The 72089-nt window shown below is 47.3% G+C and overlaps 2 protein-coding genes across 2 annotated transcripts in view; both read right to left on the bottom strand.

Annotated features, from left to right (window-relative positions):
* Positions 1–3852, bottom strand: part of LOC140385146 (orofacial cleft 1 candidate gene 1 protein homolog) — an 11860-nt gene extending 8008 nt beyond the window's left edge. The window contains exon 1 of the mRNA XM_072466998.1: positions 3769–3852. Coding sequence (XP_072323099.1) covers positions 3769–3838 — 70 coding nt within the window. The 5' untranslated portion in view covers positions 3839–3852. The remainder of the gene's footprint in view (positions 1–3768) is intronic.
* Positions 3853–12890: 9038 nt separating this feature from the next.
* On the bottom strand, positions 12891–69211 carry LOC140386083 (orofacial cleft 1 candidate gene 1 protein homolog). The gene is made up of 6 exons (XM_072468661.1): positions 69109–69211; positions 54338–54423; positions 39112–39178; positions 38612–38788; positions 14136–14237; positions 12891–12967 (listed from the first exon to the last, which is right to left on the bottom strand). Exons 2-6 carry the CDS (start codon positions 54362–54364, stop codon positions 12891–12893), a joined length of 450 nt encoding a protein of 149 aa, XP_072324762.1. The 5' UTR covers positions 54365–54423; positions 69109–69211.
* Positions 69212–72089: the final 2878 nt, after the last annotated feature.

Raw genomic sequence — 72089 nt, 5'->3', positions numbered from 1 at the left:
TTTTTAGTTCAGGAAAATTGGCAGAGTTACAACAGACAGATGTAGAAATAAAACGGATGTATCAGAAAGCATACACGGAAGAGGAATCTGAGTGTATACCAGAGTGTTATTACCCTAAAAGTGATGTCTTGATGAGAAAATGGAGACCGTTACATATGCAGGCGGATGAAAAGTGGACAGAAGTTCATCAAGTAGTGTTGCCGGTAGGGTATAGAAAGGAGGTGTTGCGAGTTGCACATGAGTTATCAGTGGGAGGGCATTTGGAAATAAGGAAAATGCAAGCTAAAATACAAAAACATTTTTATTGGCCTGGACTACATAAAGATGTAGTTAAATTTTGTCAATCATGACACACATGTCAAGTGATAGGGAAGCCCCAAGCAGTGATAAAACCAGCGCCCTTAATACCCATTCCAGCATTTGAGGAACCTTTTACGAGGGTCCTAATTGATTGCGTTGGACCACTTCCTAAAACAAAAAGTGGGAATCAATTTCTTTTGACGATAATGGATGTGTCTACTAGGTTTCCAGAGGCCATTCCAGTACGTAATATTACAGCTAAAAAGGTTGTGGAGGAGTTACTTAAATTCTTTACTAGATACGGACTACCCACAGAAATACAATCGGATCAAGGATCGAATTTTACCTCAAGGTTATTCAAAGAAGTTATGGATAGCTTAGGAATAAAACAATTTAAATCAACTGCGTACCATCCAGAATCACAAGGAGCGTTAGAAAGGTGGCATCAGACATTAAAGACAATGTTGAGGGCGTATTGTCAAGATTATCCAGAGGATTGGGATAAAGGAATTCCATTCGTACTGTTTGCAATTAGGGATGCACCTAATGAGTCTACCAAATTTAGTCCTTTTGAACTAATTTTTGGTCATGGGATAAGAGGACCACTTAAATTGATGAAGGAAAAATTGGTGAGTGAGAAATCGGAAATTACATTATTGGATTACGTGTCAAATTTTAGGGAACGATTAAATTGAGCAGGTGAATTGGCGAGACAACATTTAAAGGTTGCACAAAATGTGATGAAATGGGTAGAGGCCAGGAAATCCACAGTTCGTAGTTTTGCCAGTGGAGATAAAGTTTTAGTATTGTTACCAGTGGTAGGTGAACCTTTAAAAGCTATGTTTTGTGGATCTTATCAGATTGAAAGGAAATTAAGTGAGGTGAATTATGTGGTAAAAACACCAGATAGAAGGCTAGACCGAGTGTGTCCTATGAATATGTTTAAAAGGTACTTTGAAAGGGAAGGAGAGAAAAAGGAGGCAGTTTTAATGATTCTAACTCAAAGTGATGAACCCAAATCCAGATGACTGTGAATTTGACATACCTCAAATTAAATTGGAAAACGAGGATGTTCTTAAAAATTGGGATAAATTGTTGAGTTACCTTCCAGAGGAAAAAAGGACTGACCTGAAAAAGTTATTGATACTACGTGGGCAAGTTTGTAGAGATAAATTGGGAAGTACTAAAATGGCTATACATGATGTAGATGTGGGAAATGCTGTCCCAATCAAACAACATCCAAACAGACTTAACCATTTAAAATTAGCACAAAGAGTTAACAAAGAGATTGAGATTGAGAGTATGCTTAAAAGTGGCATAATTGAAGTGGGTTGCAGCCAATGGAGCTCACCCATAGCGATGGTACCTAAACCAGACGGTACCCAACGGTTGTCTGTGGACTATAGAAAGATTAATGCAGTTACAAGAATGGTCTCTTATCCTATCCCACGTTTGGAGGATTGCATTGAGAAAGTGGGACAATCAGCTTTTATTTCCAAACTGGATTTACTTCAAGGTTACTGACAGGTACCTTTAGCTGAAAGGGTGAAGGAGATTTCAGCTTTTGTGACTCCAGATGGTATATACCAATTCAAAGTTATGCCATTTGGCATGAAAAACGCCCCAGCCACATTTCAACGGTTAACTAACAAAGTTGTTTCAGGATTACCCAATTGTGCGGTATACATCGATGATCTGGTAATTTTCAGTCAGACATGGACAGAATATTTAAAACATCTGATGGAGTTATTCGATCAACTTCAGGAGGCGGGTTTGTTGATAAACCTAGCCAAAAGTGAATTTGGAAAAGCCCAAGTCACTTTCCTTGGCCATACAATCAGACAGGGTTGAATGGTCACACGGGATGTGAAACCAACAATTTCTGAGGAGTTTCTGATACCCTCAAGACGAAGGGAAACAATGCGATTTCTTGGCATGAGTGGATTTGATCGAACATTTGTGCAAAAGCTTTGTAAGGTTGCTCCACTGATGGACTTGCTGAAGAAACGTCAAAAATTTCAGTGGACAGCGGACTTTCAACATGCATCTGACTGCCTAAAAGCTGTGATAACCAATGCTCCTGTGTTGGAGAATTACAAGGGACTCTGCGATCAGATTGAACTAAAGTATCTGACTTTAAAGAGAAATGCCGAGGCATAGAGAAATGGATGGATCGTGCAGAGACCTTCTTGTTCAAAGAGACTGTCAATCAAGAAGGAATTCAGTTGGAGGAAGAAAAATGAAAAAAAATGGACTATATTGTTCTACCTATTTGCGTGTGCTTTTTTTTTAAACAAAAAAGTATATTTACTGTATGCATTTCTTAAAGGATAGCGAAAAGGTGAGAAATGAAACCATCTTGAAGTTGATGGTTTATATATTTTTTCTTGGGGGGAGGTATCATTTGAGAGTACCTTTAAGAAATGGGTGTTTATAAATGGGTGTATATAAATATCTGTAATGAGAGTATCTTTAAGAAATGGGTGTTTACTACTGCAGTGATGTCGGAGAGTGGGTGGAGCTGAGCTGTCTGTCAGCTTTTTACTTTCGTTTTAGGCTGTTTGCTGCAGGGTGTGTTTTAGTTTCATTTTCAGAGCTGGATAGCTGCAGTCACAGCCAGAAGGTGTATGAATCTCTCTCTGTAATCTAAAGACTGTAAATCGATCCTGGTGATTTAAAACTAATAACAGTAATGACTTTAACCTGATGTGCTTCTGGTAAAAGGTGTTTTAAGTCTTATGGATGTTAAAAGGAAAGCTGAAAGGGTTACTTAGTGTTGGAGTCTTTGGGGGCTGTATTTGAATTAATGGTTTCTAAGGTGTTCACTGTATGTTTTAAAAAGGTTAACTTGAGTTCATAGAATAAACATTGTTTTGCTTTAAAAAAAAAAATTCCATTTCTCCTGCACCACACCTGTAGAGTGGGCCGTGTGCTCCCCATAGGGCCGTGTGCTCCCCATAGCACACTCTATTAAAAGTTGTGGGTCAGGTGAACTCCATGATACACTTTGGGGTTCTCTAAACCCTGGCCCATAACACTGTGATATCGGGTATGTTTTGCACCACCTGCACTTCCATGCATGTCGCACCGGGCCACACATGAGGACTAAATGCACACAAGAACATCCCCACAATCAACATTAAAAGCTGGCGAGGGCAGCATGGTGGCGCAGTGGTAGCACTGCAGTCTCACGGCGCCGAGATCCCAGGTTCGATCCCGGCTCTGGGTCACTGTCCGTGTGGAGTTTGCACATTCTCCCCGTGTTTGCGTGGGTCTCGCCCCCACAACCCAAAGATGTGCAGAGTAGGTGGATTGGCCACGCTAAATTGCCCCTTATTTGGAAAAAATGAATTGGGTACTCTAAATTTGTTTTTTTTAAACATTTGAAAAAATGTCTGCGCCGCGTACCTTTTGTAGCAGCTGGTAACATGAGGAGCTTGCAGGTGAGCTGTCAAGCAGATAGTTTACCTGGTGTACTGTCCTCCAGGTTTCCTTCCTCATCTTCGAGAAGCTTCAGCAGTTTTAGGTGGAAATCCATGTCATCAGTCTTGTCCGGTGCTGAAGAGCAAGAATAAATTAGCGAAAGATGGCCTTGCAACAATCTACTCACCCCGTGCATGCCCACCGCATTTGCTTTCACCTCTGTCAAACATGGTCTGATCTTATCTTCACTATTAGCAGTGGCACAATACTAATGGGAATTCTTTGCCCCCAAGTTCACATTTGTTATGATGTGCATACGGTTTAACGTTGCAACATTTTAACACCGGTGTTTTCGTAAAACACTTCCGCATACCAGCGACGCTCTCAAAACTCTTTAAGACTGGAGCACAGGTAAGCATTGCATGTTTCACTCTTCCCAGATGTTTGTGTGTGCAGATTGTTAAAAAGGTACCATTTTTAAAATAAAATTATTCTGATTGTCCTGTTATCAAAGTTACAATCTCCAGAGCATTCCTGGATAAAAGTGTGTGCGACCCCATTAATAGACCCCATTAATCCTTGTAATAGAATTGGTGTGACCAATGTAGAATTTAAGCAGGGTTAGATTTACCTGCAGTTTCCTTGCTCATGAGGAGAGCTGAAGAGGACAATTCAGCCCATTGTATCTGAAGTAAGGCACGGGGAGTTCAAAGTAAGCAAAAAGTAAATAACATTTATTTTACAACAATTATATACATGAGTACCAGGGGAACCTCACCAGGTACTCTCTCCTTTTGGTAGGTTCCTGACTGGCCAACCTTTTATACAAGTATGGGTAAGATTCTCTGCCCCTAGCGGGGGAGCTCGTACTTCGGGAGGAGCACTGGGAAAACAATCACCCCCATACCCTGTGTCCAGTCCGGGTTATTACAGCATCAGCCATGATCCCCTAAACATACACTTTCAGTGATAAGGTACGTTTGATACTTGTCTTTAAGACAAAGTATGGGCGTCACGGTAGCACAGTCGTTAGCACTGTCGCTTCACAGCAGCAGGGTACCAGGTTCGATTCCTGGCTTGGGTCACTGTTTGTGCAGAGTCTGCGGAGTCTGCACGTTCTCCCCGTGTCTGCGTGGGTTTCCTTCGGGTGCTCCGTTTTCATCCCACAAGTCCCGAAAGATACATAGAAGATAGGAGTAGGAGGAGGCCTTTTGGCCCTTCGAGCCTGCTCCGCCATTCATCACGATCATGGCTGATCATCCAACCCAATGGCCTAATCCTGCTTTCTTCCCATAACCTTTGATCCCATTCTCCCCAAGTGCTATATCCAGCCGCCTCTTGAATATATTCAATGTTTAATGAATTCCACAGGCTCACCACTCTTTGGGTAAAGAAATGCCTCCTTATCTCTGTCCGAAATGGTTTACCCTGAATCCTCAGCCTGTGACCCCTGGTTCAGGACACACCCATCATCGGGAACATCTTCCCTGCATCTACCCTGTCTAGTACTATTAGAATTTTATAAGTCTCTATGAGATCCCCCTCATTCTTCTGAACTCCAGCGAGAACAGTCCTAACATAGTCAATCTCTCCTCATATGGCTGTCCCCCCATCCCTGGAATCCCTGGTAAACCTTCGCTGCACTCCCTCGAGCGCAAGAACATCCTTCCTCAGAAAAGGAGACCAAAACTGCACACAATACCCCAGGCGTGGCCTCACCACGGCCCTGTACAACTGCAGCAACACATCCCTGCTCCTGTTCTTGAATCCTCTCACAAAGAAGGCCAACATACCATTAGCCTTCTTTACCGCCTGCTGCACCTGCATGCTTACCTTTAGTGACTGGTACACAAAGACACCCAGGTCCCGCTGCACACTCTCTCGCCCAATTTACAACCATTCAGGTAGTAATCCGCCTTCCTGCTTTTGCTTCCAAAGTGAATAACCTCACACTTATCCAAATTTTACTGCATCTGCCATTGATTTGCCCACTCGCCCAACCTGTCCAGATCATGCCGTAGGATCCCTGCATCCTCATCACAATTCACCCTCCCACCCAACTTGTTATCACCTGCATACTTTGAGATGTTACATTTTGTTCCCTCATCTAAATCATTAATATATATTGTGAATAGCTGGGGTCCCAGCACCGATCCCTGTGGCACCCCACTAGTTACTACCTGCCAATTTGAAAAGGACCTATTAATTCCTAATCTTTGTTTCCTCTCTGCCAACCAGTTTTCTATCCACCTCAACACACTTCCCCCAATCCCATGCGCTTTAATTTTGCACAATAATCTCTTATGCGGGACTTTGTCAAACGCCTTCTGAATATCCAAATACACTACATCGACTGGCTCCCCCTTGTCAACTGTACTGGTTACATCCTCAAAGAATTCCAACAGATTTGTCAAGCATGATTTCCCATTCATAAATCCATCTCTGACTAATCGTGTCTCTGCTTTCTAAATGTTCCGCTATAAAGTCCATGATAATGGATTCAAGAATTTTCCCCACTTCTGATGTTAAGCTTACTGGTCTCCAATTCCCTGCTTTCTCTCTACCTCCCTTTTTGAATATTGGAGTGACATGAGCTACCTCCAATCTGCAGGGACTGTTCCAGAGTCTATAGAATCGCTTCTTAGATGTGATTATCAGGTGAATTGGACATTCTGAATTTTCCCTCGGTGTACCCGAACAGGCGCCGGAGTGTGGCGATTAGGGGATTTTCATAGTGACTTCATTGCAGTTTTATATAAGCCTACTTGTGACAATATTAAAGATTATTATTATGATTATTATTATTAAAATTAATCTGTAACGTCTTTTATTTACTTAAGCATATTCAGGATCCAAACATACAGAGTTTAGCATTTATTGCAAACAAATTATAGAATTGAGCCCCATATAATTAGGCTGTCACCGTGCATAGGTCGAGGTTTGAGTTCTTTAATTAAAATGAGAAGCTACCATGTATCATCTTTTTCAATACAGGATGATGTAATTATACACTTGTATTTCAAACCCATTGTTGGCTCGCGTAACGCACAACCATTTTTACTTGTGGGTTCACAATATTTAATAGACATGACAGGCGAGGAAGTTAGCCTCGGGGCATTTTTGTACTTAATAATGGACAGAGGAAGTATACTAATGAAATCTAATACCTCTGGAAAATGTGCAATAAATTATGCTATCGCAACAGAGACGGAATAATGAAAGGCACGTCCTTTTGGCAGAACCCATTGGTAGCAGCGCAAAGGAAAACGGCACAGCAAACTGTGATCGTTAGGAAAACACTCCCAGGAACCCGCTGCAATGTTTATTACTGACGTACAGGCAACTGATGTTGGTAAAGAGGACCACAGAGAAGAAACTACATTCCTCTCAGTTTTCCCTGTAGTGTGATGCTGTAGCTTGACAAGGGAAGAGGGATAAGGCCCCCCCCCCTAATTAAGCCTCTTTAACCACAATTATTCAAATGCACGACATGTTTAAATAGTCTCCAGAACTAAGCCCAGTTGGTTTGCGATCACCAGTCGGATGGACGACACAATGGGCAACCTAGGCTGTTGAGTTGGCCGCATGAGTGACCTTCCTTCATCTCAATGGGCCGCAAGATCAAAATCGGGCTTCATAGAATCATAGAATCCCTACAGTGCAGAAGGAGGCCATTCAGCCCATCGGGTCGGCACCAACTCTCTGAAAGAGCCCCCTGCCTCGGCCCAATCGCCCCACTCTATGTCCGTAACCCCACCTAGGGACAATTTAGCGTGGCCATTCCTCCTAACCTGCACACCTTTGGACTGTGGGAGGAAACTGGAACACCCGGAGGAAATCCACACGACACAGGAAGAAAGTGGAAACTCCACACAGATAGTCACTTGAAGTCGGAATTGAACCCGGGTCCCTGGTGCTATGAGGCATCAGTGCTAACCACTGTGCCACCGTACAGCCTCTTGTTCATTAACTATGACCTTTGAATAAGATACATTTAATGCCGAATATTTCGTAACAAGTTATAGAAAATGCACAATCATTTCTATATTAATAGAACTTCCACCAACTTCAAATGGTAAAAACAAAAGAAATATTTGCACCTTGAGAGCAGAGGGAGCACACGGCTCTCACGGTCAATGTTATGAGCAATCAGCACGCACCTTACTTCACTCGCCCTTGCTCTGCGTGTGAATCGCCTCAGTCATACCGGTAGGAAAACAGCCACGCAGACGGAAATCAGCGGATCTTGGCAACGCGGCTCATGGGCAGAAGTCAACAAAATGTCTCACGGGCTACACTTTGAAACCTGATGGGCAGCAATGTGATGCCTGGGCCGGAGGCTGCCCACCACTGGACTGCAGATTTCATGGACCCTCCTAATTTCAATATCTCCCAGCTATACTCAGCATAGCTCCATAAACCGTCCGTATCTACTGGAACCAATTTCCGGTTCATCTAGAACCGCAATTTGATCCATCAATACATATTAACCGGAACAGGGTGAGTATATTCTCCTTTCGGTACAGTACTGTACTGGTCTCCGTACTTTAGGAGAGATGTAATTGCATTTGAAGCGGTTCATTGAAGGTTTACTAGGCTGGGAATGGGTGGGTTGTCTAATGAGGAAAGGTTGGAGAGGTTAGGTTTCTGTCCACTGGAGTTTAGAAGAGTAAGAGAGGACTTGATCAATACCCGAGGGGTATTGACAGGGTGGATGTGGAGATGAAGTTTCCTGTTGTCAGAAAATCTAGAACTAGAGAGTCACTTTAAACGTTTCTCTGAGAGGGTTATGAGTCTCTGGGGCCTTCCCCTTTAAATCAAACATCCCCAACATATTAGACAAGATTAACATGAACAATCAATCAACAACAACAGTCAATAAGTCAGACGATTTGGAGGTCGTCATTCTCTGTATGGTTGGCGGTGAACCTCAGGCAGCTGCTTCTTAGCAGTTGCTGTAACCTCTGGTGTCTTCGGCTCAATGTGAATGTCGTCAGTGGCTGTTTTAACCGGAGTCGACGTTGCGATTCGAGGTTGACTCGGTGCTTGATTTGCAATCGAGGTACTGTTTCCCGCAATCGGTTCCATCATTGTCAGGTTTTCGGGAAAGTCCAGGTCGTCTCTCGGAACAGTTGGAATCGGACATTCCGCAGATTCTGCTCCTGAAGGATTGTTTCTCCCCGCCAACAGCTGATCCGTGTGCGTCCTCTAGATGACACCGTCGCAGGTTTGGATGGTGTAGGAGACATGCCCAGTCTGTGCTATGATCATGGCAGGCACTCATTTTTCTCCTGCAAGACCTTCTCATCCCTGGTGGAAGACGCAGTGTTTTGCTTTGATTTCCCACCATACGATCCCATTCTCATCGCCAGTTTTTTTGTGTATTTGCTGTTTGCAGGATTGAGGTTAGGAGGCCACGAGGGTTCAACAAACTAAGGAGCTTTATTAAGGAGATGTGTGTAGTACAGGCTGAAGACCTACTCTGCGGAGTTACCCACGCAAACGGTCGATGACATCACCTCCGATGCTGTCATGCCCTATTCAACGCTGCTGGTAAGAAATCACTATAAATATATAACACAGTGTCTTTGAATATTTTTAAGGCTGAGGTAGATAGATTCTTGATTAACAAGGTGGGGTGAAAGGTTAACGGGGGCAGGCAGGAACGTGGGGTTGAAGTTGCTATCAGATCAGCCATGATCTTATTGAATGGAGGAGCAGGCTCAAGGGGCCGAGTGGCCTACCCCTGCTCCCAATTTATAGAATCATAGAATTTAGAGTGCAGAAGGAGGCCATTCGGCCCATCGAGTCTGCACCAGCTCTTGGAAAGAGCACCCTACGCAAAGTCAACACATCCACCCTATTCCCCATAACCCAGTAACCCCTCCCAACACTAAGGGCAATTTTGGACACAATGGGCAATTTATCATGGCCAATCCACCTAACCTGCACATCTTTGGACTGTGGGAGGAAACCGGAACACCCGGAGGAAACCCACGCAGACACGGGGAGGATGAGCAGACTCCGCACAGACAGTGAACCAAGCCGGGAATCGAACCTGGGACCCTGGAGCTGTGAAGCAATTGTGCTATCCACAATGCTACCGTGCTGCCCCAATTTATATGTTCGGATGTTTCTCCGGCATGGCTAGAATAGTATCAATCACCCATATTGGTGTAACATTGGGTGCTTTATTGAGATATGAGGATCGGACACATTTTTGAAGTGAAGGAGAAGGGGATTAATTTTATACCTTGTCTGTGCTCCAGCTAACCTGGGAGACTCGATTCGGACATCGGGTGCCAAAAACTGAAAATAATCCCGCCTGCAGGAAAATGTTTTAGCCAACATTGTGCAAAATTAAAATACTCATGACCTTTCTTGTTTAGCTTCATTACTTACAGTCAAAAACTAGTCTTGATTAACAGAGGAATCATTTCACTTTCATATAATCACGCAGTATACTTGTTCTGGGGTGGATATCTTGCTTCACTCAAATATTACTCATTGCTATTGATCCATACAAGCAAGCCTAAATTCAGGCCCTGGTCAAAAATGCTGACCTACTTAACCTCAACTAGACCAGGTATAGGGGTCTGCAAATATTCTCAGTTGTATGTAGGCTAGAAATGGAGGACTAACTAGTCACAATTTTAATTGTATCCATTGCCGCCATGTACATACAGATGGAGGGCACTGATTGGTTACTTGAACACATCTAAAGAGACGCTCACTGACACAGGAGTGGAGTAGAGATATATCCCTTCACTCTGTGAATAAATCTATTCCAAGCAAAGACTTGCTCTGGTTTCTTCCTTCACCGTCTGGCTGTCAGGCATTTAACACCAGTTGCAGTCACGGAGTCCTTCCGGACATATGATTTGGCAGCATTATGGAATGCACAGCACAGCAGAGAAATAGACCATTTTGTCCAACTGGTGCAGGTCAGCATTTATCCTCTTCACAAGCCATCTCCTACTCCTCATCATTTAACCCTATCAGCGTGATCTTCCACTCCTCTCTCCCTCAGGTGTTTATCCAGCCCTTCCTTAAAAGCATCCATTCTAATCTCATCCACTGCTCCCTGTGGTAACGTTTTCCATATTCTCAACACTCGCTGGGTAAAGGTGTTTCTCCTGAATTATCTATGGTTGAATCTTCCCCCAGGATCAAATGCCTATGTTCACACATAACCCATGTGTTTCTGATGAAATTATCAGAATTGGAGGGTACGGGTTGAATAGTGGAAGAAGTGAAGTATTAGATGTACTCTTAACAGAGACCAACAACAAAGAAACTCAACTCAAAGCCATAGGCTCAAATGATATGCATTTCAAAATCGAATATTCTGTTAGTCCAAACCCTCAGTTGAGTATATTCTGACACTTCATGGCTAAATTCTAAAACAATTACAATTCAGGAGAGTGGTTCTTCTTCCCGAGGGAGGAAATCTTTATCCTATTTGTACAGTAGAGCAACCTGGGCAGAATTCTCCCAAGTCCCCGCCAACGTGTTCAATGGCGGACGTGGGGGAGAATATGGCAGGAGGCCCAGCAATCGATTTCACGCCAGCGGGAATTTACAGTGGGATCCTCTGCTGGTGCCCACCATGGCCGCTGGAAAGCCCACAAGAGGCCAACATGAGCCTCATTTGTATCCCGTTAATGAGACTCATCTGAACAATGCCTGGGGCTGCCTCTGGGAGTGCAGGATGGTGGCCGCCTGCAATCCTGGACCTGGGAACAGCACAGCAGTGGGTCGGGAGGAGTATCTGCAGGTGGACCTTCCAGATTGGGTGTCCTGGAGGGGGATCCGTCTTCCAGCCTCAGAAGGTTCCGGGAGATCCATCTTCATTCTCAGGGAGGTCCACCTTCTTTCTCCTGTGATGTGGGTCTGTGATGTTGGTTACACTTTCAATATGGCACCTGGACACGACAGTGCACGACACACCGTGCAGGCCCGTCCCAGCCACTGAAAACGGCGTGAAACACCCAGCTGCATAATCAGGGACAAAGGATTTGACGTGTTTTCCCATTGGCTGCCAGAGTGGGAAAATTGCACATTCTCACCTCTGCCATGACACCTAGCCTCAAATTAGGAGAATTCCACCCACTAACTTCATTTTGGCAAAGCGAGATTTCTTCTTTGTTTAAACATCTGGTCCCATGGAATCCATTAGGATCAGGCTGTTTAAATAAGGTGGGTTAGAGTCCACATCATTGGCACCACATTTAGGTTGGGAGATAGGGACAAGCAGTTGGTGTGGTTGGAGGGGGGGTAAATATGAGATATCTGGCAGCTTCCGGAGCCCTCTGCCAAATGGTTTGGCCAAGGATGGAAGAAAGTAGTAGAAATGGCACGGTAGCACAGTAATTAGCACTGTTGCTTCACAGCTCCAGGGTCCCAAGTACGATTCCCGGCTTGGGTCACTGTCTGTGCGGAGTCTGCACGTCCTCCCCGTGCCTGCGTGGGTTTCCTCCGGGTGCTCCGGTTTCCTCCCACAGTCCAAAGATGTGCAGGTTAGGTGGATTGGGCATGCTAAATTGCCCTTAGTGTCCAAAAAAGGTTGGGTGGGGTTGCTGGGTTATGGGGATGGAGGCATGGGCTTGGGTAGGGTGCTCTTTCCAAGGGCCGGTGCAGACTCGATGGGCCGAATGGCCATTTCTGCGCTGTAAATTCTATGATTCTATGAAATGGGTCCCGTTTCAGAAAGGGCACTTTGTGACTGGTTGCTGTCGAAAAAACAATGTTTTCCATCATGGTAAATCCCCTCCTGCACATTAAAGTACAGTATCCTGCTTCGTGCAGATGTACAGTACGCTAGGGACACCAGAAATGGCACTGGCAGGATATTAACTTTCCAGACCTGGCTCTTTCTTTCAAGTTAACTGCAAAGGAAACAAATCCAAATGTTTGCATCTCTATTTGCAGAAGCACCTGGAGTGTGACTAATGGGGAACATATCCAGTTAACAGCAATCCCTGCCCATCCTGTTAATATGCTAGTAGGCCTTGACGCCGAAGGAAATTTCGAAGCAAAGTGTCATGGCTGGCGGCCATGCAGAACTCAGCAGAGTCGCCCTGCTTAACAGAAGGAGAACACGGGATAGCAAGCAGCCTAGGTGGAAATGAGACCAGATGTGAAAAATCAAAGATATCACATAACCTTTATTCAACTAACGCTTTCTTCAGGCATTTCTTGTGACGGCGAGTGAGCATTTCTGATGTACCCCATTTTGAATGTCCTGTAATAAAGGAAGCATGGCATGTGACACATTGTCGCATTCATGAGAGGGACAAGCGAGTTCGGATCGAAAGGTCCCCTCGGCTTCTCCCACCATTGGGGTTATACCTACCTCATATTGGAGTCTGCAATAGACTGAATAATAGAGATGAAATGCTACCATTGGTCAATATCCCCACTATGTGACCAGCGACTGGTAGAAGGCAAACCAGATGGATAACGGCACTGCTCCGTCTAACTGCTCTTCACTATTTGTGGATCATTTCTTGCTCTACGTGGTCCCTGTGAGACTGCCATGCGGCCACACTTGCTTGCCCCTTAAAGGGACCGCTGCTTATGCTCAGCTTGTGTGTCCCATGTGCAGCACATTCCCGATTCCAACACGGTCATGCATTCATGCAACTCAGAGGGAAAGGTTGCTCATCGTTCCTCCACCAATTCCTAAGCTCAATACTCTTTAGGAAAGCCCTACCATGACACCCCCCACCCCCCCCCCCCCCACCCCCCCCCCCCACCCCCTGCCTCTCCCGCCACCCTAGCCATTCCCACCACTCAGAAAGCATCTGTTTTCGAAAGAGCGCACTGCGTATTCCATGAGATTTAGAAGCAGGGTTATCAGGACCATTGAACAGCAAATCAGCTTTTCCTCTTGAACTTGTAGAAATCCTCCTCCTAGATCCTATAAATTAGTCAAAATCTTCTCAAATGTTCACAAATTTCTCTGAAGATTTACAAGTAATGTTCCCAACCTGGAAGAATGAAATGGTACGCTACCATTAACTGATGTTACAAGAATTAAAATGTGGGCCAATTTAATTCATTTTTAATACTATGATTTGCGACAAATGCTCTGTAAGAGCCTCAAGAAATTGGACAAAGAGTTTTATATGAAGACATCAAACACCTCAGTTTAATTTAAAACGAGAAATGAAACTAATAGTCAGTTTAGTCTAGCATTAAATATATTAATATCAGAGTGCCAACACATAGCGTGCTCTCAGATAGCTCACACATCCAACGTGACACATTAACAATGCACCTTTAATGCTAACTTTGGATAAGAAAACAAGTTATCATCTTAAAACCGTAAAAGTAGGCTAGACTACAGACGGTCATTCCCACCTCATTAAAGTGATTTGAAGAGAATATAATGACAAGAAATTACATACTTAATTCACACTCATCTTCTGCGCTGACCTCTATCCTATACTGCCTTGGGTCTATTCCCTCATACATCTGTAGGTCAAAGTAATTTCTGCTGTATCCATTTCCTGTGGAAAGCACATGAAGTAAGGGTCACTGATTATTAGAAGCACATGAACCAAAATGTTAATTCTGAAACTGACACCAGTACAGCATGTCAGTTTTGCTACCTTGTAAGTTTTAGCTTCTGTACTTAATGATTCTCACACTGCGCTCAAACTCAGTGCCCCACTTAGCAAAACAGGAAAGGTCGGAGAAGACAATCTTTTGCAAGCAGATCATAACTTGCGGGATGAAAAAAGAAAGCCTTAAAGACAAGCCGGTTCAAAGGTTTGGTATATTTTTGTAGATTTTTCCCATCCATGCAACATTGGTGATTTTCAGTGGAATCTATCCTATCCCATGCATGCCATCTGTGCTTCGATCATCATTATTGTCCTTAATTGGCTTGATTCAGAGAGCCATTCGACACTATTACCCGTGACGCATTCCTTGACAAGCAACTTTTTCCTCTATCCCCCAAACTATTTAACCCTGATCACATCGGATATCAGTATTACTTCAGTTGGAAGTAACATTTACCACAGATGGGCACTTTATATTTGAAGCCAATGAGCATTATGATCCATGCATTAGTTTTGTGACAGGCATTTCTCACAGTCAGAGACAAAACCTGTGTGCAGTTTGACAAATGAATGTACCTAGGGCTCAGAATGTTACCAATAATTGTTTTGCAGAGATGACTTTGGCCCAGAACAGATTTTAAATCTTTTAAACCATAAAAGACCGGTTCGTATCTATCGTACCAACCGTTAATTTTGTGCTTAAAAATACCTTGACCTTTATGGCTGAGCTGGAATACAATGTAGGTGAATGCTTGCAGCTTATGTAATAGAAGAACTATGATTGAAATGATCCACCCTGGGTCACCACTGATCAGGCTCTATATGTAGTCTGTGCCTGATTTCTATACAAATATAATTTTAAATATTTCACTGTCTGTCCATGGGGCACCTCTGCTACAGGCTGCCTGCTGGAGTGGTCTGAGCTTACGATTGCATTTCCCATACTGCAGGTCTCAAAATGCTTCTCAATCTGATCACGCAGGCAACAGAGCAGCGAGAGCAGCATGACGACATTGAGTCACCGTGCTAGTGTCCCCTGGTTGCCTAGAGACACGCAGGGGCAGATCAAAGTCAAACTAGGATGTCAGACCAGTCGCGCCGCATTGGTTGGTGATCGCGGGGGAAGAAATATATACGTCGGAACTTTTTTAAATTATGCAGCAAAGTTACTGTTTTCACAAAGGGCTCTAGGAGCGAATTGAGGGGTAGGGAAAATATGGCACCTGGGTCGACCGGGGGCATGTAAGTATAATTTCCGCGCAGTGACCTCAGAATTTTGTACAAAAGCAGGTAGATGTAAACAACCACCAATTTTCACATATCAATAGAAGATTTGAAAGCAGAGTGCATCAAATCTGTAACCCCGCACAGCTGCATTCCGGATACCAGGCACAAAATACATGAGAGCAGTAAATAAGGGTTGTAAAAGTCACATCGCTATCAGGGCTCAATAAAGAAAAACAAACTGAAAATCCGAATGTTTTTAAAACTTCATTTCTATATCTGTCAACGAGTAACAAGTGCTTCTGAGAGGCCAGGCGGCTAAATCCAGCTGGGAACTCCTTCAGTCTGTGTTCTAATCAAAGGCTTATGTACTGTAATAACACCACTAAGCTATTACATCTAGCACTGCTGTTCTTCCCAGTAGGAAACAAACCTTGCTGTCTCTGTAGCAAAACAAAACAGTCTGCTCTCCCAATGTCAGCGCTGCATACTTGCATTCAATTAAAACGCCACTTATGTCTATACCATATGCTGAGCGTTCATGTTTTTGACTTAACGCAGGAGTGGTTTTGCAGCCACACACACTCATTCGTATCTATTTTTTCAAGCACCATTTTGAATCATGCGTGGAAATAAATTACGTCAACTTTGACTCGGGGAAATTATATATTTCCTGTTCCCAGCTTTTGAAACTGCGCTGCATTGGAAGACTTTGCATTGAATCAGATTTTCAGCGCAAGAGCTGGCCATTCGGCCCAACAGTGGCTGGGCTGTGTTCAAGGCTATGGGCCAAGTGATGGCACGGCAGCACCGTGGTTAGCACTGTTGCTTCACGGCACCAGGGTTCCCAGGTTCGATTCCCGCTTGAGTCATTGTCCGTGCAGAGTCTGAACGTTCTCCTCGTGTCTGCGTGGGTTTATTTATTTGTTTATTGTCACGTGTATCGACGTACCGCGAAAAGTATTTTTTCTGCGAGCCGCTCAAAAAGGTGTTCCGGTTTCCTCCCACAAGTCCCGAAAGACATGCTTGTTAGGTGAATTGGACATTCTGAATTCTCCCTCAGTGTACCCGAACAGGCTGCGGAATGTGGCGACGAGGGGATTTTCACAGTAACTTCATTGCAGTGTTAATGTAAGCATACCTGTGACACTAATAAAGATTATTATTATTATTATGAATGGGATTAGCTAGGCGGTTCAGGTGTCTTTCAAACGTAGGTGCAGACCCGGTGGGCCGAAGGGCCTCGTCGGCACTGTATTATTCTGTGATTCTGTGAACACTGATTTATGCTATCCATGAATCTTCTCCCCAGCTGACCACCTGATGGGCCCTCTCTTTGTTACTTCAGCAGCAATGTGAGTCTGTTTAACGTGAGATGTGCTGATGTTTCTGCGAAACAGCAATTTCAGACATCGCATTCTCATGGCACTACCCCTGTGGCAAATTTCAAGGCCTTTTTTTTGGTGGAACGCCATTTGTTGCCCAAGTCCATAAGACCATAAGATATAGCAGCAGAATTAGGCCACTCGGCCCATCGACTCTGCTCCGGCATTCAATCATGGCTGATATTTTTCTCATCTCCATTCTCCTGCCTTCTCCCCATAACCCCTGATCCCCTTATTAATCAAGAATTGATCTATCACTGTCTTAAAGACACTCAGTGATTTGGCCTCCACAGCCTTCTGCGGCAAAGAGTTCAACAGATTCACCACCCTCTGGCTGAAGAAATTCCTCCTCACCCCTGTATTAAAGGATCAACCCTTTAGTGTGAGATTGTTTCCTCTGATTCTAGTTTTTCCTACAAGTGGAAACATCGTCTCCACGTCCACTCTATCCAGGCCTCGCAGTATCCTGTAAGTTTCAATAAGATCCACTCTCATCCTTCTAAACTCCAACGAGTACAGACCCAGAGTCCTCAACCGTTCCTCATACGACAAGCTCTTCATTCCAGGGATCATTCTTGTGAACCTCCTCTGGACCCTTCCCACGGCCAACACATCCTTCCTTAGATACGGGGCCCAAAACTGCTCACAATACTCCAAATGGGGTCTGACCAGAGCCTTATACAGCCTCAGATGTAAATCCCTGCTCTTGTATCCTAGCCCTCTCGACATGAATGCTAACATTGCATTTGCCTTCCGAACTGCCGACTGAGCCTGCACATTCACCTTGAGAGTCATCCAGCGTGCTCTCACAGACTAACAGGGAAACGTGGGAAGAGAAGACATCCAGCACAGGCATGGTTCAAACTGATACCCAACTGGTAATGCTTGAGATGTTTAATGAGCAGCAAAATACTGGGAAACCTCGATGATTTTTAAAATGTTGAACATTATAAAGCAAAACTTTGACTGAAGTCAAAGGACAATTTATATTGTCAAACGGTCTCTTGATTGTAGGCAAAAGTAATTTTCTTATTATTAGTTTTTGATCGAATATCCTGAAATAGTTACAGTGGGCCTCCAGCGATTAGTCTATAGCAATTTGGGTTATCTACAGAACTAAGTTTCTATTCAAACTTCATAAATTATTGAAAGGAAATTTTCTCTGGCTCTGTTGGCACTTGATAAAATTTCTGAAACTCACCATCTGATCAATTCTGGGATGCTCGGGAAGCCTTGCGCGATCTAACAAGGTTCGCGAGACGTCGCGATCTGGATCTCGCCCTCGCTGGACAGGATCAAGATTTTCATATCTAAGTTTACTGAAATATGTCAGCGCCAGAGTCTCCCAAGGCCAGGGATCGAACGCCCGGATCTGGGAAACCTCACCATGGCGTCGTTTAGCACTGGTCCACACAAACGTGGCCGCTGGGTGGTCGGGCTCTGGGCAGGGTGGTACCATGCACTCCTGCTGCTTCCCAGGCACCACGAGACTGCCAGGGTGTACCACCCAGGCAGTGCCACATTGTCAGGACTCTCTTTTCTGTGGGGTCTGTGGGGTGGGGGGGGAATCGCCTTATTTAGGGGGGGGGGTCTCTGTGTGGGGATGCTCAATTTAGAGCGTCTCTATGGGGAGGTCACCATATTTAGAGGGTCTCTGTGGGGTTGTCACCGCATTTAGAGGGTCTCTGTGGGGGGGGGTCACTGTATTTCGAGGGTCTCTGTGGGGTTGTCACCATATTTAGAGGGTCTCTGTGGGGGGGGGGCACTGTATTTCGAGGGTCTCTGTGGGGTTGTCACTGTATTTAGAGGATCTCTGGGGGGGGGGTCACTGTATTTCGAGGGTCTCTGTGGGGGGGTCACTGTATTTAGAGGGTCTCTGTGGGGGGGTCATTGTATTTAGAGGGTCTCTGTTGGGGGGTCATTGTATTTAGAGGGTCTCTGTGGGGGGGGTCACTGTATTTAGAGGGTCTCTGTGGGGGGGTCACTGTATTTAGAGGGTCTCTGTGGGGGGGGGCACTGTATTTCGAGGGTCTCTGTGGGGGGGGGTCACTGTATTTCGAGGGTCTCTGTGGGGGGGTCATTGTATTTAGAGGGTCTTTGTGGGGGGGTCATTGTATTTAGAGGGTCTCTGTGGGGGGGTCACTGTATTTAGAGGGTCTCTGTGGGGGGGTCATTGTATTTAGAGGGTCTCTGTTGGGGGGTCATTGTATTTAGAGGGTCTCTGTGGGGGGGTCACTGTATTTCGAGGGTCTCTGTGGGGGGGTCACTGTATTTAGAGGGTCTCTGTGTGGGGGGGCACTGTATTTCGAGGGTCTCTGTGGGGTTGTCACTATATTTAGAAGGTCTCTGTGGGGGGGTCACTGTATTTAGAGGGTCTCTGTGGGGGGGTCACTGTATTTCGAGGGTCTCTGTGGGGGGGTCATTGTATTTAGAGGGTCTTTGTGGGGGGGTCATTGTATTTCGAGGGTCTCTGTGGGGGGGTCACCGTATTTAGAGGATCTCTGTGGGGGGGTCATTGTATTTAGAGGGTCTCTGTGGGGTTGTCACTGTATTTAGAGGATCTCTGTGGGGGGGGGTCACCGTATTTAGAGGGTCTCTGTGGGGGGGGGCACTGTATTTAAAGGGTCTCTGTGGGGTTGTCACCGTATTTAGAGGGTCTCTGTGGGGGGGGGGGTCACCGTATTTAGAGGGTCTCTGTGGGGGGGTCACTGTATTTAGAGGGTCTCTGTGGGGGGGTCACTGTATTTAGAGGGTCTCTGTGGGGGGGTCACCTTACTTGGGGGTCCCAGGTGGGGTTCCCTTATTTAGGGGATCTCTATGAGAGGACCTCCCTATTTGGAGGGGTCCCTATATTTAGGGGATCTCAGAGAGGGTCCTCCTATTTAAGGGGTAACTTGGGGGGGGGGTACCATATTTTAGGCATCATGGGGGGGTCTCCATATTTAGGAGGTCTCTGTGGGAGGCCACTTTACTTACGGAGTGTCTGTGGGGGAATCATTGGGGGAGGGGGTTTGGTGGGGGAGGGGGTTTGCTGGTGGCGGGGTAGGCAGGCCTGGCACTGTGGGTGGGGGAAGGGCATGACCCTCTGGTGAAGTTTGGGGGCAACCCCCTTAAGGGGTTACTCCCTTGGCCCACGAGGAGGTCCACCACATCAGGGCCACGCTGGTAAATGTCGGTAACGATCCCCGTCCACGTGATTCCTAGTCCAGAGGACCAGAGAATCACCAGGGCTGGCATGTGGGCGCGAACCCTGGTTAGGATTTGGAATTTACTGCTTGATCGGGCGATGGAAACATGTCCAATTGTAGCCTTTAAAAGATAATTAGACAAATACAAAAAAAAAAATCGCAGTTATCTGGGTAACGAGTGGGGGAGTGGGAGGAATTGGATTGCCCTTAGAAAGGAATAGTAGAGACTAGATGGGTTGAGTATCCTCAATCCATACTGCACTATGATTCCAGCGCATGTTTAATAAAGCTTATTTGGTTCTCTCACCTTTCACTGTCTGCGATAGGATTACAATAGACAGGAGATATCGGTGGAGGTTCCCAAAACCTTCCTGTCTTCGAAGAGCAAACACAGGAGCTCTGTGCGAGGGAGGCAACAGAAGGAACTGGAGAGGGTAGAATCGGTGGGCAGGCTTCTGCCCTCCATCTCATTTGACTAGACCTCCTCGAACACTTCAACAATTCCTCTTCTCATTTCGGAGCGTGACATTAGAACTCAGTTCTTAGCAATTTTTTCCTCTTGGATATATGCTCGAGGAAGGGGTTAACCAGATCCCCCAGCATGCAATCTATCCAGCGGATCAGAAGATACTCCATGGATCACCTGCTCCTCTACGTCTCAAAATCCCTGGCCACCATGGGAGGAATAATGGGACTCCGAAGGGAGCTCGGAGCCTTCTCAGATTACAAGCTCAATTTGAGCATGAGCAAAATCTTCCCTGTGAATCCATGGGGGGATGGGGACAAAATCAGAGCTGGGAGGGCTGCCGTTCAAGTTGGTCCAAAACAAATTCCGATCCCTGAGGATCCAGATAGCGCATGACTGGACACGGATCCACAAGTGGAACCGATATAGCCTAGTGATAGAGGTTAAGAGTTGACCTGCGGAGGCGGGACCCACTCCTGCTCCTGCTCTCCCTGGGGGTGGTGGGTGGGGAGTGCAATTAAAATGAACGTGCTGCCAAGATTCCTCGTCCTATTCAGATCACTCCTGATCTTCATCCCCAAGGCCTTCTTCAACAAAATAGACAAATTAATCGTGACGTTTGTGTGTGTGTGTGGGTCGAGGCAGGGGATGGGGGGGAGGGAGGAGAGGAGCCTTAGGATACTGTTATGGGTCCGGGTTTACAGAACCCCAAAGTGTTTCATGGAGTTCAACCGACCCACAACTTTCACTAGATTGTGGTGTGGGAAGCACACGGCGCACTCTCCAGGTGTGATACAGCTAATTATGGACAAATGATTTTAAAAACAAAACGATGTGCTGGATTTTCCCCTACCCGGCGGGGCGGGGGGTCCCGGCAGGATGGAGTGGCGGGAACAACTCCAGCGTCGGGCCGCCCCAAAGGTGCGGATTTCTCTGCACCTTTAGGGACCAAGCCCTCACCTTTAGGGGCTAGGCCCGCGCCGGAGTGGTTGCCATCCCGCCGGCTGGCATGGAAGGCCTTTGGCGCCACACCAGCTGGGGCCGAAGGAACTCCGCCGGCTGGGGGAAATCCGCGCGGGAGCATCAGTGGCTGCTGGCGTCATCCCCGCGCATGCGCGGGGGGGGGGGGTCGCCTCCGCGTCGGCCATCGCAGAGGCTATGGCCGACAAGGAGGGGAAACAGTGCCCCCACGGCACAGGCCCGCCCGCGGATCTGTAGGCCCCGATCGTGGGCCAGGCCACCGTGTGTGCACCCCCCCGGGGCCAAATCACCCGGGCCCCCCCCTGGACCCCGGAGCCCTCTCGCGCCGCCTGGTCCCGCCAGTAAGGGAGGTGGTTTAATTCACGCCAGCGGGACCGGCATTACAACAGCGGGGCTTCGGCCCATCGCGGGCCGGAGAATCGCCGGGGGGAGGGGGCCTGTTGCCCGACGCGGCGCGATTCCCACCCCCACCGCATATCCGGTGCCGGAGAATTCGGCGGCCGGCGGGGGTAGGATTCATGCCGACCCCCAGCGATTATCCGACCCGGCGGGGGGTCAGAGAATCCCGACCAATGTTTATTCTATAAACTCAAGTTTATCTTTTAAAAACAAACATTGAATATCGTATCACCCATTACTGCAAAGATAACCCCAAAAGACTACAACACTAAATAATCCTTCAAACTGTTCCTTTAAACACCCAAAAGACTTCAAACCTTCAAAAACAGCCATGAGGTTACATTCAATATATTCATACTTTGGATTTGCAGACATCAACAGACCACCTCTGGGTTTCTTCTTGCAGCTTTCAGCAAAACACACAGACACTCCCAGCTGCCTCCTCAAAACTGAAACCTAAAGCAGAAGTGAGCTCAGCTACCCCCCCCCCCACCCTCTGACATTACTTCAGTAATATGATCAGCTCCATTTCCTAAAGGTACATTGCTTAAACATCCATTTCTTAAAGGTACTCTCACATGTCAATCCACAAAGGTGTCCTGCAAAGAAGGAACATTGGGTGGCGGGGGGGAGCTTAGCCCTTCTGAACCTCCTATTCTACAACTGGGCAACCAATGCAGAAAGGTATGGGGGTGGATCAAGGAGCTGGGGACGCAATGGGTGAGAATGGAGGAGATCCGCATGTTCTCCCCGTGTTTGCGTGGGTTTCCTCCGGGTGCTCCAGTTCCCTCCCACAGTCCAAAGATGTGCAGGTTAGGTGGATTTGCCATGATAAATTGCCCTTAGGGTAGATTGGGTTGTTGGGTTACAGGGATTGGGTGGAGGTGTGGGCTTCAGTAGGGTACTCTTTCCAAGAGTCAGTGCCGACTCGATGGGCCAAATGGCCTCCTTCTGCACTGTAAATTCTATGATATCTATTATATCTCCTGCACAGGGGCATCCCTTCAACCACTGGCTATGGCCCCACTCCCATTTCTCCCAGCCAAGTACTCAAGGAGCTTGGTGGTGGTGGCCATTCTGAGGATGTGGAACCAAGTCTTTTCCATCTGGGTGCGATGTCCACTATGGTCCCCATCTGCAGAAGCCATAAATTCACCCATGCAACAGTAGACGCTTCCTTTCAAAGGCGGAGACAGGACAAAGGGGTACTGATGGTAGGGGACCTATAAATAGACGACAGAGTAACAGACAAGCTCCAACCCCTGAAAGGGAACGAGCTTCGGTACATGCAACTAAGGAACTTCCTCCATAAGGAGACCGCGACAGTCCCCCAAAGACCCAGACACATCCTGCTGGACAGACTTCTGACATCGGACGAACTAGGAGCAGGTAGCTGTGCAGACATTAATGGCTGACTACTGGAGGAAGTAAAGGCACCGCTGGACAAGACACGGGAAAAATGGGAGGAAGAGCTAGGCACGGAGATAGTTTTAGGACTCTGGATTGAAGCATTGCATAAGACAAACTCCATCTCCTCATGCACAGGGCTGAGTCTAATGCATCAGGGCGCACTTGACCAGAACACGTATGAGTGGGTTCTTCCGGGAGGTAGAGGATAAATGTGAACGGTGACAGGTGGGCCCGGCCAACCACACCCACATGTTCTGGTCTTGCCCCAAACTTGTCGGGAACTGGACCGCCTTTTTCGAGGCCATGTCCAAGGTTGTGGGAGTGAGGGTGGAGTCATGCCCACTAGTGGCGGTCTTCGGGGTATCGGAACAGCCAGAGCTCGTTACGGGGAGAGGGGACAGGTGGCCTAGCCTTTGCCTCTCTGATCGCCTGCCGGAGACTCCTGCTCGGATGGAGATCAGCAACCCCATTCAAGGCCACAGACTGACTGTCGGGCTTAGCGCAATTCCTCAAATTGGAAAAGTTAAAATTCACAATCAGAGGATTGGAGGAAAAGGCTTCCACAACACAGGGCAGCAATTTGCCAACCTGTTCGTGACCAGCGACCAATAAGGGGGGCGAGGAACGAAAGTGACAAAGGAAGAAGAGAAGGGAGTGGAGGTGGGGTGGGGGGGGAGAGGATAGGAGAAGGGAAGAGGGAAGACACTAGCCATAGTGCAGGGGTTGCAGGGCAGAGGAACCAAAGGGCACCGGAGGAAAGGGAGCCCATGGGTGTGGCCATGGCAACAACAATGGGGTACGCCTGGGTGGCCGCAACACATCCCTGGTATGTTTTAATACCATGGAGCCACATATAAATAGCCAAACAGTACAGTTGTGGTAACTGTTCACTGGTGTCCCAATGTAAAACAGGCCTCATAACTGTATCTATGTTTCCTATTTATTAATACGTGATTACTCTGTTTTCCCTTTCATGGTTTTATTTTACTGTTTGTATTTTTTATTCTGTTGTCTTTTTTTTGTAATATTGTCACAATCAAATACAAAAACCACTGCTGTCTCACGGCGTTGAAGACCCGGGTTCGACCCCGGCCCCGGAGTTTGCACATTCTCCCCGTGTCTGCGTGGGTCTCACCCCCACAGCCCAAAGATGTGCAGGGTAGGGGAATTGGTCACACTAAATAGCCCCTTAATCAGCAAAAATAATTGGATACTTTTAAAACCGATGGACCATGTCCGCAATGACTGAAAACCGTGCCCACCAAGTACCCTTTTCTGTGCTATCAAATGGCCACGTTCCAGGGGAGGATAAAGAAAACGCTTCAGAGACATTCTGAAGCTCTCCTTGAAGCACCACAGCATTGATCTTAGAGACTGGGAGAGAGCCACCTTCTCCATTGAGCTACATCACCCTAATTCCCTACGTCTTAATGACGAGGCAGAGCAGTGGCCGCGGAGGAAAGAAAAGGAAGCAAATCCTGTGCCCCGGATCCCACTGCCTCGTGGGACGTCCTGCCCTGTGGGCCCAAAGATCTGTTGGTCGAGAATCGGACAGTTCGGTCACATGAAGAGCCACGGCAGAAACTTGCAACCCTGGGTCAACATCATCCTCAAATCGAGAGATAAGTCGATGAATATTACAATGGCATTGTGGTTTTTTTATTGCCCCAAATAGTCAGCTGATTTAGAAGAACTGGAGATGAATTCAGTATTTGTTCAGTATGTTTATATATAAATTAAGAGATTAGTTCTGATTTTAGAATCACAGCAATGCATAACCTACACAGGGGCCACTTGGGATGTTAGCCTGGATTTACACCGAGTCAGGCCGGGTCAGCCCTTTAAAATGACGGATAGGTCTCAATTCCATGATTCCTGGCCCCTGATTTTCACGAATGCCTTTAAAGGGTACGTGCAATTTCCTGTCAAAAGCCTGCGTCCAGCAGCCCCCCCCCCGCCCCGACCTGGCTGGCTCCATTGCAGAGGTAGGCATGTCCCACTCCTCCACAATTTTCAGGGAGTCAGGTCAGGTTTTTAAAGGATCTTGGTTCATGGACCCTCAGAGGAGTCATTTACCTGAGTCTGCATGAGGGGAACCTTTACAAAGTTAAGTACAGAAAGTCCTCCTCATTCGCTTCACCCATCCACGATGGTACCTAATGCCCCCATGCCAAGCTCTGCCCTTCTACACAACCCCCACGGCCCCATGGCCCCATGTTATACTACGGCACCTCCATGCCCATTAACCCATTATACACTCTCTATAACCATGAGCCCTGTAATGATAGTAGGATGTATGACAAAAAAGCTTTAAAAAAGTAATTCAGGGCAGCATGGTGGCACAGTGATTAGCACTGCTGCCTCACGGCGCCAAGGTCCTAGGTTTGATCCTGGCCTGGGCCACTGTCCATGTGGAGTTTGCACATTCTCCCCATGTTTGCATGGGTTTCGCCCCCACAACCCAAAGATATGCAGGCTAGGTGGATTGGCCACGCTAAATTGCCCCTTAATTGGAAAAAATGAATTGGGTACTCCAAATTTATTTAAAAAAAAATAATAATTCATTCAGAACTTTCTTCTATGTTGAAAAAAATGAATTTCACTACAACCCAATAAAACTATCAATAACAAAAAACAACAACCGGTGAAATGGTGTCAAATTGACAGGAAAGGTTAGAGAGATGGAGTTGTCAATCAAACAATGTTTTCTCTAGGGCGCAGCTGTTTCAACAATCTTAAATGGATGTTAGGGTTCTCAGCCAAGCCTCATTATGTATGCAGGGCTGAGAACCCAGACACCCATTAGAGTACTAAAACACCTAAGCCCCAGAGGAAAAATTGTTTGATTATCAGCAAAGGCTCTCTGATCTCTGCTGTCAATTTCGCAATGTTTGTTTACCAAAAAAAGTGTGACTTAACTAAAGAAGGCCTAGGCCTGCCTCCGGTGTTTGGGATGGTAACCCAAGTGACCCTGGACCCTGGAGCACCACAGCAGTGGATGGATGAGGGGAGCATCTATCAGGTGGATCTTCCAGCCTCGGTGTCTTTGCGGAGGTCCAACGTACAGCCTCAGACTGTTCCTGGAGGTTCGTTTTCTTTAGTCAATGGTGGGACAGTGATGTTGGGTGCCTTTTCAATACCGCACCCGGGTATGAGGGCGAGATGTGCGTCATCAAGCCCACCCTTCAACAGAAGATGGCACAATAGCCCTGGATGCATAATTAATTATGGCGGGGATGGAGGATATGGAATGCTTTCCCGTCAGCCTCCACGGCGGGAACTGCTCTCTTTCCCCCACCCCTGCTGTGGGACTTAAGTCACGAATGGGAATAGTGCCCTTTGTCTTTGAGCCCATAAATCTCTCTGTCATCCACAATCTTTGGTGTCTTTCCATTGAGGCTGCAGCTCCTCTTCTCATCTTGCTCCCAAGATGTATTTGTTATCTCACACTTACTCATATAAATCTGTCACCTGTTTTTCTATTCCATTCACCTCTGTCCTGCTGAAGTCGTTTACAGTCTTTGCTATTTGGCAAACAAACACTCTGGGCTGGATTCTCCTGCCCTGCCCATTGCAAAAACGCCAAGGGCGAGCTGCGTACAATGGGGAACTCCATTGACCTCGGGCTGGATTCTCCGGTCGCCCGGCAGCCATGGCCGGAGTATCCCGCCCTCCGTTTTCAGCTTGTTGGCAAATTTTGGTATTGAGCTTTTATGTCCAAGCTCAAGTCATCCATGTGTACCTTGCATTGCGAGAGTGCTTTCCATGACTACCGAGAAATCCCAAAGTGCTTTGCACCCAATTAAGTACTTTTTAACATGTACTCACTCTTGTCGTGTAGGAAACGTAGCAGTAATTTGTGCACAGCAGGCTCCCACAAGCAGCAATGTGATAATGGCCAGATAATCTGTTTTACTGATGTCGATTGAGGGGTAAATATTGCCCAGGGCATCAGGACTGACTCTCCACCTCTTTAGTGCGATAGGATCGTTAATGTCCACCTGAGATGCAGACAGTGCCTTGTTTTAGTAGACAGCCCCTGAGACAGTGCTGCACTGGAATGTCAGTGCAGATGTTGTGCTGAGGTCCTCGAGTAGGATTTGGAACTCCCTCAGGAGGTCAAAGGGTATGGGGAGCAGGCAGGAAAATGGAGAGGAAGCTGAAGGCCAGCCACAATCATGGCTTCGATTCCCGGCTTGGGTCACTGTCTGTGCGGAGTCTGCACGTTCTCCCGCGTGGGTTTCCTCCGCGTGCTCCGGTTTCCTCCCACAAGTCCCGAAAGATGTGCTTGTTGGTGAATTGGACATTCTAAATTTCCCTCAGTGTACCCGAACAGGCGCCATAATGTGGCAACCCGGGGATTTTCACAGTGACTTCACTGCAGTGTTAATGTAAGCCTACTTGTGACACTAATAAAGATTATTATTATTAATGGCAGAGAAAATTCGACTGGCCATCTGGTCTGCTCCTTTGTTCTTCTGATCCCACAATCTTTTAAACAATGGACAATAGAGTTTCATTCAATCACATTCTGTCCCAATATTGCACAACTCACAAAGAAATAGATTTTAAAAAATAATCCGATGGGTTCAGTTCCATACCTGGGGCGAAATTCTCCCCCAACGGCGGGATGCCCGCCGACTGGCGCCAAAGCCGGCGCAAATCAGACGGGCATCGCGCCGGCAAAAAGGTGCGGAAGTCTCCGCATCTTTGGCGGCCGAGCCCCAATATTGAGGGGCTAGGCCGACGCCGGAGGGATTTCCGCCCCGCCAGCTGGCGGAAATGGCGTTTGTTGCCCCGCCAGCTGGCGCGGAAATGCGGCGCATGCGCGGGAGCGTCAGTGGCCGCTGTCAGTTTCCCAGCACATGCGCGGGAGCGTCAGCGGCCGCTGTCAGTTTCCCGCGCATGCGCAGTGGGGAGAGTCACTTCCGCCTCCGCCATGGTGGAGACCGTGGCGGAGGCGGAAGGGAAAGAGTGACCCCACGGCACAGGCCCGCCTGCGGATCGGTGGGCCCCGATCGCGGGCCAGGCCACCGTGGGGGCACCCCCCGGGGTCAGATCGCCCCGCGCCCCCCCCCCCCCAGGACCCCGGAGCCCGCCCACGCCGCCTGGTCCCGCCGGTAAATACCAGGTTTGATTTACGCCGGCGGGACAGGCAATTCCTGGGCGGGACTTCGGCCCATCCGGGCCGGAGAATCCAGCGGGGGGTCCCGCCAACCGGCGCGGCCGGATTCCCGCCCCCGCCCAATCTCCGGGAGCGGAGACTTCAGCGGGGGCGGGATTCACGGCGGCCAACGGCCATTCTCCAACCCGGCGGGGGGTCGGAGAATGACGCCCCTGTTTTTTCAATTGATTGAACTCCACCGGTCCACAATGTAGTCATGTAGACTTCCAACAACATTGGTGGATTTTTCCTGTACTCACGCAAGTAATGTCGGTGCGTGTGAAATGATCAGGGAGAATTTTTAAATTGTCTTTCCGCTGGTAAGATATTCTGCGACAAATTGGCCTCACTTCCTGCGCTACCAAAGTTAGAAACTGTTGGCTTTACTCTAGTTGCGCATGTCGCATGCCTGCAGTTGCAGTGCATGATCAGTCTCTGACGGGTAGCTGCAGAGAAGGATTTGCAGCATCCACGGACATGGACCCCACCCCTCCACACGTGAGGAAAGCTCGGCCTGTGGGTACTTACATCAAGTTCCATTGCTGGCCACTAAATCCCACATATGTTCAGAGTACGTGGGGGCTCTGCCACTTTGTCAGAACATTTTTCAAATTGAGTTTTAAGTTCCTACATTGCCCGGGAGGTCCAGTGAAACTCCCAGAGCACTATTTAAACTCAACTTGACATAGTATTGGAGTTGCACTCCATGAAATGTCAAGCCCAAGGGGTCTAACACTGCAGCATCCTGAAATCAGATCAGGTCCCAATTCTGGAGTGATATTGTCACATTTCACAGCACCACAAGCTGACAGTATAAATGCATCCCATAACTGTCACGGGATGATATGACACTGCCTCAATCTATTTTACCTGTGGGAATATTTATCGTATCGCACTGCTGAAAGTGACATACCTTCTACTTATCAGTCAGAAATGCATTTATGCTAGCTGCTGAGTATTATGTTCAAAGGAACAATTTAATTGGATACGGTAAAGAAATAGCAAGGCCAGCATTTCTTGTTAGCCATCGGTCTCAACTAGCTTCCCTTTTTTGCCCTGGTTCATCATAAACCAGATCAAAGACCAGACTGAAAAATGGATTTGTTGAGCACAGGACATTTGCTCCGTTGAAAATGGCACAGTGCATTAATTTGGCAGAGGCTTTATTAAAACTGTGGCTTTAAGCTTGTCCCCAGCAGGGAGGTGATATCTCTCCTCTGCGTGGTTTTGCTCCTTAGCTTCAAGAATACATGTATTAGATTTAAGGCACAGTGTATTGAGGCTGAAGTTAAATCGATAGAGGAAGGGAGAGCATGTTGGACAACTTAAAACACACTCGATCAATTCTGGGATACTGTGATTTATAAAAATGATCAGCCATTTCTTCCACATACGTTCTTTAATTGGCTAAATGAAGCAGCTTTGCCCCTTGATAAATCCTCCATTCATGCTTTATTGGAGAAGATGATTCAAATGCCAATAAACTATACAAAGAGTGTACGAAAAACACTTTCAATCCATTTGTGAGCTTGCCATGAATCATCCAGCTCCCATCCATGTAAAAACATTTGTGTGCTGAAGAGTTTAGTCAATGTATGGATTCACCTGCATAATTTGATTACAATCGATCATTCTGCACTGTACAAGACATAATAAACCTCGACGTTGATGACTTTATTTAAGGAAAAGTCTGACAACAAACGTAACAAAAGGTGGGATTTCCTGGCCCTGCCCATCGCCATCCAGTCCCGCCAAAAGTCAATGGGCTTTCGGCAAGATCCCATCCCCCCCCCCCCTGATGTGTTGGGTGTTCTGGATCACATACAGGTCACCAACACTTGAAGTAGTGCAACACTATTTCATTAAAAGGTTAACTATTTAAACATACTTGAACTGTGGGTAAATACGATACCAGCTTTAACTAAAGACCTTTGCCTTGTCCTAACCAGTTGATGCACTCAGCATATGGTGAATGTCTGTGTTGCAGGCTGTGAGCTCTGTGCTCCGAGCTAGCTGCTACTCGAATGAGCGGGAACTCTGATGTCCCCTGTCTTTATAGTGTGTGTCCTCTCACTGGTGATTGGCTGCGGTGTTGTGTATGTTGATTGGTCCCACTGTGTGTCCATCAGTGTGTGTCTGCACCATGATATACTGGTGTATATTATGACATTCCCCCTTTTATACAAAAAAATGTGCCTGCATGACAATAAATAGAATGTCCCTGACTACGTGTGTGTGAAATATTTACAGGACTATGTACATAAAACTAAGCTATTTACATGGGAAGGTGCCTGGTGCAGAAAAAAAACAGTGTGTCCACAAATAACGAGATGAACACTATATTGGATTGGATTGGATTGGATTTGTTTATTGTCACGTGTACCGAGGTACAGTGAAAAGTATTTTTCTGCGAGCAGCTCAACAGATCATTAAGCACATGAGAAGAAAAGGGAATAAAAGAAAATACATAATAGGGCAACACAACATATACAATGTAACTACAGAGGCACTGGCATCAGATGAAGCATACAGGGTGTAGTGTTAATGAGGTCAGTCCATAAGAGGGTCATTTAGGAGTCTGGTGACAGTGGGGAAGAAGCTGTTTTTGAGTCTGTTCGTGCGGGTTCTCAAACTTCTGTATCTCCTGCCCGATGGAAGAAGTTGGAAGAGTGAGTAAGCTGGGTGGGAGGGATCTTTGATTATGCTGCCCGCTTTCGCCAGGCAGCGGGAGGTGTAGATGGAGTCAATGGATGGGAGGCAGGTTTGTGTGATGGACTGAGCGGTGTTCACGACTCTCTGAAGTTTCTTGCGGTCCTGGGCCGAGCAGTTGCCATACCAGGCTGTGATGCAGCCCGATAGGATGCTTTCTATGGTGCATCTGTAAAAGTTGGTAAGGGTTAATGTGGACATGCCGAATTTCCTTAGTTTCCTGAGACGCTGTTGTGCTTTCTTGGTGGTAGCGTCGACGTGGGTGGACCAGGACAGATTTTTGGAGATGTGCACCTCTAGGAATTTGAAACTGCTAACCATCTCCACCTCGGCCCCGTTGCTGCTGACAGGGGTGTGTACAGTACTTTGCTTCCTGAAGTCAATTACGAGCTCTTTAGTTTTGCTGGCATTGAGGGAGAGATTGTTGTCGCTACACCACTCCACTAGGTTCTCTATCTCCCTCCTGTATTCGGACTCATCGTTATTCGAGATCCGGCCCACTATGGTCGATTAAACTTGAACGATTAAACGGAAGAACAGAACAGACCAGAGAGTCCATTAGTGCAAAGTTCACAAATTAAGTCTCTGAGGTGGGCGACGAATTCTGGTTGACCCCCTCAAGGGTGGGTCGGGAGCCACCAGCTGAGGAGCAGGCTGGACTGCGTCAGAGTGAGGAGGATGCAGAGTAACCGGAATCTCTGCATATTCCAGGTCAGGGACAACAGGAGGGCGTGGCACTGGCGGAGGATCACGTAGCGAGCGCGGAACGAGATGAAGGGCACGCCGATTACGGCGCAGAATGGAATCATCCGGTAGACGAACCAGGAACGAGCGGGAGCCACCTGCCGAAGAACCACAGCATTTGCAGACCAGCCACCATCCGGAAGATAGATGCAGACATTGTCATCTGGAGTCAGAGCAGGGAGATCAGCTGCACGGGTACCATGAGCCGCCATGTCCTGTGCACGAGACAGTTGCATTCGTTGAAGGACCGGAACGTGGTCGAGGTCTGGGACGTGAATGGACGGCACCGTCGTCCTCAGGGTGCGACCCATGAGCAGCTAGGCAGGCGACAGGTCAGTAGACAGTGGGGCCGAGCGATAGGCCAGCAGGGCGAGGTAGAAGTTGGATCCTGCATCGGCAGCCTTGCAGAGGAGCCGTTTGACTATGTGGACGCCCTTCTCCGCTTTGCCATTGGATTGGGGGTACAGGGGACTGGATGTCACATGCACAAAGTTGTACCCCCTGGCAAAGTTGGACCATTCCTGGCTTGCGAAGCAGGGGCCATTGTCCGACATCACAGTGAGTAGGATGCCGTGATGAGCAAACGTGTCCTTACAGGCACGGATGACTGCAGACGATGTGATGTCGTGCAAACGTACCACCTCTGGGTAGTTAGAAAAATAGTCTACAATCAGAACATAGTCCCTGCCTCGCGCGTGGAACAGGTCGATGCCGACCTTGGACCATGGGGACGTGACCAACTCATGGGGCTATAGGGTCTCATGTGGTTGGGCCGGCTGGAAGCGCTGACAGGTGGGGCAGTTGAGCACTGTGTTGGCGATGTCGTCATTGATGCCGGACCAGTACACTGCCTCTCGGGCCCATTGGCGGCACTTCTCCACACCAAGATGGCCCTTGTGTAACTGTTCCAAGACGAGCTGGCGCATGCTCTGCGGGATAACAATGCGGTCCAGCTTCAGGAGGACACCATCGACTACCGCCAGATCATCTCTGATGTTGTAGAACTGCGGGCATTGGCCCTTGAGCCACCCGTCTGTTAGGTGGCGCATGACATGCTGTAGCAGGGGGTCAGCCGCAGTCTCGCGGCGAATTTGGACAAGGCGTTCATCCGTGGCCGGTAGATTGGAGGCCACGAAGGCCACATGGGCGTCAACCTGGGAGACGAATCCCGCTGGGTCACACGGGGTGTTGACTGCCCTGGACAGAGCGTCGGCTATGATCAGGTCTTTGCCCGGGGTGTATACGAGCTGAAAGTCGTATCGCCGGAGTTTGAGCAGAATGCGCTGGAGGTGAGGCGTCATGTCGTTCAAGTCTGTTAGTACTTTCTTGACCAGCGGGCGATGGTCGGTCTCGACGGTGAATTGGGGAAGGCCGTAGACATAATCATGAAATTTGACGACACCGGTCAACAGGCCCAGGCACTCCTTTTCTATCTGCGCGTAGCGCTGTTCCGTGGGGGTCATGGCGCGTGACGCATATCCAACGGGGGCCCATGGTGAGGCCTCATCGCGTTGCAGGAGCACTGCCCCAATGCCAGATTGGCTGGCATCGGTCGAAATTTTTGTCTCTTTCGCTGGATCCAAAAAGGCCAATACCGGGGCCGTGGTAAGTTTGGTTTTAAGTTCTGTCCATTCGCTCTCGTGGGCAGGAAGCCATTGGAAGTCTGTCGTCTTCCTGACCAGGTTCCTGAGAGCTGTGGTATGAGAGGCGAGGTTCGGGATGAACTTCCCTAGGAAGTTGACCATGCCCAGAAATCGGAGGACCGCCTTCTTGTCCTCTGGCTTTTTCATGGCTGTGATTTCAACCACCTTGTCCGCATCCGGCCGCACACCCAACTGGGAGATGTGGGGCGGGATTCTCCGCAATCGGCGCGATGTCCGCCGACCGGCGCCAAAAACGGCGTGAATCAGTCCGGCATCGCGCCGCCCCAAAGGTGCGGAATCCTCCGCATCTTGAGGGGCCGAGCCCTCACCTTGAGGGGCTAGGCCCGCGCCGGACTGATTTCCGCCCCACCAGCTGGCAGGAAAGGCCTTTGGTGCCCCGCCAGCTGGCACGGAAATGACTTTGCCGTGCGGCGCATGCGCGGGAGCGTCAGTGGCCGCTCACGGCATCCCCGCATGCGCAGTGGAGGGGGTCTCTTCCGCCTCCACCATAGTGGAGACCATGGCGAAGGCGGAAGGAAAAGAGTGCCCCCACGGCACAGGCCCGCCCGCGGATCGGTGGGCCCCGATCGCAGGCCAGGCCACCGTGGGGGCACCCCCTGGGGCCAGATCGCCCCCCCCCCCCCCCCCCAGGACCCCGGAGCCCGCCCGTGCCACCTTGTCCCGCCGGTACGAGAGGTGGTTTGATTCTCGCAGGCAGGACAGGCATTCAAGCAGCGGGATTCGGCCCATCGTGGGCCGGAGAATCGCCGGAGGGGGCCCGCCAACCGGCATGGCGCGATCCCCATATATCCGGTGCCGGAGAATTCGGCAACCGCCGGGGGCGGGATTCACGCCAGCCTCCGGCGATTCTCCGACCCGGCGGGGGGTCGGAGAATCCCGCCCGTGGTCCCCTAGGAACTTGAGTTCCGTCTGGCCAAAGGTGCATTTGGATCTGTTGAGGCGTAGGCCCTGCTCCCGTATGCGTTTGAACGCTACTGAGGCTACTGATATGCTCCTGCGGGGTGGTGGACCAAATGTTTATGTCGTCAACATAGACGCGAACACCTTCAATGCCTTCCATCATTTGTTCCATGATCCTGTTGAACACCTCTGATGCCGATATGGTCCCAAACGGCATCCTGTTGTAACAATATCTGCCAAAGGGGGTGTTAAAGGTACACAGTTTCCTGCTGGATCTGTCTAGTTGAATTTGCCAGAATCCTTTCGAGGAGTCAAGTTTGGTGAAGAGCTTGGCCCGAGCCATCTCGCATGTGATCTCTTCGCGCTTGGGGATTGGGTAATGCTCCCTCATTATGTTGCGATTCAGATCCTTTGGATCGATGCAGATTCTGAACTCGCCGGAAGGCTTCTTTACGCACACCATGGAACTGACCCAGTCGGTTGGTTCCGTAACTCTGGAGATCACTCCTTGGTCTTGGATGTCCTGCAGCTGCTGCTTGAGGCGGTCCTTGAGGGGTGCTGGGACTCTGCAAGGTGCATGCACCACAGGCGTGGCGTTCTGTTTGAGTATGATCTTGTAAGTATATGGGAGCGTGCCCATGCCTTCGAAGACGTTGCGGTGCTGGTCGATGATGGCGTTGAGTTGCGCCCTGAAGTCAGCATCCTCGAAGGCAGATGTGTCATCAGGAGAGAGTGAACTCTTTGAACGAGGTTTAGCAATTTGCACGCCTGTGCACCAAGCAGAGAGTCCTTCGAGGAGCCCACGATCTCGAAAAGAAGGATGGCTTTTCGTGACTTGTGCGTCACTTCGAGTTGGCATGAGCCGGTAGCAGGAATGATGTTGCCATTGTAGTCCAATAGCTGGCAGGCCGATGGGAGAATGGTTGGTTTGACACGAAGGCTTTGGAAAGCAGACCACACCATGAGATTGGCGGAGGCACCAGTGTCCAGGAATCGTATTTGGGACCAGTTGACCTTCAGGGTTGCACACCACTCGTCATCTGGATCGATGCTGTATACCGACAACGGCTGGTGTCTTTGCTTCGGGGACAGCCTGTTTTTCGTTACGACACCGACTCGAAAAGGCACCTTCGGGTCCTCGGTGTCACTGCTGTGTGGGAGGTCGGAATCGGACTCGGTGACCGTGGGTTGAATTGCCCGAACATTCCTGCGAGGCTGGCTGAAGCGATATGAATTGGAAGGCTGAGCTGCTCGACAGCAGGCAGCATAGTGGCCAAATCTTCCACATTGTAAGCATTGCCGCTTTAAATAGGCGGAGGCACAGTTGCCGCACGTTGTGCCGTCAGCACATTTGCTGCGCCACCGCGCATGCGCGGTGCGGTCCTGCGTGGTACGCGCCTACGTATTACGTTCCTCCATGTCGCCGTCTCCTCGTTTGTTCGTACAAGCGCGGGAGTCCACGAAAAGCGCGCAAAATGGCCGCCCTCATCCAGGCTGAGGCCCTGGAGGTGTTCAATCACTTGGACCCGTTCCACCTCGTGGGGACCTTGCCGCGCCGTTTCAGCCGCTTGTATATGGGAGTACCGACTGGTGACATTTTCATGTAGGACACAGGTCTCGATGGCGGTCGCTAGGGTGAGTTGCTTTACTTTGAGGAGCTGCTGACGTAGGGGGTCCGACTGAACACCAAAAACGATCTGGTCGCGTATCATGGAGTCGGAGGTGGGCCCGTAGCAGCAAGATTGCGCAAGGATGTGGAGGTGCGTTAAAAAGGATTGGAAAGGTTCGTCCTTACCCTGCAAACGCTGCTGGAACACGTAACGTTCAAAACTTTCATTCACCTCTACGCTGCAGTGAGGGTCAAATTTGAGGAGAACCGTCTTGAACTTCGTCTTGTCTTCGTCATCTGCAAAGGTGAGGGAGTTGAAAATATGGACGGCATGGTCCCCGGCTGTGGAGATGAGAAGAGCAATCTTTCTGGTGTCCAAGGTGCCCTCCCTATCCGTGGCTTCGAGGTAGAGCTGGAAGCGCTGTTTGAAAATCTTCCAGTTGGCCCCGAGGTTGCCGGCAATGCGGAGCGGCGGCAGCGGGCTGATGTTGTCCATGTTGCAGAATGACGGAATGCTGGCGGAAGGCAGATCACTTGCAGGTAGGTCTAAGAAGTGCTAGTACGCAACCACTCCTGGTATCATGATGTGTTGGGTGTTCTAGATCACATACACGTCACCAACACTTGAAGTAGTGCAACACTATTTTATTAACAGGTTAACTATTTAAACATACTTGAACTGTGGGTAAATACAATACCAGCTTTAACTAAAGACCTTTGCCTTGTCCTAACCAGTTGATACACTCAGCACATGGTGAATGTCTGTGTTGCAGGCTGTGAGCTCTGTGCTCCTAGCTAGCTGCTACTCGAATGAGCGGGAACTCTGATGTCCCCTGTCTTTATAGTGCGTGTGCTCTCACTGGTGATTGGCTGCAGTGTTGTGTATGTTGATTGGTCCCACTGTGTGTTCATCGGTGTATGTCTGCACCATGATATACTGGTGTATATTATAACATCCCCTCCCCCCACTCCAACCCCGTGGAAAGTCCTGCCACAGCCGGACTGGAAATTCCTGGCAACACCACCTCACACACACCTCTCCCCACCAACCTACCCCCACCCCCACTTACTGCCACCTGAAAACCCCAGCCAAAAAGTTTCTTATTTTGGTAAAAAGGGGAGGAAAAAAGTCTTAAACCTGTTTAGATTTAATTTACTGGATAAGGCAAATTACTGCAGATGCTGGAATCTGAAACGAAAGAGAAAATGCTGGAAAATCTCAGCAGGTCTGGCAGCATCTGTAGGGAGAGAAAAGAGCTAACGTTTCGATTTAACTTAAAAGGCTGTTCGAACAAATGTCTAATTCCAAAAGTGCCAGCTGGCGGAGGACAAAACCACAAAACAAAACAATTGAGCAATGTATATTCAGTGGTATAGATAGGACATTTCACTCCATTTGTAAATTTCAGAGATTTAACTAACTGAGCCATTAACAACAATTCAGATTAAGTTGGTCAATGCAGTGTAGCATCCGCTCCGGGGAGGAGGGCTGTAATATAATTCCAATAAGGTACTTTACTTCTGGGTATCGTGTCCAGATCAGGCTATGATAATACCAGATCTTTGAATCATCTGAGGATTACTTTTCACTACTTTTGTTGAATTTTGTTTTTTGAAAGGAGAATGCCTCTTTTTCCATCATCCCATTTTAGCAGAAAAAGTGAGATTTGTTGCTGACAGCCTTGATGAGCAGTACACATTGTCAATTCGGCATGTCTGCCAGGGTACTCAAGCACCTAATGTGTAAAACTGTGACAAATTTCATAGTGCACAATGACTATTCTTAAAAGATGTCTTGCAAGCGTGCTCTCAACTGATTGGCATCATTTGGCCGTTAATACCTGTGCCAATTTTTTTTCTTGCTTACCAAAACAAATGCAAATGTTTGAAGAAAAAATATATCTTTTGTAAAAAAACAAAAAAATTCCACTGTCGGTTCCTGATCTGTAGATTTATAAACACATCACATAACCTGTCACAGTTCAACATATTTTGCTCTAGAAGCTGTAAGCCTTTTTAATCCAATGATTGCACTTTTTATCAGTTTGAGGTGGACATTTTGGCAAAATAATTAAGGGATTTGGTCTGGAAATAAAGGAGAACTAAACTAAGCTCTGTGATTAAGGTCATTTGAAAAGGTGTGTGAAGTTAAATGCAGCTATCTAAAGGGTGCCCACTTTCATTAGCTGAATCCCAAGTTTTTTTTAAACGGAATTCGTTTGAGGAGGTTTGAAGGTAAGATCAAGTATTCCAGCTGCCAACCTAAGGAAGCTTTCCCTTCAAGTTTCCACGTAGAATGCCTGGACACATCCCAAGTCCCAAAGGATTTGCTCTCATTTCTGCAAGTCGCAGAATGGGAACTTGTTCTGACACGCAAAGTTGGAATGTAAGGTTTAGACACCGGAATGTGAGGTATAATTCAAGAACAAAACCATTGTCAGTCACCATGAGGTTAATCAAGACTGAAGCCTCACCTCTTGCTTGATCATAGGTTGGGAGCAGGAGTTTTTGTTGGTGAGCAGCAAGGGTGCCATCGTGTCTGTCATGTCTAATTTCTTTTTCTGCTGAATTATGATATGCTGAAAGGTTTCTGGTGCTGATGTTAAAAGCAGGATTTTCAATGCCTTCTGTTGCAGATCTGTTGTCTTTTGCTGCATCCGTCAAAAAAAAACAAGAAGGTCAGGGTAGCACATTACGCGAAAGTACATTACAATGACAACCAGGAAAAATTTCTCCCCCGTAATTCCTTTAACATTCCCTTATCAAATATGCAGACAAACACATCATCCTCAAATGTCACCAAAACACAATTAGGTTAAAATTAAATCTGAAGCTTAAAAAAATAAATGATTAAAATAATTACAAATTGCGCCCTGACATGCAAAAGCAAAACTTAGCCTACAGCCATTTGTCTGTAATTAGTTAATTAATCCTTACACAAATTATGAGCAATAACTCATCAAGCAAGGCTCACCCATCAGAAATTCAGCCGACTTTGATTTCTTCTGCTTAGTTTGCTTTTGAGCCTTCTGCTGGAACTTCTTGAGGGAAATTGTTAAATGAATAAATTAGCTCCAGAATGAAGATCATCATTTATGATCCACAACTAACGTTGTATTTTAAACACAGGACAACAAGGAAATGTCATTTAATTTACATCTCTGCTGAAGGGTCAAACATTAAAGTGAACAACAGGAGTGGAAAATTTATTTCAAAAATAGCCCCAAAAAGAAAATCCTTAAAATTGAATATATAATGAAGGTCATTGGCCTCTTTCAATCTAATTTTTTTTCCATTCACACAAATATAGAAAGGCTTAACATTTAAAGTGTTCCGCTGTGTTAAGTTGCTTAAATTGCATGCTCCCATTGACTTGCTCAAATTTTTCTGGTGGTTATTTTTTTTTTGGATCCATTTCTTGGTGCCTACAATTTGTAATTAATGAACCTTTATACTGGTCATCGATCATTAAAGGCCACTTTCCATTAGAATACTTCTGAACGCCTGTTCAATATTCATCTTCCTCTTCAGCAGGCACTGCAGAATTATTTGAAGCATGCACAAATGGCGAACGTATTTCTGCCTTGGCAGCATGGTGGCGCAGTGGCTAGCACTGCTGCCTTACGGCGCCCAGGTCCCAGGTTCGAATCCGGCTCTGGGTCACTGTCCGTGCGGAGTTTGCACATTCTCCCCGTGTTTGAGTGGGTTTCACCCCCACAACCCAAAGATGTGCAGGGTAGGTGGATTGGCCACGCTAAATTGCCCCTTAATTGGAAAGAAAAATGAATTGGGTACTCTAAATTTAGAAAAAACATATTTCTGCCTTGCCATTATTCCTCATGTCCAAATCATCGCATTGCTTCTGATCAATCAATGGTATCGGTTCCCTAACTCCAGGGATACACAACACACAGATTATTACCTGGGAGTCAAACTGTGAACCATAAAGTGCTCTGCTTCTGTACCAACTCTCACAAGCTAGTGTTGAATCATGGAATGTTATCGGTTGAGGTCTTTTAATAGATTCATTGTGGGGTTTTTATTCACCCTGATATTTTGTTTTGGGCAGCAATTCATAGAATGCTACTTACAGAAGATTCCTGAAACTCTAACTCACATGGAGCGACTCATTGATATGTTGAGATGACGGTTTTTAAAATCCCATCCATGAGCTGGAACAGATTTGTTAATTCTCCAATGTGGTAGTCACAAATTATTCTTTTAAAAAAATAAATTTAGAGTACCCAAGTCATCTTTCCAATTAAGGGGCAATTTAGCGTGGCCAATCCACCTACCCTGCACATTTTTGGGTTGTGGGGGCAAAACCCACGCAAACACGGGGAGAATGTTGCAAACTCCACCCGGACAGTGACCCAGAGCCGGGATTGAACCTGGGACCTCGGCGCCGTGAGGCAGCAATGCTAACCACTGCGCCACCCTGCTGCCCCATCACAAATTAATCTTAACATGGATGTGCATACTTCGCAAATATGCTCCCCTAACACTATACCAGCTAACATTCATCATTATCATTTCTAAAATAGTCAAATAGAAATATTCCTTTTTTAAATAAATTTAGAGTACCCAATTATTTTTTTCCAATTAAGGGGCAATTTAGCGTGGTCAATCCACTTACCCTGCTCATTTTTGGGTTGTGGGGGCGAAACCCACGCAAACACGGGGAGAATGTGCAAACTCCACACGGACAGTGACCCAGAGCCGGGAATGTAACCTGGGACCTCGGCGCAATCCCACTGTGCCACCGTGCTGCCCACAAACAGAAATATTCTTTGATGGTGAGTCATGAAACACACCCAAAAAAACCCAGACAGATAGTTGCTCATTTGATCATGCTTTCTCAGGTCGAGTTTCCGAGCACATGAACACCATTAAATATACCTCTTCATCCAGTTTCTCTTTTGTTCTCTTTAGAGTGCCGTCTCACTCAGTTGAGAACAGAAATGAGAATCATCAGCTTTTATCTCCGTTCTATTACTGTCAGGCCCACCAATTCTCAAAATATGCTTTGAAACAGACGTGTGTCTAACAGAACATTTCTTTAATCTTAGATAAAGTGAACAAGCATGAAAGCTGGCAAGCAAAAATCCAAACAGAAATGCACCAGAGGTTTTGAGAGAGAAAGACTGCTTAAAGGTCTGGGCCTGATTTTTACCTCTGAGCTGATGGTTCGTTACACACATTTTCGGAACGTATAGTTCATCAGAACGTGTTTATCATTCTACTGTGTCTGACTGTTCTCTGTGCCTCGTCCTCTGATATATTCACTGCTTATAGTTCGCTGATTTGATGGAGGTGAAAAAAAGTCTCTCCGTGAGAATATCCCACAGTATGACCAACTTGTGTTTAGCTGGTTGTTTAAAACTGCACAATCTACAAGGAATAAATTAGTGCCAGATCAAATGCTCCATGGAAATCATGTTCCATTCAGAGGATGCCGTTGCAATATGGAAATCATCTAAAACTTTCACCCAACTCTCACAATGCTCCATTCCAACAGTCACTGTACTCTAAATAACAATTAATTCATTGTGTAACACACTTTGATAAGTTTTGAGGTGGTACAGCATTACATATCTATTTTTACATATATCATATAGCTATGTATCTATATATATATCTATATAAATTATATATATAATCAATAAAACGCTTGGATTTTAAAATGGATACTATTTTTATTACTGATTAGAAGTTCCTGCAATAGATATAATTCATACTGCATGTCTAATGGTCATTAAAAATAAACATATGCCACAAATCTCATTTATTTAAATGGAGACTCAAATTTTGATCATCAAGCACCTACTGGTTGCTAATTTGGATTCGCATTACACTAATCTCTGCTTTCTTATTATGCCTGCGATGAATTTCATTGAGATATGTATTTATAAACAGAGGGAAACAACAGGGAGAAAGCTAAATAAAATCTAAGAACTTTGCACCAAAGCGGCCACTAAATCATACGTGTTAAACACAAAGCTAGTGATAAAACTCCAACTTGCGCCAGATGAAGGGAAATATTTGCTTTAACGTGCAATGGCTTTAGCCTCTTTTAGGAGCGCAAATGTTGCGACTTGCAGTAATTTTGGTCACGGTGTGGCATATCTTCCCGCTATTTAGAAGTAAGATATGGTGAGAGAGAAATGCTTGCCTTTGTAACAAGAATTCATTTATAACCTGTGACAAGTAAAATCTACCAAGTTTTTAAAAGAATGTGATTGTTGTCAAAAGGAATTTCGACCCAACAATGGCACGTTCAGTTCTGGTTTCATTCAAAGCCATGGCTGAGGGCTTTGGGAAAGCTACTGCGAGGCTGGTGGGCACAAACCAGCAAGGCAAGGAATTTTGCATACTGTACGGATCATCGCTCAGTTCAGGGCAGTCACATTGAATCTGCGATCAACCAATTGTGCTTCATGAAACCGTCAGCCCTAATTTATGTCTAACTGTTTTCCTCTGCCTTGCCGTAAACAACCTCCGCTCTCAGCTGTCTGCACTGCCCTTATCTGCTTACAAAGATCACACGGACAGACCCGATCAACAGCTTAGGAGCAAAACATAAAGTTACTGTTTCCCGACAGCAGTCCATGCGCAAACCGTACGTCGAAGAGAAGAGTAACTTTGCAGTGGCATGAAAATTAATTCATTTGAGCCATCCGTATCTCGGTCTCCTACATCCGAGCTGGCAGGCTTTACCTCGGTAACATGGAATCAAATTAAGTTGTTTTAACTGTTCCTGCAAACAAAATTCTTGCACGCGCAGGCAAAACAATGGAAATGACTTTCGGCGCTGCTTTCGAGCATGAGTAGGAGAGGCAGCAGGCCAAACGTTCTCTTCCAACCTGATTTCAAAGCATGCTTTCCACCTAGTGTGGAGCTCAGCATTCAGCGACCTAACCAGGAGTCCTGAAAAGCGACTGCTGGAGGCTCCTCGTGAAACGTGGCCATTACCCCTTCCCAATAGTTGTTTCTCCTAGCCCTACAAAAAGACCGTGGCCACTCCCTGCCAGACCCTCCACACCCCCTCCCCCAAGATGGCTTCTCAGTCCCTTCAAGCACCTACTTCTATCTCCCGGCACCCCGGCAGCATTGCTGGATTCCTCCCAACAGAGCGGCGCCTCTGAGTGAGTGCTCATTCATTACCTGTCAACCCATCAAATGAAAATTCGACCTCACATGAAAAATAGTTCAGGGCGGCATGGTGGCGCACTGCTGCCTCACAGCGCCGAGGTCCCAGGTTCGATCCCAGCCCCGGGTCACTGTCCATGTGGACTTTGCACATTCTCCCCGTGTCTGCATGAATCTCACTAACCACAATCCAAAAAGGATGTGCAGGCTAGGTGGATTGGCCACACTAAACTGCCCCTTCATTCGAAAAACAGAATTGGGTGCTCTAAATTTCTTTTTAAAAAAGCATTTAAAGATCTGTCAACCTCTACTTTAAACATAGCCAGTGACTGAACTTCCACAGCCACTGAGGTAGAGAATTTCATCGATTCACAACCCTCTCTGTAAAGAGGTTGCTTCTCATCTGAGTCTTCGCTCATTAAATAGGAGTCTTAGAATTGGAGCCTTAGTTCATTAAACATACATAGAAACGTACATAGAAAATAGGAGCATGAGCAGGCCATTCGGCCCTTTGAGCCTGCTCCGCCATTCATTTTGATCATGGCTAATCATCAAGTTCAATTTTCTGATTCCGCTTCCCCCCCCCATCCTTTGATTCCTTTAGCCCCAAGAGCTATGTCTATCTCCTTCTACAGCGTTTTGGCCTCAACTACTTTCTGCGGCAATGAATTCCACAGATTCTGGGTGAAGAAATTTCTCCTCACCTCAGTCCTAAAAGGTTTACCACCTATCCTCAAAAGATGACCCCCTAGTTCTGGACTCCCCCACCATCGGGAACACGCTTTCTGAATCTACGCTGCCGAATCCTGTTAGAAATTTTATAAGTTTCTTTGAGATCCCCTCTCACTTTTCTAAACTCCAATAAATATAATCCTAACAGTCCAACCATCCCAGGAATCATCCTGGTGAACCTTTGCTACACTCCCTCCATAGTAAGAACATCCTTCCTGAGGTAAGGACATCAAAATACTGCAGGTGTTGCCTCACCAATGCCCTATACAATTGCAGTTAAAACCTCTCTATTCCTATACTCAATTTCTCTCACTATGAAGGCCAACGTAAGATCTGCCTGCTGTACCTGTCGCTCACTTTCTGCGACTGATGCACAAGGACATCAAGGTCTCGCCGAATGTCCACCTCTCTCAATTTACACCCATTCAAATAATAATCTGCCTTCCTGTTTTTGCTACCGAAGCGGATAACCTCACATTTATCCACATTATACTGCATGTGCCATGCATATGCCCACTCACTCAGCCTGCCCAAATCCCGCTGAAGCATCTCTGCATCCTCCTCACAGCTCACCCTCCCACCCTACTTTGTATCATCTGCAAATTTGGAAATAACACATTTAGTTCGCTCTTCCAAATCATTGACATATAATGGGAACAGTTGGGATCCTAGCACAGATCCCTGTGGTACCCCATTAGTCACTGCCTGCCAATCAGAAAAAGTCCCATTTATTCAAACTTTTTGCTTCCCACCTGCTAACCCACTTTCTATCCATCTCAAAACACTATCTGCAATTCCATGCGTTTTAACTTCCCTACTACTGATATTAGGCTCTATAGTTCCCTGTTTTCTCTCTACCACCCTTTTTGAATAGCGAGATTATGTTTGCTACAGTCCAATTGGTAGGAACCGTTCCAGAATCCAAAGGATTTTCGGAAATGACCATCAATGGATCTACTATTTCTGGGGCCACTTCCCTCAGTACTCTGGGATGAAGATTATCAGGCCCTGGAGATTAATTCATCTTTAATCCCATTAATTTCCTCAAAATAATTTCTCTACTAATACTAATTTCCTTCAGCTCCTCACTAAAACTTCTCAGAACTTCCAGTACATTATTCATGTCTTCCTTTGTGAAGACAGAAACAAAGTACGAATTTAGTTCCTCAGCCATTTCTTTGTTCCCCGTTCTCCCGGGTTATTCTCTCTTCCAACCTCTTCCATTGGGCAGGAGATACAAAAGTCTGAGAATACGCACTAACAGATTCAAAAACAACTTCTTTCCTGATGTTATCAGGCTCCCGAATGACTCTCTCATGGGTTGAACTGATCTCTTCACACATCTTCTCCATTAAGTAATGCGAGACTCCGTATGCTTCACTCGATGTCTCTGTCTATGTATTTACATTGTGTATTTATCGTATGTCCTATGTTTTATCATGTATGGAACGACCTGCCTGGACTGTGCGCAGAACAATACTTTTCACCGTACCTCGGTAAATGTAATAATATATCAAATCTAAATGAATTTCCCATTTCTGACTGTAACAGGCCTACATACATTCTTATCAATCTTTTTACATACCTGCAGAAACCTGGGGCGGGATTCTCCGACCCCCCGCCTGGTCGGAGAATCGCTGGGGGCTGGCGTGAGTCCCGCCCCCGCTGGCAGCCGAATTCTCCGGCACCGGATATTCGGCAGGGGCGGGAATGGCGCCGCGCCGGTCGGCGGGCCCCCCCGGGGATTCTCCAGCCCGCGATAGACCAAAGTCTCGCTGCTGTCATGCCAGTCCCGCCGGCGTGAATCAAACCACCTACCTTACCGGCGGGACTGGCGGCGTGGGCGAAGCTCCGCGTCCTGGTGGGGGGGCGTGGGCAATCTGACCCCGGGGGGTGCCCCCATGGTAGCATGGTCCGCGATCGGGGCCCACCAATCCGCGGGCGGGCCTGTGCCGTGGGGGCGCTCTTTTCCCTCCGCCTCGGCCATAGCCTTCACCATGAGAGCCCCACCCCGTGCGTACGCAGGGATGACAGCAGCAGCCACTGATGCTCCCGCGCATGCGGGAACTTCCGCCGGCCGGCGAAGTCCTTTCGGCCCCAGCTAGCATGGCGCCAAAGGCCTTCCACGCCAGCCGGTGGAACGGAAACCACTCCGGCGCGCGCCTAGCCCCTCATGGTGAGGGCTTGGGCCCTAAAGGTGCAGAGAAATCCGCACCTTTGGGGCAGCCCGACGCCGGAGTGGTTCCCGCCAGTCCATCCCGCCGGGACCCCCCGCCCCGCCGGGTAGGGGAGAATCGCGGCCCGTGTCAGTTTTTATGTTCCCCGCTAGCTTACTTTCATATTGTATTTTCTCCTTCTTAATCAATGCCTTGGTTCGCCTTTGCTGAATTTTAAACGTCTCCCAATCTTTAGGTCTATTGCTTTCTCTTGTTCATTTGTATGCCTGTTCTTTGAATCTAATACAGTCTCTAATGGATGTCCCTCGGTGCATAATGCAAACTCCAAATCATCCGTGGAGAATGAACGAGTGCAAACCACAATGCTTCAATTAATTTGCTCGACGGTTTCACTCTTGTTCATTGGGATTGAGCAACAGACACCATCAAATACAACAACAACTGGCAAGAGAAGACACGGCCGCTAATAGTGGAGTGAACAACATCAAGGATCGGAATTAGAAATCCTGCTCAATAGGGGAGGAACTGCAAAAGGTTCAGAACTTTAACCCGTGCATGATTGAGTGTTAGAGTTACAGAATTGTTAGGGGAAATGGAAAGGGCATAAGAAAATATTGCAATTTAAGGATAGCATATAAGGGATAGAGTTCTCCCAATGAGCCAGAGAAGACACAGCCAGAGTGAGACAGCAAAGAGTGAGTTTGGGAATTTGAAGCTAGGTGGGAATTCAAAGCTGGGTGGGGAGGAGGCGCTTTTTAACCCTGGTAAGTAACTGGTAAGTAGTTTTTCTTTTCATTGTCTAATTTATTTATTTATTTTTTCTTTCGTTTTTTGGAATTGTAGTTGTATAAGTTAACCGAAGGTTTAAGACATGGCAGGAGATCCCAGACCCGTGTCATGCTCCTTGTGTGCAATGTGGGAGCTCAGGGATACGTCCACTGTCCCTGGCTCCTTCACGTGCAAGAAGTGTGTCCAGTTGCAGCTCCTGTTACTTGATGGTTGCTTGATGGCTCTGGAGCTGCAGATGGACTCACTTCGGAGCATCCGCGATGCTGAGGACATTGTGGATAGCACGTTTAGCGAATTGGTCACACCGCAGGTGAAAGTTACTGAGGGAGATAGAAAATGGGTGACCAAAAGACAGAACAAGAGTAGGAAGGCAGTGCAGGTGTCCCCTGCGGCCATCTCCCTGCAAAACAGATATACCGCTTTGGATACTGTTGAGGGAGACGGCTCACCAGGGGAAGGCAGCAGCAGCCAGGTTCATGGCACCGTGGCTGGCTCTGCTGCGCAGCAGGGCAGGAAGAAGAATGGCAGGCTATAGTGATAGGGGACTCAATCGTAAGGGGAATAGACAGGTGGTTCTGCGGACGCAATCGAGACTTCAGGATGGTATGTTGCCTCCCTGTCAAGGGTCAAGGGTGTCTCGGCGCGGCTGCAGGACATTCTGAGGGGGGGGGGAGGGTGAACAGCCAGCTGTCGTGGTGCACATAGGCACCAACGATATAGATAAAAAATGGGACAAGGTCCTACAAGCTGAATTCAGGGAGTTAGGAGTTAAACTAAAAAGTAGGACCTCAAAGGTAGTAATCTCAGGATTGCTACCAGTGCCACAAGCTAGTCAGAGTAGGAATGTCAGGATAGATAGGATTAATGTGTGGCTTGAGAGATGGTGCAAGAGGGAGGGATTCAAATTCCTGGGGCATTGGAACCGGTTCTGGGGGAGGTGGGACCAGTACAAACCGGACGGTCTGCACCTGGGCAGGACTGGAACCGATGTCCGAGGGGCGGTGTTTATTAGAGCTGTTGGGGAGGGTTTAAACTAATGTGGCAGGGGGCTGGGAACGGATGCAGGAAGTCGGAAGGTAGTAAAGCAGGGACAGAAACAAAAGGCAGTAAGAGGGAAAGTGTAAGGCAGAGATGCCATAGTCAAAAATCAAAAATCGGCGACAGTACAAGGTACAGTGACTGAGGGGAACTCAGCGATTAGGCCCAGTAATACTAAAAGGAATAAAACTGGAAGTAAAAACATAAATGGTAAGCGACGTGGCAGGTTGTTACATGAGGATATGGGTTCAACGACAAGGAAAATTAGGAGAAAAGTTAAGAGGAAATATAACTTAGAAGAGGTTACTGATCGAGGCGGTAAGTGTCGTGGAAATCATAATAAAGACAAATTCCTCGAGATTCGATTTAAGGAAATTTATTTACACAAATATATTTGCGGAGAGAGAGTGTTCTAGCTGCAAAGCCATTGCACTGCACTCTGAGTTATGCAGTAACTATCAAACAACTTTGAAGAGATAAAGCTTGGGAACATATGCAAGAGGAAATATGAATGTTTTGCCCTTGGTTTAAAAACAATTCGAGTCGCATTTTGTTGTCCTTCGGAAGAACAACTTATTATCATCATAAGGCCGAGTACAAAATACTAAGCAGTATTTACTTTACATTACTTGACCTACTTATTTTCTCTCAAAAGCAGTGTTAAAATATAGTCAATATTCCCAGCATGCTTCTAAATTGGTAACTCATTAATTTCCCTTCCACATTAAGATGCAAAACAGAGGTATAAAAGCCAGCATAAGTGTACTTTACCTGAATGCTCGTAGTATTCGGAATAAGGTAAATGAGTTGATGGCGCAAATCATTGTGAATGACTATGATTTAGTGACCATTACTGAAACATGGTTAAAGGATGGTCACGACTGGGAGTTAAATATCCGAGGGTATCAAACTATTCGGAAGGACAGAGTGGATGGTAAGGGAGGTGGTGTAGCACTAGTGTTTTGTGCTTAAACAAAGGAGATTACAATGAGATGAGAGAAGAACTAGCTAAGGTAGACTGGGAGCAAAGACTTTATGGTGAAACAGTTGAGGAACAGTGGAGAACCTTCCAAGCGATTTTTCACAGTGCTCAGCAAAGGTTTATACCAACAAAAAGGAAGGACGGTAGAAAGAGGGAAAATCGACCGTGGATATCTAAGGAAATAAGTATCAAATTGAAGGAAAAAGCATACAAAGTGGCAAAATTAGTGGGAGACTAGAGGACTGGGAAATCTTTAGGGGGCAACAGAAAGCTACTAAAAAAGCTATAAAGAAGAGTAAGATAGATTATGAGAGTAAACTTGCTCACAATATAAAAACAGATAGTAAACGTTTCTACAAATATATAAAACAAAAAAGAGTGGCTAAGGTAAATATTGGTCCTTTAGAGGATGAGAAGGGAGATTTAATAATGGGAGCTGAGGAAATGGCTGAGGGTCGGGCAGATGGAATACAATGTTGACAAATGTGAGGTTATCCATTTTGGTCGGAATAACAGAAAAAGGGATTATTATTTAAATGATAAAATATTAAAACATGCTGCTGTGCAGAGAGACCTGGGTGTGCTAGTGCATAAGTTACAAAACGGTGGTTTACAGGTGCAACAGGTGATTAAGAAGGCAAATGGAATTTTGTCCTTCATTGCTAGAGGGATGGAGTTTAAGACTAGGGAGTTTCTGCTGCAATTGTATAAGGTGTTAGTGAGGCCACACCTGGAGTATTGTGTTCAGTTTTGGTCTCCTTACTTGAGAAAGGACTTACTGGCACTGGAGGGTGTGCAGAGGAGATTCACTAGGTTAATCCCAGAGCTGAAGGGGTTGGATTACGAGGAGAGGTTGAGTAGACTGGGACTGTACTCATTGGAATTTAGAAGGATGAGGGGGGATCTTATAGAAACATATAAGATTATGAAGGGAATAGATAGGATAGATGCGGGCAGGTTGTTTCCACTGGCAGGTGAAAGCAGAACTAGGGGGCATAGCCTCAAAATAATGGAAAGTAGATTTAGGACTGAGTTTAGGAGGAACTTCTTCACCCAAAGGGTTGTGAATCTATGGAATTCCTTGCCCAGTGAAGCAGTTGAGGCTCCTTCATTAAATGTTTTTCAGATAAAGATAGATAGTTTTTTGAAGAATAAAGGGATTAAGGGTTATGGTGTTCGGGCCGGAAAGTGGAGCTGAATCCACAAAGGATCAGCCATGATCTCATTGAATGGTGGAGCAGGCTCGAGGGGCCAGATGGCCCACTCCTGCTCCTAGTTCTTATGTTCTTATTTCATAATCACCATGGTCTGTCAGGATAACAGTACTCTCCATATAAAAGAAAATTATTGCGGATGCTGGATTCTGAATCACAAACAGAAAATGCTGGAAAATCACTGCAGGTCTGACGGCATCTATGGAGAGAGAAGCGAGCTATCTTTTTGAGTCTGAGTGACTCTTTGTCAGAGTTGACGCACTCTAATTTAATTCACACTAAAGAATACCCACAAATGCATTTCTCGGAGTATGAATGCTGTTCGTACAGCTCGATGATCGAACAATTATCATTGTTTCATACCCATTACTATGCCACCTGAAGTGAGCAAGACCAAAGGGTCTTCATAGAATCAGAGAATCTCTACAGTACAGAAGGAGGCCATTCTGGCCCTTGAAGAGTACCCTACCTAAGCGCATGCCCCGAACCTATCCCCATAACCCAGTAATCCCACCTACCCTTTTGGACACTAAGGGGCAATTTGGCACGGCAAATGCACCTAACCTGCACATTTTTGGACTTTGGGAGGAAACCGGAGCACCCGGAGGAAACCCACGCAGACACGGGGAAGACGTGCAAACACCACACAGGCGGTCACCCATGGCCAGAATTGAACCCGGGTCCCTGGCGCTGTGAGGCAGCAGTGCTCACCACTGTGCCGCCAGTCTTGATATATCTATAATATGCAGCAGAGTGGTTAGCACTGCTGCCTCACGGCGCCGAGGACCCAGGTTCGATCCCAGCCCCAGGTCACTGTCCGTGTGGAGTTTGCACATTCTCCCCGTGTCTGCGTGGGTCTCACCCCCACAACCCAAAGATGTGCAGGCTATGTGGATTGGCCACACTAAATTACCCCTTAATTGGAAAAATTGAAAAACAAATATGCAGCAGACTGGTCCAAGTCACCCCTTGCTTTCTCCTCAAATAACTCTTCAATGTCACACTTATACAGATCCAATCCATGGTTTATTCTGCTGTGGGATGTGGGATCACTGGCAAGGCCTGCATTTGTTGCCCATCGCTAACCACATTGCTGTGCATCTAGAATCATATGTAGGCCAGGTAAAGACAGCAGATTTCCTTCCCTAATGGGCATCAGTGAATCAGGCGGGTTTTTATGACAAGCAACAATGGTTTCATGATTACCATTGCTGAGACTATGGCTGCGGTTTTGCACCCTCGTTCCCCACGAGTGCAAATGGTGACGTATTGCGAGACTCGGAAAACGAAACCTGGCCAGCGAGATCCCGTTTTCTGATTCTCCCCGCCCCTCGCCAGTGACCTAACGCTGTTCCCGCCCCAGAAGGTGGGAATTAGCGGGCACCCTCACTTTTCATTTCCTCAATTGTTTTTGGGCTGCATTCAGTTTCAAGCTATTAGGATTTACACTGGGTAATTATTAAAAAGCTAAACCTAACGTGGACAAACTACTCAAGTGTTCAATGTGATGCTTGGCTTTGCAAGTGTGGAAGGTATTCCTGAAATAAATGCCAGTAACAGGGAATACACTGTAACTCTTGCACCCGGCAAACTGAAACAGGAATTCTGCTCCGACCCCAGCTACCGTCGCACGCGCAGTTTCTGTAAACATTCGCCTCATCATTATGCATCCCGAAACCTCAGTATGCCGCATTGCCCCATTCCCCTCTTTGCTATCCCCACCACTCCCCTCGCTGGTCTCCCTCACTTTCCCTGCTCCCTTCCACTCCATAGAACATAGAAAAATACAGCACAGAATAGGCCCTTCGGCCCACGATGTTGGGCCGAACCTTTGTCCTAGATTAATCATAGATTATCATAGAATTTATGATTATCATCGAACTTCCTTCCTGTTCTCCTCATTACCCTCGTCCCTTCCTGCTCTCCCTTTTTCCCTCCGTGTTCCCCTCACCGCTTCACTCGTCCATCTCCCTTCTCCATTCTCCTCCTTCCCCCCACCCCCCGCTGCCCTCCGTCCCAGGAGTGAGGGGGCCACAGGGGGACTGGCGACGAGAGAGCAAAGGGAGGAGAAAGGCTGAAGAGGCAAAGGGAAGGAGGAAAACTGGTGGGGAAGAGGAACGAGGAGAGCAGTGAAGCGAAGCGGGGAGGGGAATGGGGAGAGAGGTGAGGGGAGTGAGAAGATCAGTGAGGGGAAGTGGGGTAAAGAGCGGGGAGGGGAGCGGGGAAAGGGGAAGTGGCAAGGGGCTGTCAGTAAAACCTAATTAAATCCTTCGGTTTCGATTATGTGCCGATTGCCAACTCTTCAGGCAGCATTAAGCTGGGCCAGTGCCTGGACCTGGAAGCTCCCTGGAGTATCCAAGTTAACTTGGAGTTGCAATATTTGATGTAGGCTACTACCTGGGCCATCGCTGTACGTAACATCACTGTCTCTGCCACGGCATCTGCACGCGTGCAGGAATTGCTCCCCCTAGTGTTGCGGCACAAATAGACACTGGCTGCTGAATATTCTGAAGGACAATTAGAAAAATCAGCAGATTCCTGACTTTGATTACTCTTGGAATTAAATATGCATGCAGGGGAAAGAGCGACTGTGGTTTCCAGCGATCGAATTCCTACTTGGCGGGATGAAGGGAGTCATGTGAGAGCGTTCTGCTTCTTCTCCAGGCGGCATCCTGAATTACTCAAGGGTCGTGAACTCTAGCTTAATGTCGTGATTTTGCCACAGGGCAGGGTGAGGAGGCTGGTCTCAGCCAGTAAAACCCTGTGCTGTTGGCGTTATTGTGAACAGCATGTCTGCCATTTAGCCAACTGAGCTAACTGCACCTCACCCCCGACCGCCACTACCCCACCCTCATCCATTCGCTGCCCCCCTGCCTTCCATTGTGAACCATCGCTCCCCCCCCCCCCAACCCTTACAGAGCTCTCTTTCCACATTGCCACCCTTGTCTTTGCGAGGCCTGGTGAAAAGCACTTCAGGAACACCACAGTGCTATGCCAGAAAGGTTTGTTACTCTCACCTAGAAGTCTTTTGCAAACTGAGGACTGACTTGTGCACACCACTCTTTAGAAATCGGGTTTTAGACCGACGTAATTTCCCGCTGGTGTGAAGCAAGATTGGAAAGCTTGATAGAATGCCGGCTGCAGGCTATTTCAATGAGCGCTCGTGAGATGCAAATGATTGCAAATGTCGTTCACGCCACCAGCCATCAGTGAGATGGACCCGTCTTTAATCTGCCCGCCCGCCACCGGGACAACTGCAACCTGATTTTAAGTTTCTGAATTTTTGGCTCCCCACTAAACGCTCTGCTCCCGCCCACCACCAAACCCATCGCCAGCGGAATGGGAGAATTCTGCCCAATGAAACCCAGAACAGACAAACACAATGGGCGAGTTTCTCTGGTGCCGTCTGTGCATGGCTGCCTTGCAGGCTGTGGCAATGGTGTTCCACAGTCCTCCGCCTGGCCACCCCCCTCGCGACTGTTCCCGGCCCTGGTAGAAGCCCACCGGCCAGCGGAACTACTGTCAGCAAACTATGGCGATGTTGGACACTTTCCCTACCCCCCTCTCTCCCTCATCCGTCACGGCGAATTGTCCCCAAGTTTTAAAAGCACAAGTGAACCTCACAGCCGAGAATTGCCCCCAGTGGAGGAGGAGAATGGCGGAGGCCCCGGAGAATAACGGATCAGGCCCACTAATGAAATGCCAAGGGTGTTTACTGTACGTGCAGAGTCGAACGCATTGACGCCACTGTTGAGGCACCACAGAATTGCGATTTGGCGTGATCCCGGCGCCGGCCACCTCATCGGCATCAAAGCCGATTCTCCGCCCAGTCGCGTTCCCCGATTTCAGCGTTGGCTGACAGAGAATCCCGCCCAAGGGGTCTCCCACTTAAGGCAAGAGGTTGGAAGAATTTTGTTTCTCTCAGAGGGTGGTGAATCTTTGGGGCTCTCTTTCCCCGAGAGTGGTAGAGGCAGGGTCATTGAATATTTGTAAGGCAGATTCTTGATTAACAATCAAGGATTGGAGGCCACAATCCGATCAGCCATGACCTTATTGGATGGCAGAGCAGGCTCGAGGGGCCGAATGGCCAACTCCTGCTCCGAATTCATACGCACCTACCTGCTCATGCTGCTTTTCGTCTGCCATCTTTACATTGGTTATCTTGCACACTGCATCCGTTTACTTTCCAACCACAGAAATACCACCTATGGGGTCAGAGAGAAACAATGTCACATTTCCAAGAGTTATAAATGCATTCATATTTTCAACCAGTTTTGTCAACTCTTCCCTGTTCAGGAAGTTGAATTTCTTCCAAATCCGACCCCCTAATTATCCTCTTAATGCTCAACTTTGGATCTATGGGATTTTCTTATATACGTTCATGGGATGTGGGCATGGCTGGCAAGCCCAGCATTTGGGGCCCATCCCAAATTGCCCCAGAGAACTATTAAGGGTCAATCGCCTTGCTGTAAGTCTGGAGTCACACGTAAGGAGACCAGATATGAGCGGCAGAGTTCCTTCCCTGAGGTACATTACGTGAGGTTTTTTTTATTTGCAGTCAGTGTTTCATGGCCACCATTATGAAGGCTCGTTTTCAAATCCAGATTTTCTTTTTAATCAGCTGAGGTTAAGTTTCACCAGCTGCTGTGGGGGGAATTTGAACCTGGCCTACAGCGTTTGTGCAGGGTCGTCGGATTACTCGTCCAGTGACATTACCATTGTGCCACCTCCACACCAAGTCATGGGAGCTGCCCGATAAACATAATGCGCTCCGTCAGTTTAGGACGCAGATTTGATTTCTCTCCCTGTGCTCAATTCCATCTTCCCAATACAGGCTTGCATTTAATCGGGGGCAGGAATCTATTGCTGAACTCCACTGAAGCTCAGAAGACGTGCTGCACTGTCAGATCAGACAGGAAAATAAAACAACCATAAAACTGCTCCTTCAGGTGGGTGTAAAAGATCCCATAGAGGGTGAGCAGGGGCGTTCTCCCCACTCTCCTGGTCAATATTTGCCCCTCCACCAACAGCTAAAAGCAGATGGTCTGCTCATTGCCTCACTGCTGTTTGTGAGAGTTTGCTGTGTGCAAATTGGCTGTGCTTTTCACATACAGGGTTGAAAATCCCTGATCCAAAATGCTTGGGGCCGAGGATGTATCGGATTTCAGAACCTTTTGGATTTCGGAACATACTGCACTGGTGCGGCATGCATTGGGAACTGCGCAGGTGCGGCACGCGTTGGGAACTGCGCAGGTGCGGCACGTGTTGGGAACTGCGCAGGTGCGGCACACGTTGGGAACTGCGCAGGTGCGGCACACGTTGGGAACTGCGCAGGTGCGGCACACGTTGGGAATTGCGCAGGTGCGGCACGCGTTGGGAATTGCGCAGGTGCGGCACGCGTTGGGAATTGCGCAGGTGCGGCACGCATTGGGAACTGCGCAGGTGCGGCACGCGTTGGGAATTGCGCAGGTGCGGCACGCATTGGGAACTGCGCAGGTGCGGCACGTGTTGGGAATTGTGCAGGTGCGGCACGCGTTGGGAACTGCGCAGGTGCAGCGTGCATTGGGAACTGCACAGGTGCGGCACGCGTTGGGAATTGCGCAGGTGCGGCACGCATTGGGAACTGCGCAGGTGCGGCACGCGTGGGAATTGCGCAGGTGCGGCATGCGTTGGGAACTGCGCATCGCCCGTGAGCCTTGCGGGAGTTTCCACTCATGACGTCATATTGGTATTAGAAAAAAGGGCCGATTTTGGAATTTTACGATTTCCAGCATTCTGGATCAGGGATGCTCAACCTATATTGCAACTGGGACTCACCTCAAAAAGCATTTTTTCGATTGTAAAGCACTTTGGGATGCCCTGAGATCATGGAAGTGTGATATAAATAGAAATATTTGCTTTCCCATGCAGGATCCAGCAGGTTTCCCCATGAAAACTTTAAAAGCACAACATCTTGGCATAACAAGAAAAGCAAAGCCAATTCATTCAAAAGATACTTGCATATTCGCTGTGAATAATTGACCACATCATATAGTATTCAGTCTGTGTAATAGTTGAGAGCTTTACAATTAGCGTCAATAACCCTAGGCTAAGGATCAAACAAAATAAATAGCTATTCCGAATCCCCAGCCAAGCCTTTTCCCCTTTGTTAAGAAAAACAGGTGCAATGTCCATTTTTCCACCGTTAATTAACATTCCAGTCATTTGTGGTTATGAACCATGCATTTCCTGAGAATTCTGTTTCACTTGTGATTGATTGATTGATTGATGGATTGATTGATTTGCTTTATTGTCACATGTACCGAAGTACAGTGAAAAGTATTTTTCTGCGGCCAAGGAAACGTACACAGTACGTACACAGTAGACAAAAACGAATAGTGGATAGTTACAGTGGATGCGAAAAAGTACACAGTACATCGGCAAATAAGTGATTGGTTACAGTGCAGAACAAAGACCAAACAAAGCAAATACATGAGCAAGAGCAGCATAGGGTAGGGCAGCACGGTGGTGCAGTGGGTTAGCCCTGCTGCCTCACGGCGCCAAGGTCCCAGGTTTGAATCCCGGCCCTGGATCACTGTCCGTGTGGAGTTTGCACATTCCCCCCCTATTTGCATGGGTTTCGCCCCCACAACCCAAAGATGTGCAGGCGAGCTTGATTGGCCACGCTAAAATTGCCCCTTAATTGGAAAAAATGAATTGGGTAGGTAAAGGGTAGCTCGAAGCCTAGTGGCCACACTCAACTGCTTCACCTGATCCTCTTGATTCCACTGTCATGGCATTCTTTGTTTTTTATCCTCTTCCCACATCCAGACCCTTTCCATGTTCCCGCCCCTTTGCTTATCTCACATCCCCTAACAGTTTCCTTTAGCTGGATGCCCCGATTATATCCTCTCAGATCCCTTGCTTCCCTCCTATGTCACTCATCTGCCTCTCATTCTTCCCTCCCCAAACCCACACCTTGCCTTCCCCACCCTCATGTTGTGCCACCTCCTCTCTCACCAGCTGCCTTTCTGTCACTTCGCCATCCCAAATGCTCGATTCTCCTGAACTCCTCAATTCGTAGCTCCTCCCCATGACCATTTCAGCCCTCACAGTCCCTCCAGAACCAGGCCCAAGCATCCTGAACTCCTGAAGTTATGAAGAAGATTGGTAATATGCACGTCTTCAATTTTAAAATTCTCATCCTTCTTTACAAATCCTGGCAGGGCCTCACCCCTCCCTTTCTCTGTAACCTTCTCCAGTCCCACAACACTCCGAGATCTCTCTGTTCCTCCAATTCTGGCCCCTCACACATCCCTAATTTCCTCGGTCCTATCTGCCTCGGCCTGAAGATTTTGAACTCCCTCCCTAAACCTCTCCGTCTCTCTCTCTCCACCTCTCTCTCCATTCTTTTAGATGTTCTTCAAAATCTTTTTTAAAAGAGCAGCATAGGGTGTCATGAATAGTGTCTTACAGGGACAAGATCAGTCCAAGGGAGGGCCGTTGAGGAGTATAGTAGCTGTGAGGAAGAAGCAGCTCCTATGTCTGGATGTACGGGTCTTCAGACTTCTGTATCTTCTGCCTGGTGGAAGGGTCTGTAAGAGAGCAAAACCTGGGTGGGAGGGGTCTCTGATAATCCTGTCTGCCTTTCTGAGGCAGCGGGAGATGTATATAGAATCAATTGGTGGGGGGGGTGGGGGGTGGTAAGCTTGTGTGATGTGTTGGGTTGAGCTCACCACACTCTGAAAGTCCGAAAGCAAGATGGTGCTTTGAAATCCCCTACTCAAAGTTCCCTTTGTGGTTTGAAAGACAGGGATTGCTCATGCCTAGAGACAAGGCATTCGGAGATTCCCCCAGAATCTCCGCACTCTGGGTCTTGCTGCTGTATTCACGCGCCATAGTTGACTGCATTGCCTTTTTGTCCTTCTGCAGTTCCCCTTCGCAGTTTAGAGCTGGGTTCCTCCACTCAGCCCAGCATTGTGTGCAGGCTCAGTGGCAGACAGTCCACTGAACTGAACATTTTGGTGTGTACAGCTATCAGTAACAGCGTCTGTTACTATGATCCTGGTCCAGACACTGGATACTGAACAGGATGCTCAATATTTTACAAGTCTGTGAGGAAAGGATACCGCGCTCCAGGAGTGATTTCATACAAAATAGGGATATGTATATTAGTGCAAACTTTATTACTAACACAGTATTAAAATATCTTTAACGGGCAGCACGGTGGCACAGTGGGTTACCCCTGTTGCCTCACGGCGCCGAGGTCCCAGGTTCAATCCCAGCTCTGGGTCACTGTCCGTGTGGAGTTTGCACATTCTCCCCATGTTTGCATGGGTTTCTCCCCCACAACCCAAAGATGTGCAGGGTAGGTGGATTAAACACGCTAAATTGCCCCTCAATTGGAAAAGAAAATGAATTGGGTACACTAAATTTTTTAGAAAAAAAAATATCTTTAACATCACACAAGAAAATAACTTATAATTACACCTTAAACAATTCTAATCAATACAGTGACACAATAACCCTTAACTGCTATCTTTACTTCCACTCAAACAACAAAACCCTTTCAGATCCCAATCTACTTTTAAACACAGTTAGCACTCAGGAATAATTGCTGTAAAGAGATGTACTTTTGAGAAAGAGGGATCTTTTGAGACTGCATTAAAAGAAAGAGACCTGACACCCTGTCAGAATAATGCGGAATCTCTGGCTGTATTTTTTCAGAAACCTTCTCAACTCTCCTTCCAGCCAAAAACTAACACTGAGCCTGAACAACTGACTGCTTCAACCCCTGACTCCTCCCATTAACTACATCTTTTTAAAAATAAATTTAGAGTGCCCAATTCATTTTTTCCAATTAAGGGGCAATTTAACATGTTCAATCCACCTACCTTGCACATCTTTGTGTTGTGGGGGCGAAACCCATGCATACATGGGGAGAATGCGCAAACTCCACACAGACAGTGGTGTCACAGAGCTGGGATCGAACCTGGGACCTCGGTGCCATGAGACTGCAGTGCTAACTGTGCCACCGTGCTGCCCCCTATTAACTACATCAACTTACTAACCTGAACACAATGGCTCTAATTATCTACTCCGTGGGGAAACCTCTTAATGTAAATAAAAATCCATTAGCCCAAACCTTTACGATGCTTTAATTGCACCTCCAGCTCCAAAAAGCTCTTTCATACCAGGATTTTAAAAACTTGACTGCAGCAGTCACACACACACTAACCCTGGCTTTTAACCCTTACTGTATCAAATACAGATAATGTATCTGAAATTACTACATTCATCACACGGTGCCTTAAACTTGTTTCCGTCCTGCACTTGCTTCTGCACTCTTGTACTGGGAGAACCATCCAGCGCAGACTCTCAGGCCAACCCTCAACACTTCCAACTCGGTTTCTGTCCTGCTCTGGAGTAGGACAAGTAGGGTAAGAGTTTACACTGAGTGGGAACGGTAAGCAGAGTGAGATCAGTGTGAATTTGAAGCAGTTCCACTTTGCAAAGTATGTATAGGGCGGCATTTCAGTGAGCGAATCAAAAAGGAAGAGATGGTCCAAACAAGCACAGCCTCAACCTCACCAGCCACTGTGATCCTGATGTGTCTGTGAACACAATATCCATGGCATCCTTTTTCAAAGTGTCCAAGACATAAATGACCTTTTTGCTCCTTTCCACCTGTGTTCCCTAATGCTGTGTTCCAATGTGTGTCCTGTAAGAACATGGTGAATGCGCCAGTGGTTGAGCTGTGGAACAGCTGTCCAGATGTGGCAGTCAGCATGGAATAGTGCTGCTGGTATGAGAGTGAGAGGTGAGGACAACCGCGCGTGCAGGATTTGCCAATGGCAGAAGAAGCAGTGGAGTGGAGCGTGCTGCGTTGAATGGCCCACAGTGACGCAAAGGCGTACATAGAACAATTGAAAGTTCCGGAGCTCCAGGCGATACAGGGCTGAAGAGGGATAGAGCGAGAGAGAAAACATGTATGTGAGAGTTTTTGTTTCAGATTCCTGCATCCACAGTAATTTTCTTTTGTCTGAGTGAGGGGGTTACTTTGGCAGCTCCAGTGACATCATTGAACTTCTTCCAACATTGCAGCTGATGGGTGGAATGCACCTGGCATTCACCTGCTCTGTCACCTCTGACCATTGATGCCACACAATTTGCAATGGCACCCTTCTGCCCTCAGGATAAAGGGACCTCCACAGCTCACAAATAATGCAGGGTGGAAGGTACACCTTCCAACTTCACACGTGCCTCTTGTTGATTTTAAGCGCAGCACCAATTTTGTGCCTGACAGTAGCCCATTCACCTGGAAAAGGCACTCAAGAGGAGACAAAGGAAAAAAGTAGAAAGTTGCCACTTTACATTATTCATACCATCTAGGGTTCTGTACAGATCTAATGTTGCAGTTTTCTTACAGCAATGCTACAAGCGGCATCTATTACATTGCAAAAATGTCAGAACAATGCTTCTACCTTTGTGGGTTCAAGACCCCACTTAACGGAACATTTCTCCTCCTTATCTTTGAGGATGGCTATTGGCTGCTGCTCTTTTATTTTTTTTATTTTTTTAATAAATTTATAGATTACCCAATTATTTTTTCTAATTAAGGGGCAATTTAGTGTCGCCAATCCACCTACTCTGCACATTTTTGGGTTGTGGGGGTGAAACCCACGCAGACACGGGGAGAATATGCAAACTCCACACGGATGCTCTTTTATTTCTGGCTAGAGACAAGCTGAGGGAGCAGTCCACAGTATGGAGCTAAAAATGTGGTCTCTTGACCATCGAGGATCATCAAGCAGCCAGAATTTTGTTTTCCCTTTTTAAATAAATTTAGAGCACCCGATTATTTTTGTTTCTAATTAAGGGGCAATTTAGCGTGGCCAATTCACCGAACCTGCACATCTTTGGGTTGTGGGGGTGAGACCCACCCAAACACGGGGAGAATGTGCAAACTCCACACGGACAGTGACCCGGGGCCGGGATCGAACCCGGGTCCACAGCGCCATGAGGCAGCAGTGCTAACCCACTGCGCCACCCTGCCGCCTTAGCTGCCAGAATTAAAGACACAATTTACAAACCGACAACATTTATTTTGGTCAGCAGTGCACCCGATACTTGTAATTAAACACGTCACAATCGAGAAATCCATGTAACAACAATGACTTACATTTAGATAGTACCTTTATTATAAGAAATGGTTCAAAACTTTTCACAGGAGCGTTATAATGCACAATTAGACACTGAACCACGTAACAAAATATTAAGGCAGATCACCAAAATTTTAGTCAAAGAATTAGGTCTTAAAGGGAAAAAGAAAGGCAGAGAGGTTTGGAGAGGGTGGTATGGTGGCACAGTGGTTAGCACTGCTGCCTCACAGTGTCAGGTTCAATTCAGGCCTTGGGTGACTGTCTGTGTGGAGTTTGCACATTCTTCGTCTGTCTGGGAGTTTCCTCCGGGTGCTGCGGTTTCCTCCCACAGTCAAAAGATGTGCAGGTTAGGTGGATTGGCCATGCTAAATTGCCCCATAGTGTCCCAAGATTAGGTAGGGTTACGGGGATAGGGCGGGAGATTGGATCTGGATGGGGTCCTCTTTCAGAGGGTCGGTGCAGACCCGATGAGCGAATGGCCTCCTTCTTATGATTCTTTGAAAGGAATTCCAGAGGATAGGGCTCAGGCGCAGACTTCAACCGTGGAGAGATTAAAATGCAGGGATACTCACGCGGCCAGAATTCGAGGGACGCAGATATCCCGGAGGGTGGTGGGGCTAGAGGAGATCCCAGCGGTAGGGAGAGGTGAGACCAAGGAGGGATTTGAAAGCAAGGATGAAGATTTTAAGATCAGGGTATTGCTTGGCAGTGTGCACAAGGGTAATAGTTGGACGGAACTCAGCCCAAGTGAGGACATAGGCAGCAGAGGTTTGGTTGACCTCAGATTAACATGAGGTAGAATGTGGGAGATCAACTAGTGCACTGGTATAATCAAGTCTTCAAGTGATGAAGGCATGAGTGAGAGTTTCATAGAATTCCGACAGTGCAGAAGGAGGCCATTTGGACCATCAGGTCTGCAACCGACCCTCTGAAAGAGCACCCTACCCAGGCCCACTCCCCCACCCTATCTCCGTAACTCGATAACCCCATCTAATCTGCAAATCTTTGGACACTAAGGGCAATTTATCATGGCCAATCCACCTAACCTGCACATCTTTGGACTGTGGGAGGAAACCAGAGCACCCGGAGGAAACCCACGCAGACACGGGGAGAACGTGCAGACTCCGCACAGACAGTGACCCAAGGCCGGAATTAAACCCGGATCCCTGGCGCTGTGAGGAAACAGTGCTAACCACTGTGCAATAGCAGATGAGCTGAAGCAGGGGCAAAGCTGAGAGGTGGAAATAGGCAGCCTTAGTGATGGAGCGGATAATTGGTCGGAAGCTCATCCTGCGGTCAAATATGAAACCGAAGTTGCGAACAGGTCAGTTTGGACTTGGGCAGTTTACAGGGACAGTGACGGGTGGCTTCATCTTCCCTATGTATAATCAGAGGAAATTTCTACTCGTCCAGTACTGGATGTTGACAATCGGTCTGATAATTTAGCAGGTGAGACAAGTGGTCCAAAGATAGAGCTGGGTGTTGGCAGCGTCCATGCCGAAACTGGATGATGTCACTGAGGGGCTGCATGTAAGAAAGAAATAGGAGGGGACCAAAGATAGATCTTTGGGGGCACCAGAGGTAACAGGGCAGAAAGAGGAGGCATTGTAAGTGATTCCATGGCTACCATTAGATAGCTAAGACTGGAACCAGGTGAAAAGAGTGACACCCAGCTGGACAACAGTGGAGAAGCGTTGGAGGAGGTCGGTGGTCAACCATGTCAGAGGCTGCAGACAGTTCAACAAGTATGAGCAGGGATAGTTTACCTTTATTGTAGCCACATAGACTGTCATTCCTGACTTCAATAATAGTCATTCGGCCTTGCGGTAGGGAGATGGGTACCAGACTGGAGCAATGTAAACATAGTGGGCAGGATGCTCTGCAGCCCATTGCCGAAATTGACAACGGCAATTGGCTGGAGAATGGCTCCCGACGCCAGAATCGGGGCAGGCGCCAGTTCGCGATGCTCCGCCCTCTCCAAATCGGAGTCACTGGGATGCGGGCAGTCGCAACCCTGTATGCATATAATTATCTGGCCCACCTGCTGTGCTCCGCCTCCGATGGGCCGAGTTTCCGACAGCATGGGCCACGTGCGATCCCAGCGGTCGGGAGCTCGGCATGCCAGCTGTGGACAGCGTCCAGGGCCGCCACACTCGGCCGAGATCCATGCCGCTGGCCGGGGGGCTTCTGTTAGGGCTGGGGGGGGGGGGGGGGGTGAGTGGTGGGGGTTGGCCAGGAGGTGGGCGGGTGGACGGGTACCCGGTCCAACATGGCTGGCGCCAGTTTTTCCAGCGCGACCGGTGCATGTGTGTGGGTGTAGGCGTGCACAGCTGCAGACTGTCGGCCCTGCAGCCGAGACCCGCCGATTCTCCGACTCTTTTCCGCGCTTTCCGCGGGTGTTTCACGCAGCGCTGGTGCTAGGCTCTCACCGGTACCAGAATCGGTGATGGTTTCGCCAGTGACGATTTTCCCGTCGTGAAATGCCACGGATCCTCCCTTGTCGCCGGCACTAAGCCTCAGAAACGGAGAATCCTGCCCAATATTCGGCAGGAAAATTGACACAGATTTGAGAGGCAGCAACGCAATCAAGGACTTTAAGAGGGGAAATGGAGATTGAAGATGGGACAGGGGTTGTCCAGGGTAGATTTCCATTTATATAGCACCTTTCATGTGGTAATACATCCCCATTCTTCACAGCAGTGTTACCAAACTAAATTTGGTGCCAAGTCATACAAGGGAATATTAACACAGTTGACCAAAAGGTTGGTCAAAGAAGTGCATGGGTTTTAAGGAGCAACTATAAGGGAAAGGGAGTGGCTTATGGAAAAAATTCCAGCACTCAGGGTCAAGGCAGCTGAAGGCACAGCCACTAATGGTGAAGGGATGAAAATCAGGGATGCACGAGAAGCCAGAATATAGACATGGGAGTGTTTCTGCTTGTTTCATCCAATGCACACCCTCTCCTGCTCCTGCCGACAAGTTTCACTTACCCAAAGTCAAAGCATTTAAGGGCTCATTCCTCACTCCTGAGCTCAACATGCTGCCTACAAGTGCAAGAACCTTTAATTGCACCACACCAGCAGCCTGGGCATACTGCAAAACCAGTTCAATTTAAAGCAATTCCCTAACATAAACATGAGAGTATAACAATTAAAATTGCAATACACTGGCAGACACTGAATAATGAGGTGTTAATTGTTCATCTAAATGAGTCAGTTCAACAGATTAGCATTTATAAAGGTGTAAAAGAGCCATCATATTCCGCTTTTTAAGTATGCATTACAGATTAAAAAGCTACAGTGAAATGAGATGTTATACTTTCGCAGAACAGACATCCCATAAAAATTATAAGGGAGAATTTTTTTTTTTAAATTAATTGAGTAAAGGCAAAAGCAAAATTGACTGCAGTACATGGGACAAAAGCACAGGAAAGTACAGAACGCCTTATTGATCATTCAGACAAGAGGTCATCAGTCTGAAACATCGACTTCATGACTCTCGCCGCACAGTGCTGCTTGACCTTCTGATTATTCCCAGCATTTTCTGCTTCTATGTTTTATCAACCCTGCTCCTCCTGCCTTGCACAATTGTTGGGTGCATGCTGATTCACTTAATCACTTGTGTGAGCTAAAGAACACGAGGTTCAGATGGCAATATCTGTTTTTTTTTTATTGGCATTTGATGCCTGCAGATAACGAATTTAAAGTCAAGCACAGGTCATCGATCTGACATTGTCACACAGTGCTGGCAACCTAGGCTGGTGAGTGGGCCGCATGTGGGTTGCAAGATTAAAATTGGGCTTGTTCACTAACTATGTCATTTGAATAAGATTGAATACATTTAATACATGCCAAATATTTCATAACACGCTACAGAAAACGCTTAATCGTTTATATTTTAATAGATCTATCATCAACTTAAATGGTAAAACCAAAATAAATATTTACACTTTGGACACAGAGGGAGCACACGGCTTTCACAGTCAATGTTGCGAGCAACCAACACGCACCTCACTTCACTTGCCCTCGCTTTACGTGCAAATCACTTCAATCGCACCAATAGGAATAATCGAAACTTTTCGGGGTGGCACAGCGGCACAGTGGTTAGCACTGCGCCGCACAGCGCCAGGGACCCCGGGTTCGATTCCGACTTCGGGTGACTGTGTGAAGTTTGCACGTTCTCCCCGTGTTTGCGTGGGTTTCCTCCAGGAGCTTTGCGTTCCTCCCACAGTCCAAAGATGTGCATGGGTAGATTGGTCAGGCTAAATTGCCCCTTAGGGTGGGGCTGCAGGAATAGGGTGGGGGATTGGGACTCGATGGGGTGATCTTTCGAAGGATCGGTGCAGACTCAATTGGCTGCATGGCCTCCTTCTGCACGGTAGGGATTCTATGTTCGATCATGGAAATCAACAGAATGCGGCAACTCTACACGTGGGCAACAGTCAACAAAATGTCTCGTGAGCCAGACTCAGAACCCTAATGTGACGGATGTGGACCCCAGGCCATATTTGTCCACCACTAGACACTTTTAACAGCACAGGAAGTGTGACACTTTAATAAAGTGATTCATTATAGTTGTCCTCTTTACATACAATTCTTCTTGAGATAGTTTTAGAGGAGTGGCTTTTATATATAATACCACACTCCTTAGGTAAAATATCTTCTCATCTCTTAATTGAGAATTCTTTTCTACTCTTGAGACCAGGGACTGCAGTTTACATTAAATAATCTACTTATATCTACATCAACTATGACTTTCTGATCTAGATTGTATCGCCTCTCAACCTTCCTGTTCTCCAATGAAAGCCAAGCTTTATACTTTGATCTTTACTTCCTTATCACTGAGCCATAATCTCGGGACTCCCTACCAAACAGTTAGTGGGAGCACCTTCACCACGCAGGCTGCAACAGTTCTAAAGGCCCATCACCATTTCTCAAGGGCAACTCGAGATGGGCAATAAATGCTTGGTCAACCGTCGGAATTATTTTATTTACTTTTCTACATTCCTCACCCAGTGTCATCATAAACACACAGACAGAGTGAAGCCACTTCTAACTTGTCCCCATGCTCTTGCAAGATCAACAATCTGTGGGAGGGAGAGTTGGCTGAATCAAGTAAGCAATGGATTCTGTGTGGGATTCTGAAGACAACAGAGCAGCATTGGGTTGAGATGTCACCATTGGAGTTGCTCTGGCTATAATTGGGTAGGTACGAGTGAAATCCAAGTGAAGGCAAACCCACTGGGTTAGACAAGTGAGAAGAGACATATTTCTTTTATTTGTTCATGAGACGTGGCTGTCGCAGGCTATACGAGCATTTATTGCCCATCCCTAATTGCCTTTGAGGGGGAAGTTAAGAGTCAACCACATTGCTGTGGGTCTGGAGTCACATATGGGCCAGACCAGATAAGAACAGCAGATTTCCTTTCCCTAAAGGACATTAGTGAACCAGATGGGTTTTTATGACAATCGACAATGGTTTCATGGTCATCATTAGGCTTTTAATTCCAGATTTTTATTGAATTCGAATTTCACCATCTGCCATGGCGGACGTGGGTCCCCAGAGCATTACTCTAGATCTCTGGTTAACTAGTCCAGTGACAATACAACTTCGTCACCGCCTCTCCATTGTAGGAGGGTGGTGTGCAAAACCATGCAAATGGTTACAGAGAGGAATATTTGTGGCTTTGCTTGGGGCCATTTTGGTGCTGTGGCAGTACTGGAAAACTGACTGAAAGTATTCAAACATTGGAAATATCATGATGGATTTGGGAGACACTGGGAGTCACAAACTCAAGAGAAGAAAGGGAGTTTGAAGGTGGGGTGATCGGTTGCAAGAACAGAGAGATCGCGGGTGGGTTTGGATAAGGATTAAGTCAGAGTAGAACAAGAAGTGGAGGGATTAACAATAATGTTCAAGTTGATGTACTGACGGACAAGGAGGTTAATGGAAGTCCAGTAAAGATCAGGGTGGCGGGTGAGTGGGACTCGAAGTGGCATAGCATGCAGCAGGGGACATCTGGATGCATTGTGAGTTTAAGTTGGGTGAGACTAGGAAGCCAGAGAGGAGGCCATCAGAACAAGTCAAGTATCAACACGGCAAGAACAGTTTGGGCAGCACGGTGGCACAGTGACTACTTCACAGCGCCAGGGTCCCAGGTTCGATTCCCCGCTGGGTCACTGTCTGTGCCCGTCTGGACTTTCTCCCCATGTCTGCGTGGGTTTCCTCCGGGCACTCCGGTTTCCTCCCACAGTCCAAAGACGTGCAGGTTAGGTGGATTGGACATACTAAATTGCCTTAAGTGTCCAAAAAGGTTAGGAGAGATTATTGGGTTACGGGGATAGGGTGGAAGTGAGGGCTTAAAGTGGGTCGGTGCAGACTCGATGGGCCGAATCTCCACTGTATGTTCTATGTTATTAAGTGTGGATTTCAGACGGGGCAGATATGGGGCAGGTGGATGGAGCTGGATGGCATCTTCAGAGATGGAAGTACTCCATCTGTGATGGACCATGTTTGGCATCTAAAGCTAAACTCAGCATGGGGCAGCTTACCAAACTCCAGGTGGGCAGCACGGTGGCGCAGTGGTTAGCATTGCTGCCTCACGATGCTGAAGTCCCAGGTTCGAGCCCAGTACTGGCTCACTGTGTGGAGTTTGCACATTCTCCCCATGTCTGCATGGATCTCACCCCCACAATCAAAAGATGTGCAGAGTAGGTGGATTGGCCGCGCTAAATTGCCCCTTAATTGGAAAAATATAATTGGCTACTCCCAAATTTTTTTTTTAAAGTTCCAAGAACCAAGCCACTTCACAGTGGCATTATCAAACAAAACTTACCGAAGCATAAGAAACATTAGGTAGCTAAAGGTTTGGTCAGAGAGGTAAGCTTTCAAGGAATGTCTCACTAGAGGGTTAGACAGAGTGGCGAAATGTTGGGGAGGGTATTACAGAGTTTGGGTGCTCAGCGACTGAAGGCATGTCCACAAGTGATGGAGTGATGAAAATTGGGGGTGCTCTGAAATGCCCCACCTTTGTCTATTATAAACAAAAGCAAGCAGCTCTTGGAATGTTTGCTATAGCATTACAAGCATTTGATCTATCCAGAGGGCAGATTTTGCTATGTTGTACTTTTGTGAAAAGTTAATTTTATAAATATACAGACACACATTTGTTAATAGCAATTGACCTTTGTTTCCAGCACGGCAGCCGGGTTATGGACACCGATTTCCAAGCGAATTTAGATCTTCGATTCACAGGTTCATCTGTTCTGAGACGAAACTGAGTTTCGAATTAAATGCAGGAGAAAACATCACTTTCTTCCAATTAAACGGGGGAAATAAATTCAATAACTGATCCGTTTTGTAATAAGTTCAAAGTGATGCGAGCCGAAATAAAGAGTTTTATCATTCCCTCTGAATCAGACTTAAGTCAATCAGACATCTTCCAAACTGAAAGGTGCAATTTAAAAGAACAGGAACTGTTAAAATCAACCCAAATAAATAATGCACACACATTAATTCAATTCGAGTAGCGACCTCCCCCCACCATCTATCCCAGTAGAACCTCGATCCTCTGTCTCCTCCAGCAATTAAGCCTGAACATAGACCTTGCAACCAACTCCTCATTTCCCTAGTCTCCCTGAACATGGTTGCCCCAGCAAGCTGTTGAACAATCGCCATTGTGAAGCAGCTCCCTCCCTCCTCTCGAATCAAGAGTAAAGTCCCTCGCTTGCGAGCTGGAGCCTCTTTTACCTGGTGTTCCTGATGTCTCTGCGATCACAGCTGCACTCGGCGGAGCAGCTCGATGGCTCTGAACAACCCTGGGAACAGTGTGACAGCACGCTCTCTCTCTCTCCCCCTGCAGCTCCAGTTGCCAGCCTCTACCAGACTCTGCTGACAGGTGAGAGAGACAATGTTTGACACCAGCCCAGCAGGAAGACATTCTTTCACGTGAGCTTTTGTTTGTAAAAGGGGGAAAAAGGACTAAAATGTTTATACGTACAACAACAAAGAACAAAGAAATGTACAGCACAGGAACAGGCCCTTCGGCCCTCCAAGCCCGTGCCGACCATGCTGCCCGACGAAACTACAATCTTCTACACTTCCTGGGTCCGTATCCTTCTATTCCCATCCTATTCATATATTTGTCAAGATGCCCCTTAAATATCCCTATCGTCCCTGCTTCCACTACCTCCTCCGGTAGCGAGTTCCAGGCACCCACTACCCTCTGCGTAAAAAACTTGCCTCGTACATCTACTCTAAACCTTGCCCCTCTCACCTTAAACCTATGCCCCCTAGTAATTTACCCCTCTACCCTGGGGAAAAGCCTCTGACTATCCACTCTGTCTATGCCCCTCATAATTTTGTATACCTCTATCAGGTCTCCCCTCAACCTCCTTCGTTCCAGTGAGAACAAACCGAGTTTATTCAACCGCTCCTCATAGCTAATGCCCTCCATACCAGGCAACATTCTGGTAAATCTCTTCTGCACCCTCTCTAAAGCCTCCACATCCTTCTGGTAGTGTGGCGACCAGAATTGAACACTATACTCCAAGTGTGGCCTAACTAAGGTTCTATACAGCTGCAACATGACTTGCCAATTCTTATACTCAATGCCCCGGCCAATGAAGGCAAGCATGCCGTATGCCTTCTTGACTACCTTCTCCACCTGTGTTGCTCCTTTCAATGACCTGTGGACCTGTACTCGTAGATCTCTTTGACTTTCAATACTCTTGAGGGTTCTACCATTCACTGTATATTCCCTACCTGCATCAGACCTTCCAAAATGCATTACCTCACATTTGTCCGGATGAAACTCCATCTGCCATCTCTCCGCCCAAGTCTCCAGACAATCTAAATCCTGCTGTATCCTCCGACAGTCCTCATCGCTATCCGCAATTCCACCAACCTTTGTGTCGTCTGCAAACTTACTAATCAGACCAGTGCCATTTTCCTCCAAATCATTTATATATACTACAAAGAGCAAAGGTCCCAGCACTGATCCCTGTGGAACACCACTGGTCACAGCCCTCCAATTAGAAAAGCATCCCTCCATTGCTACTCTCTGCCTTCTATGGCCTAGCCAGTTCTGTATCCACCTTGCCAGCTCACCCCTGATCCCGTGTGACTTCACCTTTTGTACTAGTCTACCATGAGGGACCTTGTCAAAGGCCTTACTGAAGTCCATATAGACAACATCTACTGCCCTACCTGCATCAATCATCTTAGTGACCTCCTCGAAAAACTCTATCAAGTTAGTGAGACACGACCTCCCCTTCACAAAACCGTGCTGCCTCTCACTAATACGTCCATTTGCTTCCAAATGGGAGTAGATCCTGTCTCGAAGAATTCTCTCCAGTAATTTCCCTACCACTGAAGTAAGGCTCACCGGCCTGTAGTTCCCGGCATTATCCTTGCTACCCTTCTTAAACAGAGGAACAACATTGGCTATTCTCCAGTCCTCCGGGACATCCCCTGAAGACAGCGAGGATCCAAAGATTTCTGTCAAGGCCTCAGCAATTTCCTCTCCAGCCTCCTTCAGTATTCTGGGGTAGATCCCATCAGGCCCTGGGGACTTATCTACCTTAATATTTTTTAAGACACCCAACACCTCGTCTTTTTGGATCACAATGTGACCCAGGCTATCTACACCCCCTTCTCCAGACTCAACATCTACCAATTCCTTCTCTTTGGTGAATACTGATGCAAAGTATTCATTTAGTACCTCGCCCATTTCCTCTGGCTCCACACATAGATTCCCTTGCATATCCTTCAGTGGGCCAACCCTTTCCCTGGCTACCCTCTTGCTTTTTATGTACGTGTAAAAAGCCTTGGGATTTTCCTTAACCCTATTTGCCAATGACTTTTCGTGACCCCTTCTAGCCCTCCTGACTCCTTGCTTAAGTTCCTTCCTACTTTCCTTATATTCCACGCAGGCTTCGTCTGTTCCCAGCCTTTTAGCCCTGACAAATGCCTCCTTTTTCTTTTTGACGAGGCCTACAATATCACTCGTCATCCAATGTTCCCGAAAATTGCCGTATTTATCTTTCTTCCTCACAGGAACATGCCGGTCCTGTATTCCTTTCAACTGCCACTTGAAAGCCTCCCACATGTCAGATGTTGATTAGCCCTCAAACATCCGCCCCCAATCTATGTTCTTCAGTTCCCGCCTAATATTGTTATAATTAGCCTTCCCCCAATTTAGCACATTCATCCTCGGACCACTCTTATCCTTGTCCACCAGTACTTTAAAACTTACTGAATTGTGGTCACTGTTACCGAAATGCTCCCCTACTGAAACATCTACCACCTGGCCGGGCTCATTCCCCAATACCAGGTCCAGTACCGCCCCTTCCCTAGTTGGACTGTCTACATATTGTTTTAAGAAGCCCTCCTGGATGCTCCTTACAAACTCCGCCCCGTCTAAGCCCCTGTCACTAAGTGAGTCCCAGTCAATATTGGGGAAGTTGAAGTCTCCCATCACCACAACCCTGTTGTTTTTACTCTTTTCCAAAATCTGTCTACCTATCTGCTCCTCTATCTCCCGCTGGCTGTTGGGAGGCCTGGAGTATACCCCCAACATTGTGACTGCACCCTTCTTATTCCTGATCTCTACCCATATAGCCTCACTGCCCTCTGAGGTGTCCTCTCGCAGTACAGCATGTAATATGTTGCTAACTTTTGGTTGGCTCTTAATTCATAATTTGCTCTGTTTGTTTAACCTTTGCTCTAGA

This window comes from Scyliorhinus torazame, chromosome 11 (assembly GCF_047496885.1).
Source record: "Scyliorhinus torazame isolate Kashiwa2021f chromosome 11, sScyTor2.1, whole genome shotgun sequence".
Taxonomy (NCBI): domain Eukaryota; kingdom Metazoa; phylum Chordata; class Chondrichthyes; order Carcharhiniformes; family Scyliorhinidae; genus Scyliorhinus; species Scyliorhinus torazame.
The sequence above is the reverse complement of the archived record's forward strand: the minus strand, read 5'-3'. Positions and strand labels throughout refer to the sequence as shown.

Bases quoted from the DNA above. Each gene is read 5' to 3' on its own strand.
- LOC140386083 (XM_072468661.1), bottom strand. From the start codon at position 54,364: ATGGCAGACGAAAAGCAGCATGAGCAG. The intron at 39,179-54,337 runs GTAGGTGCGTAT...ATTTCCCTCAAG, and splicing joins ACGAAAAGCAGCATGAGCAG to AAGTTCCAGCAGAAGGCTCA. The intron at 12,968-14,135 runs GTATGTAATTTC...CCTTTATTACAG, and splicing joins AGAAGATGAGTGTGAATTAA to GACATTCAAAATGGGGTACA.